The sequence below is a fragment of the Gobio gobio genome (assembly GCF_949357685.1).
Source record: "Gobio gobio genome assembly, chromosome: 1".
Lineage (NCBI taxonomy): Eukaryota > Metazoa > Chordata > Actinopteri > Cypriniformes > Gobionidae > Gobio > Gobio gobio.
The window spans coordinates 49943970-50005326 of record NC_137097.1 but is presented as its reverse complement, the minus strand read 5'-3'; the positions used below and the strand labels follow the sequence as shown (position 1 = coordinate 50005326).

Sequence of the window (61357 nt, the reverse complement as noted above, 5' to 3'; positions counted from 1 at the left end):
CACACACACACACACACAAACACAAACATGTGTGTGAGTGCAACAGAGAGCATTTTTATAGAAACTGGCAAATAAAATCAACAAAACTGGCATAAATCTGAAAAAATTCCATACATAAATGAAGTACTAATACTAGAGCACAAATGCAATATGGAACAAGCATGTTCACTCACACGCACACACACACAAACACAAACACAGGTGTCTGGAGCATTTTCTTGGATTTTGGCAATGAATGGGAAAATGTAAAAAAATGCTTTTTTTTCACTTTGTTTGTAAAAAAAAATCAACTAAATCCAGTATAAATCTGAAAATGTCTACATTTATATCAAGATCTGGTCCTAGAGCATAAACACAAAGTGGAACGAACTTTCTGTCTCATACACACACGCACACACACACACAAACACACAAACACACACATGTGTGTGACTGCAACAGAGAGCATTTTTATAGAAACTGGCAAATAAAATCAACAAAACTGGCATAAATCTGAAAAAATTCCATACATAAATGAAGGACAAATACTAGAGCACAAATGCAACATGGAACAATCATGAGAAAGAGAGGGAAAAGGGCAAATAAAAGAAAGTTGAAAGGCAGCTTAACTTTTGCATAACTTCCCTATGGACCTCTATTGGATAATGTGGTCATTGCACTCTCTCTCTCTCTTTAACTATAATTCCTAAAGTTTTTCCACAAACCTACAGATGGCGGTATTCTATCCCTAACACATAGAGCAATGTCCAAAAACTATTTATATTTATTTAAGATCATCATTCAAGTGATTTTTTCATAAAAAAATAATTTTTAATGAGCCAATTTATGACATAGTTAAGTATTTGTGCAGTAAATAGGTAAAAAACTACCAAATACCCACAAAAACACAGCATAAATGTATAGTTGAGAAGTAAATAAAAAAAATGATATATAGTTTTCCATGTAAAAAAATTATATTTCCTTATGCAATCGCTCTGTAAAAGTTTGGGGTCTATCTGACCCCAAGGGACTCAAACGTAAACCCTACTTGAGGGGCGATTAAGGGCTAGCAACCTTAGCTCTGGCTTTAACTGTTCATAAGTTATCATTAGAAATCAATTGAAATCAAAATGAATGGAATTTCTACTTCTGGATCCCAACTGTTGCACTCTATTCTTTCTTCAATTTTTCTTTTTTCAACAGTTGCCAATTTTTAAATTAAATCATTTATTATCATCATTTCCCCCAAAAAAATTCCTCTCTTGTCTCATTGACAAAATCAAAAGAGTGCAAAATGTTTGAAAACGAACACTTTTCTCAGTACAATTTCATTGAAACTAACACTCTGCCCATGATTCAAAATGTGCTACCATTACTTCAACATAGACAACAAGCGCTCTCAAGACATCAGAATACAATACCTGTGATGGTAATAATAGTGTGGGAGACCGTCCCATGGTTGAGCCAATCTAGCAGGTGGTCAATACTGGGAGGCAGCATGGCGGCCTATATGCGAGGACCACTTCAGAGGAGTGCCAGGTGGCAAGTGTCACACTCTACCACCTGCAACACTATGCCAGCCAGATGCTTCCTGCCAAGGGTGGCTCAGGATGACTTTACGATGCAGTGTGTGTTCATTTATGTGTGTGTGCTGAATTACATTCTGTGTGAAATGATCTCCTTGAATGACTCACTGCTGTTAATACTGGCCTTCCCTGCACCAAGGTAAGTGTCTCATTAAATCTCGGTGTCAGTAGAAGGTGTTGAATGACAGTCTCCTTTCTGTTCTGTTGAGGTTACCTGGAGGTGGTCCACCCCATACCAGGAAAAACCCATCCAATCGAGATATATTGCTATACAGCCGTATCCTAAAATGAAAACTATCCTTCTGCATATGGAGAGCAGCAGATGCCGTCACACGGGTCCCAACCCACGTCATTCTGGGGCAGGGAGAGGGGCCCTGAGGTGTCTGTACCAAAGTCCCCTAACTGCTTATTCAATCGGAATTGCAAATGATGATCTGGTAAGTGCACACTGTTAAACTTCGGAAAACACATTGAGGTCGAACTCTGCACAGTGTGTGACCGGTGTCTGCAACTTCCTGCATTCAATTTTAAAGCCAGTTGCAATCATCTCTTCTCACTCTCTCAGTCACACAGGGGTGCATTTCCCGTACAACCACGTAACCCACTGCTTAACTACCATAGTACGATGCATCGTTGAAGAAATCAACTGACGACTGTTTCCCAAAACCGTATTGTCGCAAATTTGTCGTTCAACCACGTTGGTTAATGATGTCACGCAGGTGGTGGAGTAATAACTTCTTTTAATGAATCCGTTTAAGGTTGAATTAATGCTAGATTTTTTGCTATAAATTACGAACATGGCATATGAGGACTAATTCTAATTTTCTCACTTATTTAGCTTTATTTACAGATTCATTCATTGGCTCGTCCTTACGTACTAGAGCATGTACGCACATGCACGCTCTTTAAAAACAGCGCTCTAAATCTCTTGACAAACTAAAAGACGTAAATTACATTTGTATGTATTATAAATAAAAGATATAGGTTGTACTGAATGTCAGCTTGCTTATTTTACTCAAGAGAAGGATTTATTTAGTCCACATGTAATGCAAACAAAAAAATATGCTTCTAACCACAGGCCGAGAGCTGTCGTTCCAACCACGCAAATTTGCAATGCTTGTTTGTGAACGTTCGTTGGAACTATGGTTTCGGGAAACACTGACTCGTTGAACTATTCTGATAACGACGGAACTTGCGACCATAGTTGGCTAACGACACTTTTGGGAAACGCACCCCAGAACGTGGCCTGCCTGGTCCTACATACTCAACAGCCTACACTCTAAAAAAAAAGGCTCGTAATCATAGGGGAACCTTTTTTAGTGCTATATAGCACCAATTTTGGTGCTTCAGTGGTTCTTCAGCGGTTCTTCAGAGGTGCTATATAGCACCTTAGTCAAAGAACCGGTGAAGAACCTCTGAAGAACCGCTGAAGAACCTCTGAAGAACCGCTGAAGAACCACTGAAGCACCAAAATTGGTGCTATACAGCACTAAAAAAGGTTCCCCAATGATTACGAGCCAAGAACCATTTTTGGTGCAATATAGAACCTTTTTTTTTTTAGAGTGAAGAAACCAGTAACTTTAGATTTTGCCTAAACACCTTTAGCTAGACAGTGAACAGGTGATCAACTGAATAAAAAAAATGCTATGTTGGTCAGACTACTCTGTTGGCTGTTTTTAGAAAGATAAAACACCCAAAAATAAAGATTCTGTCATTAATTACTAACCCTCATGTCGTTCCAAACCCGTAAGACCTTCATTCATCTTCAGAACACACATTAAGATGTTTTTGATGAAATCCGAGAGCTCTCAGACCCCTCCATGATAGCAACACAATGACCACTTTCAAGGCCCAGAAAGGTAGAAAGAGATCGTTAAAATAGCATGCATTTTGGTGCTTATGTGAATCGCGTAGGAGAGTGAGATGGAAGAGAAGAGATTGTTTTTTGCACACAAAAAGTATTCTCGTCGCTTCATAACATTAAGGTTGAACCACTGGAATGGGCGATTTGAATGTCTTTACTACCTTTCTTGAAAGTGACTTGAAAGTGGTCATTGTGTTGCTGCCTATGGCTGGTTCAGAAAGCTCTCGGGTTTCATCAAAAATATCTTCATTTGTGTTCCGAAGATGAATGAAGGTCTTACGGGTTTGAAATGAAATGAGGGTGAGGAACGAATCACAGAATTTTCACTTTTGGGTGAACTAACCCTTTAATATTTTTTTTTTATTAAAAATTACAAGGGCACATGAAAAATAATAAACAAAGATGTGCAGGGATAAATCTTTTATTATAAAAACTCCAATATTCCATCAACAAATCAAATTGATTTCATGGTGACTTAAAAAAGGAAATTTAGCCCATTTTTTATTTGTACTGATTTGTTTTGTGCATAAAACAAACTCAGTAACCTACTTTTAACTTTTTTAAGTCATACAATCATCTGAGCTGAAGATAGACTTGAAATTCCTCATATTATTGTTAGAAAAGTAGTTGAGAAAATGAGTTGTGTAGGCTAATAAAAAAATGCTAGTTCAACGTTGATTTCACCCCAAAATGAAAATTCTATCATCATTTACTCGCATTTCATTTAAAACCTGCATGCATTTCTTTCTTCCATGGAACACAATATGAGTGTAGATCCTGCTATAAATAGTTTGGTTTGGAACAAGGAGGTTGATTAAATTACACAATATTCATTTTTAGTCTCTTTTGTACATCTAGAGCCCGAACATTCACTTTGGCTTCTACGTCCAGAATCATGAACCGCTGTCGACTTGATCTGTACATACTCACTCTAGGGAGGGGAACCAAGCTTTAGAGGGCAAGTGCTGGTCTTTGAACTGGCTCATCATGTTGACAGCTCTTACACACATTAACATCTGTTCCTCATGCAGATCTGTTCTAAGCCAAGAGGCAATGTGCTCGACTCTTGATAAGTGCTGGCCTTGTCTTTGTATTAAACATGCACAAATCTTTTTCACTAAAAAAATAGAGAGCTTAGTTCCACTTCACAGTTTCAAGAGACACAACTAGGACAAAAGTCAAATTCAATACTTTGCATATAAAACAGCCACCCAACAGAAGTGGTTCGTTTTCTTTAGTGAAGTTTCCTTTCATGTGCTTTTTCATTTAGTTCTAATTCACATGCAATATAATTTAATTTTGTGGTTAAAGGTTTATAGATTCCTTATTTTTTAAGGAAATTACAGGGAATTTACAGTTTATGAGTAAAACAAAAAAATACATACATCAAAAGCACAGTGGTTAATGGGCACAAGTCTGGCTGTTGAGCAGAAGATTACAGAGGACGGCAGCACACTAAGTCTGTGGTAAACCCATGGGAATCAAATCTCATAAGTGTTTGACCGGAGCAGAACATGTTGCTTTAAACAGTCACTTTATTGAACCGAAGGATTAGGGCTCACATGCACATTAAACAGGGGGAAAAATGTGCTACATCGAAGGAAACAAGGATAAACTACAATCCTCAGATTATAATATATATTACTACAACAGTATTCACAACATAAAAGATAGTTTGAGGCTCCTTGGGAGCATATGCGGGGGTGAGTTTATTGCACTAAAAATGTAAAGAGATCATTAATGCAGAATGTGATATTCTGGCAGAAAAGAGGTTTTTCAATAAAAACTGGAGGAGTGTTCCAAATTTTAATACATATAGGGAAAGAACAAAGAAAAACTATAGAATGTATTGTTTTTGCTTTAAAAGACGGAGGTCAAACCAGGTTGAATCAATCTACACATAATACCAGCAAATAAAATGATGTTGTACTGAATAATGCAAATTTATGTTTTCAATAAAACTTACATTAACTAAAAGGATTCTTCTTATAAGTCTTCATGTATAGCACTGTGTTTATGTGTTCATGTAACATAATGTACTCAGTTTGATTCGGTTATATGAAACAATTTCTTGATTTCAATAAACAAGTTGATTTCAACTTTTAGGTTATTTTACATTTTGACATTTCAATAATGCTTATTGAGTTTGAAATATATGTTTAGAGGATACAAATGTAGTAAAAGCCCAGTTGATGGGAAGAATAATTGAGAAGCAGTGTTTTGGATTAAATATTCTATTGTGTCATTTTGTTGCAAGCAATTGCCCATTGAGGCCTTCAATCAAATCGTAATTTGATTAATTAGTCTCAGTGGACCACCAAATTAAAATAACAAGGAGAGAGGTCAGAATATACTCTTTCCAGAGCTAAATACTTTAAGCATTGGCTGAGTGAAACACTATGGAGCACTGAATTCAAGCCAGGCAATGAATCACCATTATGCTCATCCAATTGAGAGTAGCATATGGGCCAGGATTTAGTATATTGTTTGTGAAGGAAAAAAAAAAAAAAAAAAGATTTAAAAACTTAAGGTTCAAATCAAATTTATGGCTTCAATCAAATTTATGGCTGTAGGGTTTTTATGCTTCTTTGGAGATCAAGAGAGTATTGATGTATTATATTGATAAATATAGCGATTTTAAATATAATTAGGCTATAATATAGCCTAATATAAAAAAGGGCACACACTTTTGGGAAGCATAATAAGATTCAAGTGGCAGATCATTAATGCAGTTTCCATTGACCATTAATCACTCTCTTGTCATTAATAACAGCTTTCTTAACCTGTTTGTACTGTCTCTTCTCTCTGGCACTCTGCATCTGCACTTCAGCTCGCTTATCCCCACCACCGCTATAAAAGCTCAGTGTGATTTGTGTACCTGACATTGTCAATACTCAGGTGGAACAAGGACCCTTTAAGTTTAATGGATAATATTGTAAACAAAGTCTTCAGTCGCAGGTTTTTGGGAGAGGCACATTAAAGATTAAACATTGATCCTTCACAGTCCTTTGGTGTGTCATATTTCCCGCCGCCGCCGCTGGCGGAATGCTTCAGGACAGCAGGTGGCTTGTAGAAGTCTGAAACGCACGTCCGTACTCGGGCTTGGCGGCCATCTATCAATCTTTTTACAATCCCTTTCTCATTCCCCCAGTCTGGCAAAAGGGGTCTGCTCAAAAAGTCAGTGGAGGCATCTGATGGCTCGTGAAGATTTCTGCTCCTAAAGCATCAGCTGGGGAGAGAAAACTATAATTGGAATTGACAAGCTGGCAGATATCATTTGTGAAAGAGTTCTTTCTAAAAGAAAATGTTCTTTGAAGTTGTGGAAAGTAATACAGATGTGCGTTTATACAGTTGTGATAAGAATTATTGGCACCCCTGGTAAATATGACCAAAGATGGCTATAAAAACAAATCTGCATTGTTTATTCTTTTTATCTTTTATTCAGAAAATTCACAAAAATCTAAAATTTAATTGTAAAAGAATTACATTATTATGAAAAAAAAAAAAAAATCTTCAAAACACATTGGCCACAATTATTGGCACCCCTAAAATGTTTTATCAGTAAAATATACCATTAATATTAAAAAAAAATTATTTAGCACACCAGTGTTTCTAGGTACATGAAGTTGTCTAGCTATGACTTCTTGTTTCACGCATGAGCATAAATATGAGGAAACACAAAGGCCAAATTCCCTTAATCATTCATCACAATGACTAAAACCCAAAGAATATAGTTCTGATGTGCAGCAAAAAATTGGTGAGCTTCACAAAATAGAAAGTGACAGTAAGAAAATAGCTAAAGCATTGAAAATTCCCATTTCCATCATTAGGGCAATAATTAAGAAGTTCCAATCAACTAAAGATGTAACAAATCTGCATGGAAGAGGACGTGTGTCTATTGTCTTAATGCATGGTGAGGAGGAGAGTTTGAGGGGCCAAAGACTCTCCAAGGATCACAGATAAAGAATCGCAGAGATTAGTTGAGTTTTGGGGTCAGAAAGGCTAAAAAATAAAACATAAAACAACCCCTACATCACCACATGTTGTTTGGGAGGGTTTCAAGAAAAAATCTTCCCCGCTCATCCAAAAACAAACTCCAGCATATTCAGCTGTCAGACACGACTGAAACTTCAAAAGGGACCTGGTTCTATGGTCAGATGAAACTGGAGCTGGAGGTCCTGGACAACTACATGGTACATGGTATCATGGATTTGAGCAAATATCAACAGATTAAAAAAAATTCAAAACCTGATGGCCTCTGCTAGAAATCTTATAATGAGCCGTGATTGGATCTTCCATCAGGACAACGATCCAAAACAAACATTTAAATAATTAAAGTCAAAACAAACACTAAACACAAAAATGTGTCGCTGAACACAAAATTAAAGGGTTAGTTCACCCAAAAATGAAAATTCTGTTATTAATTACTCACCCTCATGTCGTTGGACACCCGTAAGACCTCCGTTCATATTCGGAACACAAATGAAGATATTTTAGTTGAAAGCTGATGGCTGAGAAAGGCTTTAGATAGGCCTCCATTGGCATTCAGTACATTGACACTTCCAAGATCCATGAAAGGCATTTAAAACGTCGTTACAAAGTCCATCTCACCACAGTGGCTCTACAATAATTTTACGATGCGACGACAATAGTTTTTGTGCGCAAAAAAAAATCAAAACAACACCTTAATCCAACTTGTTCTCGACTTCCGTGTGTGCCTCCACGACGCATGCGCGAGAATATGACGTAGCGCCGGCGTTCGGGAATCCATGAAATACACACTTAAGCCCCATTTTGAGCACTACGCCGAGACCTAAAGCACGATCAATGTAGAATCCAACAGCTTAGACACGCGCATCTTCCTCTGCTCGTAAACAAATCGCTTCTGGGTCATCTGTCCGAGCGCCGGATCTGCGTCATATTCTCGCGCATGCGTCGTGGAGGCATACACGGAAGTCGAGAACAAGTTGGATAAAGGTGTTATTTAAATTTTTTTTGCGCACAAAAACTATTGTCGTTGCATCGTAAAATTATTGTAGAGCCACTGTTGTGAGATGGACTTTGTAACGACGTTTTAAGTGCCTTTTATGGATCTTGGGAGTGTAAATGTACTGAATGCAAATGGAGGCCTGTCTGAAGCCTTTCTCAGCCATCAGCTTTCAACAAAAATATCTTAATTTGTGTTCTGAATATGAACGGAGGTCTTACGGGTGTCCAACGACATGAGGGTGAGTAATTAATGACAGAATTTTCATTTTTGGGTGAACTAACCCTTTAAGCTTCTGCCATAACCATCCCAGTTTCCTGACTAGAACCCTATAGAAAATGAGTGGGGTGAACTGAAGAGAAGAAGCACCAACACGGAGCTGGGAAACTGAAGGATCTGGAGAGATTCTGTATGAAGGAATGGTCTCTGATCTCTTATTCATTATAGGATTAGGATCAGAGCGGTTATCTTGGCAAAAGAAGGTTGCAAAAAGTATTTAAAGCTGCAGTCCGTAAGTTTTGCCTCTGTGTCGCCATCTCTGTTTGAAACCTGCATTTGCAGTTATTTGCGGAGTTATCATCTGTATGTGAGTTGTGCATCACCGGTACCTCAGTGCGGATGAATCTAATGTTTTGAGGAGTATGTGTGGCCGAGTATGAGGTATCACCGTACCTGTGTGGAGACTGTACTTCAGAATCACAGATTCTACATCTTGGAGTATAGCTTGTAGCTTATACTTGTCATCTGAACAAGTGAGTAACATGTCTGTCACTTTTGGGAACAAAACATTACAATAAACTACCAACGCTACCAACGGTGATTAAATCTACCGATCGCTCATATAACATCAAACCGTGCAAATTATTATAATTGTTATTTGTTCTCAAATTGTTAATGTTAACAGCCTTAGCATTGCGTGACTATGTGTATTTAGTGTGTATTCGTGTTACCTGTAGATTCTGTCTAATCTTTTGCTTTTGGCTTTGGGTAAATCTCCAGTAGTCACTGTTGATGTCATTTGGGCCTTTCTGGATTACAATCCGACATCAAAATGATAAGTTTAATTACTCCAGTTTTTTTGTGAGAAATGGCTATAAATGATCCACTGAAGAACATGCGATCTGCTCCTCACATGCGATAGCTGGACTCTTTCTTTATGTGTACAGATGTGACGTAATGACGCAAAGACATGCTTGAATTTCCTGTGGAAATCCACCATACCACTCAAATTATAACACATTATTACAAGCTTACGGTTGTGAATCGGGCTAAGGTAAGGAGATAGTTTTGAACACTAGCTGGTTATGTACTTGCTCAAAAATGGATTTTGGATCATTTTTTAACCAAAAAAAAGTTACGGACTGCAGCTTTAATAAAAGGGTGCCAATAATTATGGCCAACGTGTTAAGCATTTATTTCATAATGTCATTTAAACCCCACTTTCAATTCTTTCACTTCAATGAAAGGATTTTTTTTTTAAATGAAAGATCAAAAAAACAATGCAGATTTATTTTGACACCTTTCTTTGATCATATTTACCAGTGGTGCCAATAATTCTGACCACAACTGTAACTTTTAAAACCAGACACAGAAACAAGAGAGGAGAAGGCAAGAATACTCTCATACAACCTGACAAAAGAATGAATAAAATATGGTAAAGTAAAGCCGGCTCAGGATTCAAGTAAGAGAGATTTCCAATAGGTCTACATTATTCCAGACTAGGATTTGTGTTGATATACTTGACACATTCATTACAAAGTAAAATTTTAAAGTAATTGGCAAGAGAAGTATATTTTATCAGAAACTCCTGGTAAGGTTGATCTAATAAATAAATTCATTAATCGAATGAAGCTTACCGAGGGGCTTCCTGAATTCTCAAAAGATTCGGGTACCAAAATATTACATATTTAATGTTGCGGCTTTTGTTTTATTAATGAAAGCAACCACATGTTCCAATTGAAAAATCAATAGAACGTGTTACATAATATAAACCCCCCAGATTAATCAGCATAGATGCCAGTGAAAGAAAATAAATAGTTTGCATCTTCCATATGCCTGTTCTTGGCTAAAATAAAATTGCAAAGTGAAGTGTGCGCATCCATCAGAGAGGTATATTGTAATAGCCTTGTTTCGCTCGCCATAGAGAGGCTTCAGATTTACGCCACCTTTCCACTCTCAGGCCACAGCGCTGATGGATGCCACCGAGCTTGTTTGGTTTGCTCCCTCTCTTCCTAAATCAGAAATGAACACGGCCCAGCAGAAGATCATTCTTGCTGTGTGCTGTACCATCTGTGAAATAAGAGGTTTAAAGAATGGCCGGGGCAAGGGCATCTGATGAGTGAGGGAGGCACTGTGGAAATGAGACAGCGCAAAAGCCTCCAGAGGAACTTTTGTAAGGAGAAATTTCCAAAGATTTTAATTAAAGGGAGATGAAGAACAGCATGCACACCTGAAACATCACAAGGGATGAAATTTATGCACAATCATCTGTGAATCCAATAAGATTCCCATATGAAGTGTTTATGAAGCTGAGTCATCCCGCTCATAACAGTTGACATTCACAGATGCTTTAAAAAAGAAATATGAGGGGTAAAAAATGTTTGTTTACAGTTTTTATCTCTGAGACTATACAGATTTCTGACCCATCTGTGGTGGTAGGTTCTTAGATAATGCACTGTAACAGATGATCGCGATTTTAACGGTAAAAGACTAAAAATGCTACGGTGAAAAACAGTTAATTGGTTAACAGAAATGTTCCGTACGGTGAATAACTGTAATATATCTAACTTTACATTTAATTTAATTTTACAGTAAAATACTGTTAAAGTTTTTAGAAGTGAATAAGAACGTCATTGTGTAATTTACAGTGAAAAACGCATTTGATGTATTTTCATTGAAATAACTGTGTTTCTTCTTATTTTTTTCAAATCAGTTATGTACATTAGGGTTTTAATGTTGTTAAATTAATGTTTATTGCATTTTTTAAATTTCATGGGTGTTACCATGATGGTGTTTAGTGTTTGTGTGAATGACACTGTGCACCTTCTATATATTAGTATTGTCCTCCTGAAAAGCTACTTGTGATGTGAGCTTTGATTCATCACGTGATTTACATCACAACTGTGATTGGTGGTTGTCAGTATATATCAAAGGTACATAACATATATTAGAATTTCAATAGGTTGGCAATTTGACATTATTTCAGTTAATGAAATACGTTTTTTTTACTGTACATTTTTTATAGTATACATGTAATTATTACAATATAAACCTTTAAATTATATGGTGCTGTCCCGTAAAACCTAAAATGTTACTGCCATATTTTTTTTACAGTAAAGTTCTGGCAACCGAAGCTGCCGTTTTTTTACCATACATTTTACGGGGATTTTTTTTAACATTGTAGTCTGATCTCTTTCACCATATGGATGATATTCAGATCGAGACATTTTCTTTCCTTCTTTTTTCTTTGTTTAATTCAATTGTTTACTTAAGATCAAAACAGAATAAACTATTCTAATAAAGAAATGAAATCAACGCCACAATCAGTAGGGAGGAAGCACCAGGGGTTGGTTACATAAACCTCTAAGACTAGTTTTACAAGTTTGTCACAATTGTTTTCTTTTTCTTTAAAACTGTTCACAACTTTTTAAAGTCAGTTACAAAAAAACTTAGATTGGTCTACCCTGCTTAAACCAGCTCATGCCCAACTAAGGACCAGCATAAACCAGCTCAAACCAGCTGCCATACTTTTTCATATGCTGTTTTTATTGTTGTTGTAATTTGATACTAAAAAATAAGACTGATTACCCTTAACTAACTGCCAGTTGGTCATACTAGTTCTTAAGCAAAGACTTAACATAATGGCTTTATGTTAATGCAAATGGCCCCAGGGATGACATGAATTTGAGCTGCTGACTTTAGGCATCTGTAAAGGTGTAAAGATGACACATAAACATCTGTCAACATCTTTTTCTCTGCCCCTACAGAGGTTATGAGATAAGGCAGGCTAACAGCTGTTTCCATGGCAGTTTAAAAACATCCACTGTTCAGGCACTAACCAGATTTCACATTGGAGCAATATGAAGTCCAGTCATGGTTGAAACAAGTAAAATCAAAATTTAATTTGATCTTTCGTGGTGAATTCGATATATTATGACAACATACTGCAAATTTCAAGACTCAGAACTACCTTTCGAGTTCATGAAAATAATTTATTGAAACTAAGCAGCAAAAATGACAACTCTGCTGCACCAGATTGCATCGAAACATGAATGCAGGATATACTATTTGTTCCTAAACACCAGAAAAGTTAACAATAAGAGTTTTAACAGAGTTTAACAATATTATGGCACATTTCAGTGCAGATCGTTTTAAGAATCTTACCTAATGTAATGCAGGCTTTGCAAAGACAAGTGTCTTAAACTCCTAAACACTCTTAAACTATACAACAGCTTTACATTCAAGCAAAATCACACGAGCAGTAAGAGTGCCATTGTTCTTCATGATTTTGCTTTTACAGCATAAATATTTAAGGCCCGCCCAATCATTCCAACGACGGTTTCCGATATGCGGGTGAAGGTTTCTATGTGTTCGGCCTTTTCAGCATGGCAAAGTGATTTAATTCCAATTTACTTTTATCTGACTCCCTTATATCATGACCTTGAATTTAGGTTAGAATGTCGATTGGTTTATTTGGTCATTTGTATAATAGTTTAACTACACATTTGATTATTCTATTTAACTCTTTATTGAAATTATACCCGTTCATCTGGATTCCAATAACACTTTGAGTCTAGCAGCGGCCGGGTTTACGATCTCTTAATCACACCATCAATGCATCAATGAGCCTTGGACCATCAATGAGCCTTGGACCATCAATGAGCCTTCCTTGGACCACTTTTGATATACTGACCACTGCAGACCGGGAACACCCCACAAGAGTTGCAGTTTTGGAGATGCTCTGACCCAGTCGTCTAGCCATTACAATTTGGCCCTTGTCAAACTCGCTCAAATCCTCATGCTTATGCATTTTTCCTGCTTCTAACACATCAACTTCACTGTAAACCCGAATAAGTAAGCAGAACTTAAAAAAAGTGAGGCAATCAGTTGCCACAATTTTTTAAGTTCATAAACTCAAACATTTGAGTACATCATCACTTATATTTTTGGAGTTTATTTTAAATATAATTTTAAATTATAATTAACTTAAATTTACTGATTAAGCAAACTCAAACATTTTCAGTTTCTGCTACTCAGAATATTTATTCATCTTTCTCATTGCAATAATTCAAGAGAACTTAATCATTTCAAGCATGAAAACTCAGAATTTTTATGTTTCATGAACATAACATTTATTAGTTTTTTCAATCAATCTTCTGATTACCCATAACTCAAAAACATAGACTTGTTACAACTCAAAATCATTTACCTCCAAACTTAAAATTTTGAGGCAATTGAGAACCAGCACGGTTTCAATCAGAAAAGCTGAATAAGTTATAAAATAGATTGTATGTTAAGTACTTTGATCTCCTGTGAGATTTACTCACATACAGACATCAAGAATCAGCCTATGAATCTCAACCATGGTGACACGCTTCATGCCGCAATGTATTATGGGAGCCATGGATGAGTTTTGCATGATGCACCCAGAATGCATTGCGGCATGAATCATGTCACCATTGTTGAGATTCATAGGCTGATTCTTGATGTATGTGTGTGAGTAAGTCTCGCAGGAGTTAGAAGTGCTTATTGTGTGATGTGTTAAACCGGAGAACAAAACTTATGTACACGTTTTAAAAATCGTTTAGTTTATAGGCTATATTAAACTGATGACAATAAAAATACAATAAAATAAATACATTTTGTCTTCCACTAACGCATTTCAGTTTGCCCCAATTAAATTGTTTTAATAGGCTATGGTTGTAATTTATTTGTTATGATGGATTTTACTTATTTGGTTAAGCACTCTGAGATTTTATTGTATTTTAGCATGTGCTATATAAATTAAGTTTATTTTTAAATCATCTCTATTTGAAACAACAGAAATAACAGGACTTCATCATTCTTAGCATGTAATTACTTAATTCTATTAAGTTGTACTTAATTTATGTTTTTAACTTATGCTTACTTATTCACAAAAAAGTTCCATTTAATCAAAAATTATTAGTTGAAATTACTCAAAAGGAAGACCATGTTACACCAACTTGAAATAATTAAGTTAGTAGAACTTTTTCTAAAACTTTGAGTATACACTACTTAATCTATTTAATTCATATGAACATTCGGGTTTACAGTGTTTGAGGACAAAATGTTCAATGCAAAATCAGTGTTTTGAACGAATCGGTTGAATATTTTATATTGACAGCAAACCCACAGCCAAGGATAAAGTGTTTGGCAAAAAAAAGAGTAGGAAAATGTTCAAGAAAAACTATATATGACTGTTATGGGCACAAACGGGGGCCTCATGGGAAAAACTAAATGATAAAAAATGTATTATAAGTATCAAAGACCTCTCCTATTGTCATTACCACCATGTGAGGTACCAATAGAGAAATCAATAGAGACTCACAGAGTGAACTTAACAGTTTGTGTCTGAGTTCAAGAGTCGTTAATGCATTAATGGTCAGGAACGAGGAGATGAGAGGAGGAAAAGATCATGCTGTTAGGTTAATCACGGAAATTCTTGGAACTACCTGGGGAGACAGTCTGCATTTGTATGAACAGAATATGAATTAGTTTTCCCCGCCTATTAATAAACTGAATACATAGCACATAGAGAATGCATAATGTAGCACAATTAAGATTTAAACTGAGTTAAACAGGTCTAACTGTCTCTGCTTACTAAACTTCTAAAATCATAGCATATCCCAGAAAAGCCTGCAAAAACATGAATTTAGGCTGCCTTCTAACCTAGAGACCAATGTGGTCAGATCTTGTGCAAATTTCTTTATTGAAACTGGAACGTCCAGGCCTCTACACACAGCCCTGGTTATCATCCTTTTGTCCAAATCCATCACATTCCAATTTGCATAAATATCATTAACCTCTCAAAATAATGGACTTCCCCAGTTTATGCCATACAAATTTGATGGAAATGGTATTTTGAAAATGACTCCTGACTGTGGAATGGATTCCTAGATTACTTTCACAGCAAACAGCGTCTCATTGCCCGTTGTGCACAAATCGAGGCGCAATGGAAGGGACTGGCGGTGACAAGGTCTTACATAATATTGCAGTCCAGACAGTATAGTTTTGGCAATATTAACTCAGCAAACCTCAGAACTAAAAAGGGAGGGGTTTGAATGAATACACAGAACAAGATACAATCTGTTTTTATTACGCCGGCAACACCAAAATGGTTCAGAAGAGAGGTCAAATCTGGTTGGCAAGCTCCATGGTTAGAATAGTGGATGTCAATGTCACATTGTATCAAGTGTTCGATGAGCACGCAGAGCATCCCTTGCTGCTGCAGATATTGTTTGTCGAGTGTGTTTCATTGGGATCTGAAGGCATGACTGAGCAAAATTTAATTTGAAATGACAGCCATGGAAGTAAAGCTATACCACCTGCCTGTTTGCCAGCGTGTTAAGCTCAATTTGCTATGGCTTATCAAGAAGGGCTCCTTTGCTGTTTCCCATCTCATCTCAGCACAGGGATAAATATGGTTAAGTTTCTTTGTGTTCAGATATTTCAAGACAGACACACATAATTTATTGTTGTATTCCAATGATTAAGGGACGCTCGAGTCGGGTATAATATGAAAGAAATATGGATTTCAAGCTTTCAAGCTGCAAAATGTGTGTGTGGTAGGAATGGTATTTCATGATGATGAGAATTCTTTCATGAATGTCAAGTTGACTGCACAACACAACAGGACCAGGCTTTGTAACCTCCTGCCATGAAGAAGACATTAGATGACAGCTGGGCCAAACTCTCCATCCTAATGGAGATGATGACCATATCAGAAGCTCTAACCGTTGTAATCACTGAACACAAATCACACACACACACACACACACACACGCACGCGCACACACACACACACACACACACACACACACACACACACACACACACACACACACACACACACACACAAACTAAGTGAGCTAAGTTTTGCTAAGTGAGGACATTCCTTAGGCGTAATGGTTTTTATACTGTACAAACTGTACATTCTATACCCTAGACTACTCGTACCCCTAAACCTACCCATCATTCTGCTTTTTTACATTTTTAATAAAACATTGTTTAGTATGTTTTTAAAGCTACTTTAAATATGAGGACATATGAACTGTCCTCATATTTCATGTTTACGTCGTAATACCAGTGTAATACCCGTGTCATTATACAAATTTGTGTCCTCATAAATCACAAAACACACACACTCTCACACACAATAAATAACAGCCTATTTTTATTAACTGATATGACATCTCTGTCTATAAATGCAAAGCACCCATTTAAAGAGTCACAGTTATGACAGGTTTATTTCCAGATATGAAATTTGATTCCTGTTGTATAGATTACAAAATCATGCTAAGACATATTTTTTTACAATCTGACAAGCCGGATCCCTGTGAGATATTTCACCCTTTTGCAGAGTGCAGCTCATACACCATTTTATTGATTAAGGAGGAACTATAAAATTATATGTGATGAATTCTCATTGTGAGTGGTCTGTCTGAAACAGAGGTCTGTGTTTAAATCAATAAAAGCTGATTTTGGCTCTATACACAATTAACCTGTAAAGAATTCATGGATTCAAAGCTCTTACAAGGTATACAAAATGGCCATTAAAGGGAAAGTTTGCCCAAAAAGGAAAATTATCCAATGATTTACTCACCCTCAAGCCAGGTGTATATGACTTTTTTCTTTCAGCCAAATCAACACCCTTTATAATGTGAGTGAATGGTCTGTCCTGATTTTGAAGTCCAAAAAAGTGCATCCATCCATAATAAAAATTAATTAATACGGCTCCAGAGTGTTAATAAAGGCTTTGTGTAAGAAAAATATCCATATTTAAAACTTTATAAACTAAAATAACTAGCTTCTGACAGACGGCCGTAGCCACTGATTCACAGAGAAAAAGTAACCCGGAAGCACAGAGGGTAGAGCAAAACACAACACCGGTCACAAATTAGTAGTCTAAAACGAGAATTTTTAAAGATATATGTCGGAGGATTTCAATATAAGAAAAGAGGAGCTTGAGTTTGTTGCCCACCCCTATTTGTTTGGTCAAAGCTTACGCTACTCCTACGTCGCGTCAGGGGTTACTCTTTTGCCACAGGCCGTCTTCTGGAAGCTAGCTATTTCAGTGTATAAAGTTTTAAATACGGATATTTTTCTTACACAAATGCATCACTTCGCTTCAGAAGGCCTTTATTAACCTCCCGGAGCTGTATGGAGCACTTTTATGATGGATGGATCTTAAAAATCAGGACCACCGTTCACTGCCTTTATGAAGCTTGGAAGAGCCAGGATATTTTTTTATGTAACTCAGAATGTGTTCGTCTGAAGAAGATAATCATATATAGGCCCACACCTAGGAGGGTATCATGGGATAACCCTCCATGGCATTGTGTTGCCCTCAGGCAACAAACTAACTTTTGGGACCTAACACTGCCCCTTTAACTTTTTTAAATATATTTTTTTAATATATAATATCACCTGACATGTCTGTTCAATGATATGAGGGGCTGAAGTGGGTGTGACTATTTGTTTGGGGGTGGAGCAGTCCTTTCATGAAGCAAAGCCACATGGGACACAGTGTCATCAATTGGTTGGATAAATATCACTTTTTAACATGTTTAAATTGAAATAAATGTATATAAAAAAATATGCATGTGCATCAGTATGTTAAGAAGTATGTTTGATTGTTAAAATATTTATTTTGTTTTTATTTATATACTAAAACTGTGTTTTTTTAATTGTTTCCTCGTGGCAACACTGTGCAGTTAGACCACTTTTGTTCAGGCAATATCATAGGGTTAGGACCATATGCTGCATTCAAGTCTTCCTGGGAAGTTTGATTTTACATGTTCAGAAAACTCAAAGAATGTGCATTATGAGTATCATTTATGTTTTTTTATCATTATTATTAACACCGATCAGGCATGACAATATTTGTAACCTTAATAATATAACCTATTGTGTTGGTCCCCCTTTTGATGCCAAAACAGCCCTGACCCATCGAGGCATGGACCCCTGAAGGTGTGCTGTGGTATCTGGCACCAAGATGTTAGCAGCAGATCTTTAAGTCCTGTAAATTGTGAGGTGGGGCCTCCATGAATTGTTCAGCACATCCCACAGATGCTCGATTGGATTGATATCTGGGGAATTTGGAGGCCAAATCAACACCTCAAACTCGTTGTTGTTCTCCTCAAACCATTCCTGAACCATTTTTGCTTTGTAGATGTGTGAAAGAGTTAAAGAGGCCACAGCCACCAGGGAACACTGTTTCCATGAAAGGGTGTGCATGCTCTGCAACAATGCTTAGGTAGGTGGTGCATGTCAAAGTAACATCCACATGGATGGCGGGACCCAAGGTTTCCTAGCAGAACATTGCCCGGAGCATCACTGCCTCCGCCGCCACGCCTTCTTCCCATAGTGCACCTGGTGCCATGTGTTTCCCAGGTAAGCCACGCACACGCATCCACGTGATGTAAAAGAAAACGTGATTCATCAGACCAGGCCACCTTCTTCCATTGCTCTGTGGTCCAGTTCTGATGCTCACATGCCACTGTTGGTGCCAACAGGGGTCGGCGTGGGCACCCTGACGGGTCTCAATGAGCCTTAGCTGCCCATGACCATGCCCAGGCCCAGTTTTGGAGATGCTCTGACCCAGTCGTCTAGCCATCACTATTTGGCCCTTGTCAAACTCGCTCAAATCCTTATGCTTGCCCATTTTTCCTGCTTCTAACATATCAACTTTGAGGACAAAATGTTCACTTGCTGCTTAATATATCCCACCCACTAACAGGTGCCGTGATGAAGAGATCATCAGTGTTATTATCTTCACCTATGGTCATAATATGGCCATCACACTTTTTATGATGGATATATTATATGGGACCCCCAAGCTCCCAAAAAATGGGGTGAAATATTTTTTTCCCCAAAAAATATAAAGTCATGCCATAGAGGGATAATTAAATTTTTTGGAGAACTATCCCTTTAAGTCTGGATAAAAGAGCCAACTATGGCTCACAAATATTGAATGCTTAATGTGGCTATAGAGTCGAATACAAATATGCAAGATGATAAAAAGGACAGATTTCAAAATCTTACTTTTTTGTAGTTATTTTGCTAATCGTTCTATGCATTGAAATGTGTGTGTGTGTGTGTGTGCGTGTGTGTGTGTGTGTGTGCGTGTGTGTGTGTGTGTGTGTGTGTGTGTGTGTGTGTGTGTGTGTGTGTGTGTGTGTGTGTGTGTGTGTGTGTGTGTGTGTAGAAATATGCACACACACACATATAAACTACATTTTTATATGCAGCAGTAGCCTACAGTATTGAATTTGCGTTCGTCTGGAGGAGGTAATCATAGCTTATAGATTTCAGTATCGAACTGGAAAACGACAAAACTGTCATTGTCAGTTTATTATATTTTCACATTACATACCCTAATCACAAATGTCAGACTTAAAAAGTCTATAACATAGGCTACAGCTTAGTTAAGGGTTTGATAATGTGCTAGAGCTAGACTGTGCAGTGTGCAACGACAATTTATTAAAAAAGACCCCCGCAAGTTGTTTTACAATTCGCACACGTTGTCATTGACTCAAAATTAGTTTTACAAAATAGGTTGATGATCCCTTTAGTCACAAAAAGAAAAAGAAACAATTAATAGGACAGAGGGTGACACAGGCGCGCGCTAGTACGCGCGCAGAGAGAGAATGAGAGAGAGAGAGAGAGAGAGAGAGAGAGAGAGAGAGAGAGAGTTGGCAGCGTAAGTGCCTGCCTCAAAGATGCCTCAGAGATCTTCCTTACTTGAGTCACGTCTGTCTCCATGCGCATGGATCCACCTGCGAGCATCAGAGGAGTGACGCTCCTTTTAAATGCGTGAAGATCCAACCTGTCACTGTCATTTCGGGCCGGTGAACAGAGGTGAGGTGAGCGCAACCGCTGCGCTTTCCTCACACACATCAAGATTTTTCAGCCCGGTTTGAATGAGCTCATACAAGTGTGTGAGCCACTTCTTGTAGGACTATGAAGACCACTCGAAAATGCCGTGCTCTGCTGTCTGTGGGGTTAAATCTTCTGGCACTCTTATTCTCAACGACGGCGTTCATCACGACCTACTGGTGCGAAGGGACTCAGAGGGTCCCCAAACCCAACTGCAGTAAGGAAAGACGGCACAATTGTATTGACTATGGGGTGAACGAGACAGACCCGAGTAAAGTTCACTATAGCTGGGAAACGGGTGACGATCGCTTCCTCTTTAGGCATTTTCACACGGGGATCTGGTACTCGTGTGAGGAGAATATCCATGGAGGAGGTGAGAGTTCGTTAAATTATTCCTTAACTGTGTAAATGAATGCCAAGTAGCGAGTGCTGTTTGGTGTTGTAACACCTTTTTAAAATTGACATTTGGAAAACGTTTATGAAACGTTTTTAATTAATTAAATATAGCCTATTAATTAATTAAGTATATGTTTGTCTCTAAAATGTAACCGACCCCGGTTTCACATACAAGGCTTAAACCTGGCCCCAGACTAAAATGCATGTCTGAGCTGTCAAATTGCACTGACTTATCTTAAAATATGCTTTGTCTCAAGATGCACACCAGTATTTTTTTTCTATGGCCCGTTTATAAAAGTCACTTAAATGTCCTATAATCCTGGCTTAATCTAAACCCTGTCTGTGAAACCAGGCCTTAGTGTTGTCAGGTCCAGTAGAAGTATAAGAGTTAGAACCCTTAATATTTCTAGTGTTTTAAACATAAAAAAGTTTTTAAAAAGTGCATTATATTATGTTGACCAAGAAAACCTCATGATTTAGATGATATCTGTCAATTAACATCCATTAGCATTCATTAATATGATTACGAATCAAATTATACTATATAATGAAAATATATAAGAGAGTGTTTTTGCACTGTGGGGAAACTTCAACAGGCCGTTTGTAAAGCAGTGTGAATGTGTTGCGCAATGGATTGGCAGGGAATGATTGTGCGCCAGAAGCTTTGGAAACATCTGTCAGGATTTACTTGACTCTCAATGAGTTTTGAGGAACTTGGTAAAGACACCGTTAGATAACCACATTCCCCATGGAACACTTTAATATTTTTAAAGGATACTCTCTCAAATTATTATTATTCATACTTTTTATCTCGGACAAGTTAGTTTTGTCACAAATTCTATGGTAGAACATCAGGAGTTTTTGGTTAGTGGACATAGCCTACACCAAGATTAAAGGATGTCCAGCAAAAGGGATAAAACATGAAATATCACTGTCTTTTGCTTTCACGTTTAATTAAATTGACTTTCATAATAATATTTAATATTTACGTCAGGCGTGAGATAACATCAGTGCTTCAATACCCAAATAAACTACAGTGGGATAAAAAAAAGTGTGGAAATCTTTACCTTGTACTTGCACGATACAATATTGGTTAAATAAACATCATCAATAATGGAAGAAAAAGCTTTTTGCTTCATAAAATGTGATGCTCAACAGCTAAATCCAAGATTGGGGCTATCAGGTTCAAATACGTGATCACTGGTCTCACAGACCCACTGACATAATGTCTTCAATACACAGATGTAAACAAAATAGTTCAGTATTGTATTCAATTTAATCCAACAGACATTGTCAGGGGAGCGAGTGAAGTTCAGTGTGTGTTAGGCTGAAGAGGATTAAGTTATGTGACTCGATGAGTTTTTTTTCCCCTATTTTTATTTTTGTCAGAGTTGACGCCCTTTTCTATCTAGTGATCAACGGGATTTATGATTAATCTGACAGTGTCAGACAGGCTTTGTGCTGAAAACTCATCACACATACACACAAACAGCTCAGCTCAATCTCTGCGTAATGATTGATCGTCATCATTAACATAATATTCCATTATACCTACCTATCATAGGTATACCTAACATCTGTGGATGCATTATCTTACACTATTTTATCAGAGCCGAAGCAAGAAATTAAACCAAGCCTGGTCAGTTGTCAGTCAGTTTTAATAGTTTTTTTTAACATTGTAGTGATGTTTTGAATCCCTTGAATTAAAGAAGCAGTTTAACTGCATAAACTGCAGAGCCATCAATAACTGTAAAGATTTATGTGTGACCAAGTGACCATTCTGACCAATGCCCCCATTTAACACTGAAACGTCCAAGAACTTGACTCACAGATCAGGCGGAGGAGTGGCAAAGCCACATAGAGGGCATGAAAATGTAGAGTGCTAATTAATAAATCATACTTAAAGATCTATTCTCTTTGCCCATTACCTGATCAGTACAGTACCATATAATAATGCTAATGGCCATCAAATCATTCACTCTCATTACTGATGCAATTACCCTCAACCAACCTCCGATAGTAGATTAAACATTAGGAGCTGATCAAAAGCCAGGGATCTTTAATCATATGAAATATTGGAAGAACAGAGTTGGATTGAATGAATATGATTACAGCTTTTAAATCCATAATGAGTGAGTCAGCCCACGTCATTCTGATTCCCCAGGGTAGGCATTGGGAAAGGGAATTGCATACTCAATATGTATGTGATATATAACTGCCTCATATTGTGCCTGAGATTATCTGTTAAAAAGCATATGGTTTCAGTAGATTTCTTGAATTATGAATCTTTGAAATAAAATTGATGCTAATTCAAACACTTTTCTTTTTAAGATTTAAAACAGCTCTATTGAAACATGTGATTGACTAGTAGACCTATACAAATAAGTCTGTATCCAAAAATTGGACTAGAATGAATCATTGTAGACATTTCATGTCATTGATATAAATGAAAAGATTACCAAAAGTGCCTCACCTAACTGGTGAAATAAAACCCACTAGAAATTCAATTACTCACGTTTTTGCATCATCGGCCATTTTTGGAATCGGTTAATGCATTTCTCCTGGTGCAGTGAGATTCCGCTATTCAAATTGAGGAGAGGTTACCATGGGCCACTTATCTGCCTGGCAGAAGGATTAAACTCCCTCCAGGGACCTTATTTACTGAGGGAAAAGGCTCAGGGGAGATGTAATGAGAAAAGAAGTGCACTTAGAAGGTGCAGAATATGAAATCCAGATTATGACACCCTGTCGTGTTCGATGGCAACCTAATGTGTGATCAGTCACATTCTGAACTACTTTCTGGCCACGTACAGTTCACACTGCAGCTGAATTTGGTTGTCAGTTCACCTTTTAGAGATTATTCCTTTTCTGTACACACAGCTAATTTACGGGAGTGACATCAACCGAATTCAACAACCGAATTAACCTCCGAAAAATGCAGGAACCGACAACCGCATTTACAAATGTAATGTGTACGGAACCGAACTGAACATCTTGTTAAAGGGATAGTTCACCCAAAAATGAAAATTCTGTCATTACATTCCTCACCCTCATGTCGTTCCAAACCCGTAAGACCTTCATTCATCTTCGGAACACAAATGAAGATATTTTTGATGAAATCCGAGAGCTCTCAGGCCCCTCCATAGACAGCAATTTAATTAACACTTTCAAGGCCCAAAAAGGTAGTAAAAACATTGTTAAAATAGTCCATGTGACTCCAGTGGTTCAACCTAAATTTACTGAAGCGACGAGAATACTTTTTGTGTGCCAAAACAAACAAAAATAATGACTTTATTCAACAATTTCATTCTGGCCTGTGCCAGTCTCCTACGCTGTTTACGTTGCAGCTCCCGCGCATGCTTCGTGAGCGCTGCACTATTTACAGACTGGCACAGGCTAGAGCTAAATTGTTGAATAAAGTTGTTATTTTTGTTTGCTTTTGCGCATAGTTTAATATGCTACTTTAAATTGAGATTTTTGAAGGTAATAAAACTTTGAAAGGCCTGTGTGGTCTGTAATGTAGACGGCACAGTGCATCAATTTTTGTTGAGTCTGACAAGCCTGGAATTATGCATGTTGTGTCTGCAGACTTGGGCAGGAACGTCACTGCCAATATATTTATTGTAGCCCCATTCTTTGAACCGGCATAGAGGAATCTGAGCCACATGCATATAATCAGAGCCAAAAATATGACAATCACAATATTTCCATATGAAATTGTTTTAAATGTTTTCTGTGCAATCTTTAAAGGTGCACTGTGTAAATTTGAGCGGCATCTGGCGGTGAGGTTGCGAATTGCAACCACTCACCCCTCCCTTTCGAAGCACACAGAGAAGCTACGGTGACCAACATAGGACAAAAATGTCTGAGACAGCAGAGAGTAGCTAGTGCTCTGTAGAGCAGTTTTTTCCGTTTAGGGCTATTGTAGAAACATGGCGGCGCAAAATGGCGACTTCACTGTAAGGGGACAGATAGAAATGGCTCATTCTAAGGTAATAAAAACATAAGGGTTCATCTACTGAAAACATAGTTTTGTATATTATATTGCATTTCTGTCAATAGATCCTCATAAATACCACACATGTTGTTGTCTTCATATTACCATGCTACTTTAGATCATCTCTCACTTCTATTTGACCTCTGTCCTCTAGGCACAGCTTAGCATATTCATTCACTCCTCCACAGGCAAGATTATCATTGAAAGTTGCAGACTAAAGTTTATATGAAGAAATAGCCTTGAGCCTCAAATTATCCTCACCAGTTTAATTAAAAGTCCAATTTTGGAGGATGCACCAAAAACTTCTCATGTTCTAGCCCAGAGACACTGGACAATCTTAATTAAAAACTTTATTTTGGTTAGAACACATACAATTGGTTAACTCATTTAACCCTCGTGCACTGTTCGATTTCTGGTTACACTCGTTATGATCCGTGTCAAATTGACCCTAATTGGATTCAATACAATTCCCCAAAAATCACACTATGAAAAAACATATACAATCAGGTACAAACAATTAAGTTTTAATATAAATCATTTTCACACATTACAAAGAATACATATCTGAATTTACGATTCATAAAAATACTTTTAACCACTATTTTTAAGATTGGCCCTTGGGACACTTGCCTTTATAAATTTAGAGCAATAATATCTTAGTCTAAACCTAAAGTAATCTTGACCAACTATATAGCATTTTAAAGCTTTTAGACTCTAATTTTCATATTTGGTGACTAATTTTCAAAAGAGATGACAGAGCAGTAGATAAATATCGATAGATTCGTCATTTGTGATGCGGTGCCAAACTATAACGCACGCTCTGACTCTTTCCATATGTTTTTTATACGCATTTTAGATTTTGAATTCAAATCAAATATTAACATTACTGCCCAAACTACTTCTGAATAGGATGTCTACTTTATAGATATTTTGAAAAGTATGAAAATATAATGTTCAGATCACTCAAACCATATATGGAAATCGAAGAGTCTACATGTCATCTAGTGGAAAACGTTGGTACTGCGCACAAAAATATCTTTTTTTTTTTAGATATCAACCTAAAATTTGGCACAGAATTTGTTCAGATATTTAGCTTTGATTTTCTTGAGGTTTTAGAGTTGAACATGTTTTGTAAAATGTATATTTTATATAAAATATAAAAATATATGTTATATATTTTACATGTTCATAAACTTCTATAACTTGTTTTAAACTTTACTTTTACGACTTATACAGTGATGGCCGCTTTCAAAACACTGCTTCATGAAGTTGTTGATCTCAGCAAGACACTGGCACTTCAGGACTAGAGTTGAAGAGCTCTGACATACAACAAAGTGTTTTGTATTTTGTGTCTGTACAGTTGCTTTTGAATAGCTGTCCTATATGGGTCAAATTGACCCACAAACAGCAAGAGTGTATACAATTTTGATATGCACATTTCACAACGCAGAAGCATGTTGAAACTTTGCATGCATGTTAATGACCCTAAATCAGAAAAGGTCACACAATTTCAAGAAAAACAATGTAGGTTAGATAGTATTTCAGATAAATTGAATAAAGAAATTATAGCTAATTTTTACCATTTGTGGCATACAAAAAAATATTTCTGTATTGAAATAAATGGGGAAAAGCTAATTATTTTAGCTTCATAGGGTTAGTAAAAAACTAAAATAACAAAATATAACCAAGAAATTTTATTATTTTGGGTCTCTACAGTTGCCATAGAACATTAAAATATGCGGGTCAAATTGACCCGTGAACATCACGAACGTAACAGTACTTTTGTGTGTATATGTCAAAACACATCAGCGTGTTGAAACTTTGCATGCATGTTCATGACCCTAAATGAGAAAAAGTCACAAAATGTATATAAAAAAACATAGGTTAAATTGAGCGTCAGCGTCAGTTCTGGCAGGCCAAGTAGTCAAGACGCTGCTAACGCTATTGGTAACAACACTGTCTCATCAGCTGATTTGCATCAGCTGTTTCAACTCCCCTCGTTACTAATGGCTACGCTAAAAGCAGGGCACCTATTTAAAGCAGATCAAGTTCGCTCTTACTACTAGCTGCTCGCTGCTTTGCAACCAGGATAAGAATTTATTGGTTTTCCTTTGCTTATCACTATGCATTTTGTGCGGTCTGCTTTAACAAATCATCGAACATACACAAGGCTCTCTTAAAGTGCATTGCCTTTTACTCTGTGTTCTATTGAGTGAGATAGTAGTGTTGGCTAATGATTTAATCATGCAATTTTATCCGAGTGTGCCGGTTCAAGTTCTAACATTACAAGCTATTTTCTCAACGAAAGCAACCCCGCTTGATGAGCCTGTAATTATATAATTTGGCAAACGTTTCACTGGGTTCTGTGTCTCGGGCTCTGGGATACGTGTTCCATTTGCAGCGTGTTTAGCAGCGATGGGCGGCGGCCAATCGTCACGGACGTGATCCTGAGGTGGCCGTCAGCGAGGTATTATTAGTTAAAATCACTCACTGCTCAAATGCATGTTTTGCTTTAATACAAGATTTGTCAGGAGCTAATTAAATGTGGAATTCGGCAGGCAAAACAGAATCATATCACAAGGATTTGTGCAGTGCGAAATATAGCGAGCAATTCGCCCCCACACGGTTCACCTCACATTCATTCAGGTTGTGAACTTGCGATTTTGTCGCATGGTTCATAAACTGTCTAATTTGGAGTTTGCATCGCTGCATTATTTTCATGGACCCTCTGAAGTTATACTTAAAACTTAATGTGACTGACTCAAGAACAATTTCAGAGAAATCTGCACTCCACAAGGTAAGTATATCAAGCATATGTCTCAGCTGGCAATTTTCACTCTCATTCATCTGTCTTCATGAAGCTAACTTCGTTTTAAAGCCCTGTTAAAAATTATCAGGTAATTGGCAACGTAATTGACAATGGTATCTGCATTGCTTAAGCCAGTCGTTTTCAGTAAATGCTAGGCTTATGGATATTGTTTTTATCTCTATAGTGGTATTTGTAAATGTGTAACTTGTTTTAAGCTAAAGTTGCTATTGGATATTGTCTTAAGCTATAGTTGAGATCTGAAGTGCTCGTTATTAAAGCTATAATTAATATTGGAAGCGTTGTATTAAAAAGCTAATATTGGAAATGCTTGTTCTTAAAGCTTTAGCTAATATTGAAATGCTTGTTCTTAAAGCTTTAGCTAATATTGAAATGCTTGTTCTTAAAGCTTTAGCTAATATTGAAATGCTTGTTCTCAAAGCTTTAGCTAATATTGAAATGCTTGTTCTCAAAGCTTTAGCTAATATTGAAATGCTTGTTCTCAAAGCTTTAGCTGATATTGAAATGCTTGTTCTCAAAGCTTTAGCTGATATTGAAATGCTTGTTCTCAAAGCTTTAGCTGATATTCAAATGCTTGTTCTCAAAGCTTTAGCTGATATTCAAATGCTTGTTCTCAAAGCTTTAGCTGATATTCAAATGCTTGTTCTCAAAGCTTTAGCTGATATTGAAATGCTTGTTCTTAAAGCTTTAGCTTTATATTGAAATGCTTGTTCTTAAAGCTTTAGCTAATATTGAAATGCTTGTTCTTAAAGCTTTATTGAAAGGCTTGTTCTTAAAGCTTTAGCTAATATTGGAAGTGCTTGTTCTTAAAGCTATAATATTGGACACGCTGGTTCTTAAAGCTATAGCTAATATTGGAAATGCTTGTTCTTAAAGCTATAATTAATATTGGAAGTGCTGGTTCTTGAAGCTATAGCTAATATCGGAAATGCTCGTTCTTAAAACTATAATTAATATCGGAAATGCTTGTTCTTAAAACTATAATATCGCAAATGCTTGTTCTTAAAACTAAAGCTAATATTGGAAATGCTTGTTCTTAAAGCTATAGCTAATATCGAAAGTGCTTGTTATTAAAGCTATAATTAATATTGGAAGCGCTGGTTCTTAAAGCTATAGCTACTATTGGAAGTGCTAGTTCTTAAGTTCTAATTAAAAGTGAAAGGCTTGTTCTTAAAGCTATAGTAATATTGAAAATTGCGTGTTCTTAAAACTATAATCAATATTAAAGCTATAACTAATATTGGAAGTGCTCGTTTTTAAAGCTATAATTAATATTGGAAGTGCTTGTCGTTTAATAGTTGATATCGGGAACATGCTTGTTTAAAGCTATAATACATTTTGGAAATCACTTGTTGTTAAAGCTATAGTGTCTGATGCATGCTTGGCTTAAAGCGATATAGCTACTGGAAAACTACTTTTTCTTAAGCTATAGATGTTGGAAATGTGCTTGTCTTAAAGTGATATCGTAAGCTATAGTAGAGTTTGGAAACATGCTTGTTTTAAAAGCTGTAGGTGCTATTAGAAACACACTTGTTCTTAAGTTATAACGAACTTTAGAGTTAGAAGTTACTTTTCAGAATTGTTTAAAGATTCTTTCAGAAAATCTTTCTTCAAGCTAAAGTCGCTATTGGAAATTTGGAAATATGCGTTTTCTTAAAGCTATAGGCACCAGTGATGCGCGGGTTGATCCAAAATGAGCGGGTGCCCGCGGCCACCCGCGGTTACGAGTCATCCAAAAATATTTTTAATGATATTCGGGTCACGGTCGGTCGGATCGTCAATAAATCCTTATTTACCTTTTGAATGTTGAGCGTTATTAACTTTTGAATAAATGCTGACGTGGGACAAAATGCCCGATTTCCCAAAACGTTGAACTGAGCAATGCCATTGTACCATTTTAATAGGCTACTTTTAAACGCATTTAAAGTCAGTTTTATGTATTTTCTGAGAGGGGGCGGGATTTTTGTTGGGAAAGTCGGGGGAGAGACGCACACTTCGATTAGACTGGATAAACACATGCAGCATCTTAATTGTTAAGAAAATTTAACGAAATAAATGAATAAATCAAGCCTGTATTACATAACACTAGGCTATATCATACAGCATTCAGAAAAATAACAGTTTGCGCTCCTAAGGGCTTTCACACTTTTCCAAATGTGGGCTGATGAATTCTTCAAGCCGGGTCGAAACATAAACATCGCGTTCATCAATAATATGCATCTGGAGCTGAAATGGAAAATGATGGGCCGCCTCAAGAACTTCCTGCTCTCGCTGCTGCACCTCTGAGCGCACCACGCCAGGGCCTGAAACATTTTCTCAATTGCCCAATGAGCTACGATGAGCATTTACTACTTTTAAAAAATGCGGGTCAGGAAGCGGGTCGGGTACAATATTTTCTTCTTTTTTTTTTGCGGTCCGAGTTGCGGGCGGGTTAGTTGAAAACGTCGGTCGGGTGCGGGTTGTTTATACATTGACCCGCGCATCACTGATAGGCACTATTGGGAATATGCTTTTCTTAAAGCTATAGGCACTATGGGAATTTGATATTATTAAAGCTGATAGAGGTGTTTTGGGCCTTATCCTGATATATTGCTAAGATACGTTTTACTTGCGGTCACATGACCTCACATTTCTTATGTATCAATTTGTTCCTAGCACTTCAGCATAATTCTAAGCACACTAAACTGCTAGGAAAGGGGATGAATGGCGTTTTATCTCTGAATCTGACTCTGCTTTTATGTCATCTATGTTAGCCTACCTGAGGAGTCATCTACAAGCTGGTCAGCAGGATCCATTATTTGCCTTGGAGTGCGGAAGCTCGTGTCCAGAGCCTGGCTTGCCTCCTGTCTCCACCGCTATGCATACCGCAAGCTTCCCTCAGAGCGTTATACGGCTCATTCTCTGTGCATTATGGCTGCTACAACTGCAGCTTCCTCCACTCTTGTCTCTACATTTGAAGGCCATTCATGTGATTGTCTTCATCTGCTTATGAACGTTTTATCTGGCCCGATGCTCGAGCCATCCATTAGAAAAGCTATGAGTGCTGCTCTCTGATCGTTGCATGGGAAATTTAATAGTATAGCTTCAGTAGCTGTCGACGTATATAAATTACTTCTATCAATTAGCTGGTTACATTCATCATGCTAGTTCAGCTCCCCCAGTCCTAATTCATATGAGCGTCCACTAACGCTGCTGCTGTCCCCTGACTCAATGCTATTACATGGTGCTCATGAAAGGTCAAGGTCAGGAGACTCATCTGAACAAAACCATATTGCACTAATTTGTAATTCATTCATAAGACGTCTAAGCATTTTAATTGTCTAATTCCATCCTCTTGTTTTATTCTCAAGAGGATTGCCAGGTATGGTTTGTTTGGGGGGAATAGTTAAGCTCTCCCAGTCCTAAACTGTGTGAGCGTTCCCTAATGCTGCTGCTGTCCCCTGACTCACTGCTAATTCATGGTCTCATGAATGGTCAGGAGACTCATTCGAACAGAACCATATTGCACCAATTAGTAATTCATTCATAAAATTCATAAGCATTTTTCTACACCATCCTCTTGTGTCATTCTCAAGAGGATTGCCAGGTATGGTTTGTTTGGGGGGGAATAGTTAAGCTCTCCCAGTCCTAAACTGGTAAGCGTTCCCTGATGCTGCTGCTGTCCTCTGACTCTCTGCTATTTCATGGTGCTCATGAAAGGTCAGAGGACTCCCTGAACAGAGCCATACCGCCAAAAACAAATGTAATTCAGAATTCATCAACTGATTGCAATTCAATAAAAAAATTCTAAATCATTTTTATTGTCATGTGTGTTCTTGACTTAATGGACCTGACAGAACTGATATTTCTGACAACTTAAAAATCAAAACGGGTCAAATTGACCCGCAACATAACACAAGGGGTTAATCGAGGCATATATACAGACTTTCTACACATTTATATGATTGATATAATTACAGGAAAAGCATGTCTTATGCTACAAATTTAACATGACATTAAGCCAGGTTGAAAAAACGCTTGGTTTGCGTAATCAAAAAGGCCTCATACCGAAATGAAACGTAGAGGTTAATGCTAACAAACACAACAATCTCTTTAGACAAAAACTCAAGTGATGGATTCATCCAGGGGGAAGCAGACTGCTGAAGGTGTCTTATCACTGGAAAACAGCACTATAAGAATAAAGTTGAGCCCTCTGACTCTCTGTACACAAAAAGAGCTTGTAGAGCACAGATGTTAACTCTTTGGTTGTTTTGTGTCTTTCCAGGTGAGAAATGCAGGAGTTTTATTGATCTGGCCCCGGCATCTGAAAGAGGTGAGTAATGGCTGTCATTAGAGTGCCATTCAGGCTTGTCCGACAGCACACACCGAAACCTATGATAGATCTCTTATCTCCGCCTTGGAGCATCCCTGCATTATTTGATACACACTTTGTGTGTGGTGCATTAGCTAAAATATGCATGTATGAGTGAATGTTCACATCCTCCAGGCCAGTGCAAGTTATTTGCTTTAAGTTTTGCAGTTTTTAAGAAAAAAAAAACATCAGCCTTTAAAAATAATTTAAAGGACTGTGATGCAATATCACTCTTTAGTAGAGTGCGAGAGTTTTTCTTCAGAAGCCACTTGTATGTGGCAGATTTGGGGTGAAGGTCATATTAAAACTTTTTTCACGCTATTCGAATGCTTTTTTATCTATAATTTATAATTGTATTCTTGTCCAAGACCAAGAGCTTTAATCTTAAAGTATGAAAATCCATTATAAATGTTTAAAACTGGATCAAAACAGTAATAAGGAAATCTTACGTGTGAATAGACTTTTTTTAATGCATAAATGTTTTTTTTATATATAAAAAATATATATATTTAGGACACACAGTTGGCCATTTTTCTAAAAAGAATTACATTTCCACCACAATACATAATTCACGAGTTCACACTTGCAGTAATCTTGAGTAATCTGTCAAGGAACGGAGGTAAGACTGCTGAATATATATACCTCTTATTGTCGATTGGCTGAGTGCTCTCCGCTCGTGTCAATTATCTGAACGTGCTCCTCACGAATTTTGTTAATAAAACATCATTTAGAGACGTAATGGAAATGACACTGTGTATGACAGATAACATAATTATAATGTGATGCTTGTGTGTCCACTTGGGCTGGGTATGGACACAAATTTCACAATTCAAATAAATTTCGATTCACAAGCTTGCAATTCGATTCGATTCCGATTCTATTCAATATTGATTATATATCAGGTACAATACATGGCAAATTCTCTCAAGGAAAACAAATCTCTGAACTAATGCTGTAAACTATGGGAGTCAGTCGGTACTACATTAGCCTATATTGAAGGTAAAAAGGTTTTTATACTCTCAGTGATATTTTTTATAACAATAATAAAGTTATATGAAATGTATACATTTAAATGGTGGCTGTCAAAAACATGCCTGATTTAATCTAATATTGAAGAAGATTAAAAAATTATAATGAATATGTAATATGGTGCATATATTTAGCAAAATGCTCCTCTCTAGAGTTATTTTTTCTAGCTGACGAACGAGTTTATGGACACTGGATATGGTTTTTCTGAGGTAAATTGTTACGTGACATTCTTTACAAGCTGTTTTACTGACGTCTTTTCACGGTTGAAACACTGAGCGATTACATGAGACATGATACTGATTTCGGTAAGTTGTACTCTATCTTTTAACACACTCTCAGATCATTCATGTTTATTTCGCGCTGTAACTGGTATTAAAGCGGAGGAGATGATCAGTTCACGTGCCGCTTCTCTTGAGCTGAGTTGCTCCAGAGAGATCTCATGCCACAGCGCCAAAAAACGGTATTTATGTTTTTGAATTTCATAATAAAATGGACGTAATTTGAAATCTGAGACTTTGTTTCATATCAATAGTAACAAAGCTCAAAGATTATTGCGATTTATTGAATGCGAGGCGCGCTACAATGCTCCGTTCATTCATCAACTGAAAACAGGATGACTAATCGATTCTTGGGATTTAAGAATCGATATCGGTTCGTAAAAATGAGAATCGATTAAAAGCGAGAAATCATTATCTTTTACCCAGCCCTAGTGTCCACTGTTGGACACTGTTAGCAAACAAATTAAACAGTGAGAGTGTGAACACTAAATGTCCACAGGGTCCGTACAGTTGAAAACACACCCACAAACAAAAGTGTGATCCAATACTGACAACAAATTGTATTGTTCTTTGAAGTTACGTATGACGTAACTTCGTATAACCGATAACCTAATGCATTCCTAAAATAATTTTAAAGGAAGGCTTTAATTGTTGACGTTTTTCGCAGTGGCAAAGCCTTCAGAGCAGAAATATCATTTTGAATATGGAATTTTATTTCTGTTCAGGGGACTACTGCATAATACATCTCGCCTTGAACAAATCTAGAGATATTACTCTGCAATCAAAATGGAAAATGAATTTTGCTTGCAAATTACATCTGCCACAGTTTCAGGGGAGAACATTTGCAAAGCAAACTACACCGTTGCCTGTCCTCTGGTTTTTATCTTATATGTCATGACTGACTTTCAAGGTCTCCGCTGATAATCATGTTTGATACAAAGCTGCCGATATTTGTGGAATCGGCCAAAGAGTGATGGAAGTGCATTTTGATTGAAGCGTTCTCAGATTCATCCCTCTATCTAAGTGTTGTCTTTTGTTTGTGAGTTTGTGCAAAAACTAGGATGAGAAATTAGATTTAGGAATACTAAATATGCTCAGGTTAAGCCAACAGAAGATTTAGTGGTTCCATATCCTCTCTCAATCCCAATTCAGACGATATCAAGCCCTCAAACAGTGCTTTTCTCTGCGACTGCCTCAAGGAGCCCTCGAGAAAATCGACACACTGTTTATAGTCGCTTCTGAAGAATGTAGGGCAGACTTTCAAAGGTGCCCTGATGTGTTTGAACTCTTGAAGACAGACACTACAGACATTAATATTGCAGAATGCAGTCATATTTCAGGTTAAGATGCTTTAATCACTCACCACCTGTGTTTCTATCATAGTCTGTCATCTTTTATTTACCATGTGTGTGAGGGAATGTGTCGGGAAACCCCGAACGAAGCCACATTTCACAGTGGATAATGGGTAGCACAGGGATAGCGGCAGACTAGACTATAGACCTTATTCACAGCAGCGCCATTTTTGAACGTGAATGAAAAAGAGGTTTTGAAGGATCGACACATGCATCTCTTCAGTGGGTTGTACTGTTATTTAACGTGTTTTTGGATTGTTATGTTGCATGACGAAACACTGCAAGAATAGCTTTCCGAGAAATTTCAGTAAACAAAAAACGGCAGACCATTGAAAACACGGTAAATCTATCCCTCACAGCTTCACTGTCATAGCACTGCTCTGAATGTGGTGTATAACGTGAGCTCCGAATGTAAAAAGTAAGCAAAATAGCATTATGATCTCAGACCAAAACAACCCCTGTTATCGTTGCTGAGTCCTTCTCTGAGGAAGCTTCGGGGCGATTGGGAATTCTGCTTGTTAGGAGGAGCTGGTTACTGTTATGGAAACACCCTTGAGTCAGTCTGATGGATACAACTAGATGTTTCTCTAATCTCTCAAAAATACATACAAATGAAATAAAATAAATGAAGATCCTTTTGAGACACAAAAGCAGCTTTGTTTTTCAAACTGCAGATGTTGTTATCATGTCAAGTTTAGTATGATTACCGCTAATGAGAAAGCTGACTTCTAGTAAGAACTCAGGAATGTTTATGCATTTGTTTGGAGTATATATATACTCTTTGGAGTATAGAGCATCATTACAGATCCCAAATTCTTATATTTTGCATTTTTCCAATTTAATAATATATATTTTTTTCAGTAGTGTTCAAAAGTTTGGGTTCAGATTAAAGGACAACTCCGGTGAAAAATGAACCTAGGGGTAATTAACACATGGTTACCGAGTAGATCGTTCTCTGGGATGTGTTTACAGATGCGTATACAGACAGGAGCCATCTTGGAAAACAGTCTCGACGAGTCGAGCCACGAACGCTGTGCTAAGCTGCGATACTTCCTATCGACCAGCACACTTAGCACAGCGTTCGTGGCTCGACTCGTCGAGACTGTTTTCCAAGATGGCTCCTGTCTGTACACGCGTAATGTTCTGTCTTTATAAAGTATCTCTTCTTTTTAAACTGTTTGTACACTTACAAAGTTCTCAATGCTTCGGTTTGCATGTAGGGACCCTCATTATGCTACCGTGTTAGTGTGAGGCTATTTTGAGCCTTGTTAGTGGTATTAACTAGCGATTTAATTTTACTTAGTCTGTGCCCCATTTACTAGCGTTATAAGCTAATCTGTTTTTAGAGATAAAACTCTTTACATTCGATTTTGTCATGAAAACGCATCCCAGAGAACGATCTACTTGGTAACCATGTGTTAATTACCCCTAGGTTCATTTTTCACCGGAGTTGTCCTTTAAATAAACTAATAATTTAATTCAGCAAGGATGCTGAATTGAATTGATCAAAACAAGTGACAATATGGGTTAATAGGAAGTCAGCTATTTTGGTTTGAATATGGATTTTTTTGAAAAATCAGGTACTGAATTTTTAAGTACTAGGGGAGAGCGGGGCATAAGCTAACGCGGGGCTAGTTAAAACTTTCCACACATGCCAGGATTACGAAACTTAGTGTATTTACTAGTTGCCATATCACATTTTTTTTTAACCATAGCAAAAGTACATTTCTTAAAGGGATAGTTCGCCCAAAAATGAAAATTCTGTCATCATTTACTCACCCTCAAGTTGTTCCAAACCTGTACGAGTTTCTCTGTTCTGCTGAACACAAAAGAAGATATTTTGAAGAATGTTTGTAACCAAGCAGATAGAGCAACCATTGACTACCATAGTATTTTTCCCCTACAAATATTCTTCAAAATATCTTCTTTTATGTCCAGCAGAACAAAGAAACTCATACAGGTTTGGAACAACTTGAGGGTGAGTAAATGATGACAGAATTTTCATTTTTGGGTAAACTATCCCTTTAAGTTTATTTTTCATCTCATCTATGGGGCATGTTGTCACATTTCACTTCCATTCTTTTGGGGTAAATCAAGAAAAAGTATACACTGTATCAATGAAACAAAACCACATAATTGTACTTGACGTGTGAAATGAATGTGGGAAAAAATAAATACTCTGAACCCCAAGTGGATTTACACAAACTGAGAAAGTCAAAAAGCGTTAGGTTGTGCCCCGCTCTCGCCTACTCCTAGGGGATTCATGTTATCTCCACCAAACTCAGTCAATATTAAGCCAAGACATGACTAAATTGAAGCCAATGGAGGATGCTAAATTGCAAACGGATATAGGATCTCTCTAACGGTGTTGCCATGGCGAGGGATTAAAGTATGGGAAAAAAGGACAGGAAGTGTCTCATATCTTCTAAAATCATTGTTTGTTTGATTTAAACTAAATTAAAATGGGATTGTATGTTTGGTCATGGGGGCTAAATTAATGAATGTGAAATTAATGTACTAATTTTTTAAGTCCAATATTAAATATTTATATCTTACTTTTTTTTGTTGAGGGGAATTCATAGCATTAAACAATATTTACCTTTAAAGTGACTTTTTATCTCTCAATTCTGACTTTTTTTCTTAGAAATGTAAGATAAAAAAACGTGCAATTGCAAGTTATAAAGTCCTAGGGGTAATTAATGCAATTTATATATAAATATATATATATATATCACATTTCAGATTTTATAAATCGCTGAGGAAAAATATATATATATATAATATTTTAAAAATGAGGTCTTTCTTTCCTCAGAATTGGGCTTTATTAGCTAAGAGATTGTAACGCAGAGTGTGGAATGAGCAGGCAAGGAAGCGGATCTAAGTGCAGGAACATGTAATGACAAAACATGTAATGAAAAACAAGGAACTCATAATACCACATCAATACATACATACAACGACTGATAAAACACGGGTGGAACACAAGCACTATGAATACACAAGCTAAACAAGGTATCAAGGGGGCGTGACAGATAGGAAACACCTGGAGAACTAAATCAGCATGAAAAACTACAAAGAACTACAAAGCAAAATACACAACAGGAAATAATGTAAAAGTCCACAAACACACAGGGAATATGTGACAGAGATATAAACCTGCAATTCAGATCATTAATTCATTCTATACAACCTTCTAGGAGCCTATCCCAGTTTCTTATGCCAGAGGCAGGGGAAAGAACCCTGGACAGATGGCCAGTACATCACAGGGCTCTCACACACACAATCGCACATAGGCAATTTTTGACTCTCCAATTTACCTAACCTGGAAGTCTTTGGACTGTTGGGGAAACCAGAGCACCCGGAGAACCACGCAAGAATTTGCAAACCACAAAGAAAGGCCTCCTGGTGCTGCCCTTGAATTGTGAGATAAAATTCACAATCTTGGAAAAAAGATAGAAAATCCAATAGGGCTGTCACGATTTCTCGATTAAATTTGAGTACTCGTTTAAAAAAATTCCTTGATTGCAATTTGCCTGTGTCGAGTATCGGCAAAATACTGGAAGTGACGTATTCCATGGACAAGAATCCACAAACCATATTATTTGAGTGTTTTGTAAGGCTGCATAATGTATTAAAATTTGGTTGGGGTGGGGGGCTTCTCGATGTGCCCCCCTGCAGTGCGTGCCCATCCTCTATGCCACTCGGTCCCTTACAGTCACACGTACATCACACATCCTTTTAATTCTAAATAACTGGATAGAAATAGCCAGAAACTCTGTCAAAAGTGCTGCTTTGGAGCTATTAGCGGTCAGCAGCTTGAGTGCTTATGTCGAACTGTATATTAGCGATACAGCTGTGGTTTGAATGGTTTCTGTGCAGATTAGTTCCATAGTTAAAAAAACACATACATTTAACTAACATATTCATGCTTTATCACCTCAGTGGTTGCATTCGTATTCAATCATTCAATGCAACTTTGACAACAATCCCTTACTGAAACTTATGTCAGGGGAATGTCCTTAAACACTAATCAAAGAACTATCATACCATTTTTTTTTTTTAAAAACATCAAATGATGCACTTGAAACGTTTTCTTGGTCATTTTGAACAGTGCGAAAAAGGACGGAAGTTTGATTGACCGTGCGCAGCTCTGATCAGAGTTCTGATTGGTCAATCGCTGTTATTTATCGTTTGTTAATTATTATATGTAGAGAATGTGAACATTTCACTTGGATGATAAGTTTTACATAATACGGGAATGGTAAGCATGGATGGTGGTTTAGAGGGGATACATTCTGTTCAACAAGGGGGATGTCATCGCCCCTCAGATCAAGCCCTGCCTACAGATACTGCAGAGTCTTAAATATTTATTCATTTTAAGCCCTATTGTTTCTGAAACTATTGTCAGGTTCAAATTAATGTGCTCTTTCATTGAGCAGCTATTATAGACCCTAGATGCTCATATCAAATGATTTCTGCTTAGTGAACTAAAAACACCCATCTGCACTTTCAAATTGAACTCAACGTGAAGAACTACCAATACATGTCCATTTTATATGCAGGGGGTGAGTTGTTAAATTTTCACTCGAATCTGACCGTGTGAATAGAAATGACACAGAATTATGGAGAACAGCAAAGCGCTTTGCTCACCAGTGTGCGCGTGTGTGTGTTTTGCAGGTGTCCTTTGGCTGTCAGTTGTGTCTGAGGTGCTATACATCATGCTGCTGGTCGTTGGCTTCAGTCTGATGTGCCTGGAGCTTTTTCACTCCAGTAATGTGATCGATGGACTCAAACTGAACGCCTTCGCCGCAGTCTTCACTGTGCTGTCAGGTAGGCCTGCACCCTTGTCCCCACCTCACACTTAGAGAAACTAATTACGCATAACTTCATTACATTTATCACCCGTACAAAGACACATTCCTGTTTGGTCTCACCACAGTCACAAATGATGGTGACAATAGAAAGTTTTGGCCTTTTTTTGTTTGTTAGTCCCTGCTGAAATGTAGTCATTAAAAATCTGTAATTTTCAAGTATAATGATTTTGTAGCCGTGCTGATAGAACTTTTAAATGACAAAATAGTGTTTCTTGTAACATTAGACAAAACATTTTACTACAGTTTAGACTATAGTTTTAAAAAATGTAATTTCCAGTTATCCACTACCGTTTAAAGGTTTTGGGTCAATACATTTCTTGTTTTTTTTTTTAAGATAATTTAGAGAGGACACATTAAATTGATCAAAAGTGACAGTAAAGTTCAAATAAATGACATTCTTTAAATGAATATTAGGCATCGCAACTGTTTTCAACATCGATAATATGAGCACCAAATCGTCATATTAGAACGATTTCTGAAGGATCATGTGACACTGAAGACTGGAGTAATGATGCTGAAAATTCAGCTCTGCCATCACAGAAATAAATTACATTTTTAAATACTATATATTAAAATAAAAAAGTTATTTTAAATTAAATCAAACGCAGCATTGGTGAGCATAAGACTTCTTTCAAAAATATATTCTGTGTATATATTGTAAATATTTCATATTTAATAGCTTGTTATATTAAGAATCAGTCAAATCTGTTACTTAATAATAATTTCACAATTGACAACACATTGATTTGGGAATGAGATGATGTGGAGAAAATGGAGGTCTCCTCAGACTTCATCTCTCTATCTACAGTCCAGTGCATCATGGGTAAAACCCAGCTGTTAGAACACCAGAACAGCTGCTGCTTTTTGAATGTCTGATTATTTGATTTGAATACCTTCAACTTATACCCAATACAGTCCAGTTCATTTGGGGCCTTAATGCTTTTTAATTCCGAGAGAGAGAGCTCACCCATCCAGAGATGAGCCTTTGTGTGGTTAGCTGACAGCGGTTAAAAATGGGGTTGGATAAAATAATATTCCCATATCTTCTTTAGTTTTTGATATCACAGGTTATCTGTCCAATCAAACTACAGTATTTTGGCACAAACTCATCCGTCACTTGGTATAAATTAGGCAGATGCCAGAATGGACATGCCATAAATCCTCAAACACAATTAACAAAACTATTCAGAATGCTACATAAAAACTTTGAAATTACTTTATACTGTGTAACTTTTTTTTAAAGTTTGATTTGAAACACATTTTTGTTGCTGTTTCAGTTCATCATCTGATCATCTTGGTCTTCAGTTGAACAAAAAAATATTTAGAGGAAATCATAGTAAACTAACAAGTTGTATTTAAAGTAACAAAAGGTAAAACATTTTAATTTTATTTTAAAAATGTTGTGCAGTTACACGGTTTCATAACAACCCCACCTTATTCATCCCTCGGCCGGTGTTTTGAGCACTTGTCACACCAGACACACTTCACTGATCCTATTGTATTTAATAGAGAACAGGTTCTACCTGCATATATGCTGGGATTTTGTCTTGTAATCCAAAGGATCACTTCAAAAGTAGTTAGTAGTGTTTGTCAGAGAGACCTTTAAATCTGTATTGAAAGTGTGTTTGTATCATCTCTATGACGCAAACTGCGTAGACCAGCGTTTTCCAACCACTGCGTGCCATGGAAAATCATCAAATGTCAAAAAATAAATAAATAAAAGCTACAAATAAGAATTGTCACTCTCAGGTGGATTGATACCTTGTATCTCTGTATTTTGTCGATTTTATTTTATCTTTAAAAATCAATTCTATTGGTAATTTATGCCTGCATGTGGGTTTTACAAATATTTAACCAATGAAAAGTATTAAAAAGAGCTTGTGACTAAACCTTGTAACTCCATTGGATCCTCAAACTGTCGGTCAAACCTCATAACTCCACCTGCCTCTATCGTGAATGAAATGCCACACCAAGTTTGGAGTGTCTCTGCTTGTTTGCAATGCAAGGGTAAATAAATAACTGTTTGATTAAGTACAGCATTTTCTTTACACAAGAAACACTATGTCTATAAAAGCTAATGTTTTATGTATTTGAAGAGCGGAGAAGAGTCTTGGTATTTGTCGTCTAGTTGTAGCCAATATACTGTTTTTTAAATATCCTGTGCATAGCGTTTCATCTTTTAGATCATGAGATTTTGGCCAAATGTATTCAACAACAAGAAAAACTGAGCGCCCACATAGCTACAATAAACTTTATAAACTGTAAGTTGATCGTAATGCGATGCACTTACTGCCTCTGTCGTTCGCTGGACAAAAACTTTGTAGCTCCATCTCAGCTTGATTATCATAAAATGTTAATATAATAATGACACATACATGTGTCTGGCCATATGTAAAGCCTCAATAACCCCACTTTGTTGATACAGTGTTTAACTTTTTTAAAAATATGAGGTTTCTGCCCAACAGTGACAATATGTATGACCTTATTGTGTTCCTACCTGCTTAGTGGTGTGCCGTGGGATTTTTTACTTATCAAAACTGTGCCGTGGCAAAAAAATTAAAAGAAGGTTGAGAAACACTGGTGTAGACGGTTCCATAAATATACAAACATGTCCATAAGCCAGTCCTAATTTAATCATCCTCATACCAAATGCTGTTTTTCTGTGGAAAACAAAAGAGGATTTAAAAACCCTAAAACAAAATAAAATGTTCAGAGGGCTGGATCCAATGAGCAACAACAGAATGAGAAATCACCAACTGCTAGGGGTGGGAATCTCCAGAGGCCCCACGATTCGATATTATCACGATACTTAAGCCACGGTACGATATTATTGCGATTTTTAAAAAAATCTGATATGCTGAGTATTGCAATAACAAATTAATAACGCATTTTACTTTAGAATTAGCGCCCATTCAGGGGCAGCAATTGCTTTATTATTATTCTTAATGAAAAACACAACAACAAAACAGTACAATGACAAACTCACTTAAATAGGCACTTTTACATTTCGCGTTGAAACCAAATGTTCCACCGTAGTCTTGTCATTCAGCACCTCACTCTCGTGATAAATGAAATCTGACTCCAGCTGCTGGTCTGTGCTGTGACTCTAGTTGTTCTCTAACTGAACTAAATGATTTTTACTACTATAAAATATCAAAACGACTGTGGGGGTGGTGCCGCAGTAGGCAAGAAATGTTACCGCTGTTGCAGCTGAAGTGGCAAGTTTCTTTGATTGTAATTGCGAGCGAAGTTCTGTTGCATTGCAGTGCGCAGCTGGTGACAAATCAACACGTGTAACTACACTCTAAAAAATGCTGGGTTAAAAATAACCCAAGTTGGGTGGAAAATGGACTAACCCAGCAATTGGGTTGTTTTAACCCAGTGAATGGGTCGTTTTAACCCAGCGGTTGGGTTAAATGTTTGCTTAAAACAACCAAATCGCTGGGTTAGTCCATTTTCATCCCAGCTTGGGTTGTATTTAACCCAGCATTTTTAGAGTGTAACACATCAACATGGACAGAACAGCCCACGTTCAGAAATATACGAGAATGCGCCTGGACACACAGCTTACTGCGCACGTGTGTGTGAGCAAGAGTGATGTGCTGTTTGTGATATTACAGTCTGAAAGAAATATTTTAAATTATTATTATTTCCCACTTTATAAGCGAAGAGCTTGCGGTACAATTTTGCACAATACTGGCTGAAATTAAGTTCATGAAAATATTGATACTTGCTGTCCTTGTATCAGTTCAGTTCAGTTTATTAAAAACGGCCACTGGCCGACCAAATTCTGTATCAATACAAGATCCCCACACAAAATATTGTGATACTATGCTGTATTGATTTTTTTCCCCCACCCCTACCAACTGCATGTGTGGATTCCTCAACAGGTCTCCTGGGAATGGTGGCTCATATGATGTACACACAAGTTTTCCAGATCACAGTCAGTTTGGGACCAGAGGACTGGAGGCCTCACACATGGGACTATGGCTGGTCCTTCTGGTAAGCATCTATGGTACTTCCAGTCACATCTGCATCATCAGACAAAACGATTACACTTTACAGTAAGGTTGTATTAGTTAATATTAGTTAATGCATTAGTTAACATGAACTAACCATGAACAACACCTCTGTTCAGCATTAGCTAATCTTTGTTAACGTTAGTTCATAAAAATCCAGCTGTTCATGGTTCCTAATGTTAACAAGATTTTAATAATGCATTAGTAAATGTTGAAATTAACATTTACAAAGATAAATAAATGCTTTATAAGTGCAGTTCATTATTAGTTAATGTTAACTAATGCAGTTAACTAATGTTAACAAATGAACCTTATTGTAAAGTGTTACCGACAACCTGGTGGATAAGCATCAAATGTGTAGCCTATATCACATACACTATCTTTTAAAAGTTTGGGGTCAGAAAGATGTTTTTAACAATAAAGACTTTTAAATTGTTACAAAAATGAATAAAAACAATCCTGAAAAAAAGTCATACATTTCGCTGTGCATTAGTTAAGCATGAATTAAAGGCACAATATGTAATTCACAGCTAGAGGTCGCTTATTCAAAACAAAGGAGTAGCTTGATGACGCCTTGATTTCATGGAATCATGGGAGTTGTTGTCTTCCCCTCTACAGCTGGTGGAAAAGAATCCGACGGGACTCATAGAAATCATTTTCATGGATGAGCTAATGTATTAAACATTTGCGACCCTAGACCACAAAACCAGTCATAAGTCGCTGGGGTATATTTGTGGCAATAGAAACAATACATTGTATGGGTCAAAATTATGAATTTTTCTTTTATGCCAAAAATCATTAGGATATTAAGCAAAGATCATGCGTTACTGTAGTGTGGAGCTTTCGTTATGCCGTAGACTAATGCTTCTGCCTCTTCTGCTCATGCGTATGTGGGGTAACGCAGCACTGTTTATCATATTAGATACATTTGAGTGTGTCGAAAGGTGTCGAAAGCTATTTTATAATGCTACTCTGTGCATTTGCTCGGCGACTGCTATGAGACACTTGTTGCACACTGTAGTAAGCCAGATCGGTATTAAGCATGGTGGTAATCGTGGTAAATCAAGAAAATTAGCTTTATTTAATAAGACTAACTGTGTTGAGCAATATAACAATGATTAGTTGTCTGTCGATGAATGTATCCAAACAGTTGCTCACCTGTCTAATAAAACACATCATATATTAAAGCGTCTTTGGTGTTTCCATGGTTTCTACAAAACAAAACAGGAAAACGAAGGTAACGCAGGTATGACATCATTGATAGGCGACGCACAAACACGGTCCATGTCCTGGTTAAAATAGCTTATTTCTCTGGATTTAAACACTTGGGATAATGTAAGTACACAAATCAACCAAATATATAGCATTGTTCTAGTGGTTTTGAGATATTTTAATCTATAAATCTTACATATTGTGCCTTTAAAGCATGTTAGTGCACCCATTTTGTTAAGTGTTGCCAAAATAACAAGCAGCACAACTTTTGCCAACATTGATAATAATAAGAAATGTTTCTTGAGCAGCAAATCAACATATTAGGATGATTTCTGAAGGATCATGTGACAATGAAGACTGGAGTAATGATGCTGAATATTTAGCTTTGCCATCACTGGAACAAACTACATTTATTCTCTATTTACAAATAGAACACATTATTTTAAACTGTAATAATATTTCACAATATTGTGCATTTTTTATGTTTTTACTAGGGCTGTGCGATATTGAAGAAAAATGCGATATCCTTGTTAAATAATGCGATATTCGATATGCGATACGATATTGCTTTAAGTGTGTAAAATCTATTTCTTTTCCCAACTGATATCTTTCACTTAAAGCATAACCAACTGTGTTTATATGAATACTAATCAAGAGACATTTTGTGTGTGTATTTGACAGTTCGAGTGTGTAACAAGACACAAAAAAAAGAATGGCTTGTGTGCATGTTTCGGTGTGTGTGTCAGACAGCAGACAGCGTGAGACTTCAAGGAGTGGTTTTTCGCAAGTTATTGCATTTAATAAATCTTTTTAACGTCAAGCAAGTCACATAAGTTACAGTCATGTGCTCAGTCTATTCTCTGCTATATGCGTCACCCTAAAACGTACACTTTTCACAATGTTGAAGTAGCCTATTAAAATCATTCAGATATTGCGTGCCCTTGCGATATGCATATTACGTTATGAACATTTGCGATATTTCGATATATTGCGCAGCCCTAGTTTTTACTGTATTTTTGATCGAATAAATACAGCCTTAGTGAGCATATACAGTACTTCCACATCACAGCTTGGAGTGCGGATGTTATTTTTCATTGCAAATTCACTTTACATTCACCCTTGCTCAAGTTCATGGAAGAAGTAGCGATATTCGATTTGTGAGCAAATCAAACTCTATATATTTTCACCCTTAGTAGTTCCTGATCAATAATTAAATGGATTTCTCTTGAGCAGTAGCTCCACGTCTCATCCCAGTACGCTGTGCTATTGCTTCCATCCTGTGTTATATAATTCACCAAGGCAAAGAAGCGAGGCGTCCTCTGAAGTCACAGATGTGCTGGTGTCTGGTCCTCATTCTGCGACAAATTAATCTGGCTCTTGCGGACCCTTCTCATTTCAGGTTCACTTTCTCCTATATAAGTGCTCTTTTTCTAACTGAACTAACAACCTAGAAAAAAAACTTGAATTAAACTTCAAAATGGTTTCCTCAGTTTCTCTCCATACTCTTTGAGGCCACGTTGACCCATATGTCTAACAAACGGACCAAGAAAGAGTGAAACATTGTATTAGAGCATATTAGACATTTTTGATTTTGATTTAAGTATGTATGGTTTTTAACATTTTTGATCTTATGCTCACCAAGGCTACATTTATTTGATCAAAAATATACTGTGAAATATTATTGCAATTTATAATAACTGTTTTCTATTTTAATATATTTATATTTTTCCTGTGATGGTAAAGCTGAATTTTCAGCATCATTACTCCAGTCTTCAGTAGCATGATCCTTCAGAACCTTCAGTGTTCACATATCCTTTCTCATTAATAATGTGGAAAACAGTTGTGCTACTTAATATTTTTGTGGAAACTAATACAATTATTGTTCTGGTTTCTTTGATGAATAGAAAGTTCAAATGAACAAATTTACAAAAGTGTTCCTGCTGACCTAGAAAACTAAAACTCCCAATATTTTACTCAGAATAGCTCTCTGACAGTTTTATTAGGCTATATTTATAAGCTATATATTAATTAGGCAATATAATTTATTTATCTTTATCTTTATTTATCTAGAAATTGGCTTGTTTATAAGTCTATATTTTCTGAAATGCTGTCATTTTCATAAAAAAAATGTGTTGTGAATTGAGAAGGTCAAATACTTGTTGGATGCTAAATTGGATCCAAAACAGTCAGTCATGTCAGTGAACAGTGACCATGTTTAGTACATTTACAGCCTTTATAAGAATGTAAAAACTCTTAAATGTGAACTTTTATTTTTTTTGCTTGTCAGCTCTACAGTGAATTTTCAGTCTCTGCCATTTAATTTTTTGGGACCATGCCTGTCCTTTAGACCAGAGAGGTAATGGCTGTATTGGATATCCCAACAAATGATGTGTGTTATTTTGGCACTTGGAAATAAGAGACAAGCATTGGGGTTCTGACAGGCATGAAAGTGGTATTTACATTGACTAAATTACCACTGATGCTTGCCTGGTATCCATTAGTCTAGGCTAAAATTGCTTCATTTGTCCTCTGCCATCTGGCCAATTTCTTGTTTTCCCCCTCTATTTCTGTACTACCTTTACTACATTACTGAATGGTAAGAATCTGAAAATCAAAGAGTAATTGAAACTTTTTTTAAACCCTTCAGCCTTAAGGTTTAATTTTCCCAGCTCTCAAGCACAAGTACTGCACTCTCATGGTTTCTGATTGGAAAGCAAAGGTAATTTGCAGTGTATAAATCGCAGCAACTTTTTGGAGAAATGCAACTTTTTTTTTTTACTGCGGGTGAACATAAATAAAGATATAACTTCCAAACATATATTAAAGATCAAGATAAAAAACAACATGTAATATGATGCTTGATATGTAATAATTGTCCTTGTTTTGAGTATGAATCTCATTCATGAATGAACTAGGACTAGCTTGATTAAAATTCTTGATTAAAATAATATAGATGAATGACATTTTCTGGAATCTCTTAGCAGATTTGTAGACACAAAGAAAATGTCTGTCAATCAAATGGGTTGAGTGTATGATTCTATGATTTGTTCATAACATGCATAAAAGATGCTGACTTGTCGCCACCTACTGGCGTAATAGTCTCACGTAGCTAGACCTTCAGACTGACGGCAGAAGGTCTGGACTCTTTCACAGATTTCATTGGTCACGGACCACCCAAGAGTACAATTGACTGACAATTAAAGCTACCAATCACAGTTTGTTTAGTTCCGCAAGTTTAGGGGCATGAAAATATACGTTGTGCAAGTTTACTGTAACAATGGAGCCGCGAACCTCACATACTTTTGAAAATCCAGCGTTTGTCGATCCTGGTAAGCGCTCGTCACAGTTATAAACACGACGATGTTCTTCTTCCACGAGGGAGTTTGGCGTCACGGCATTTGTTTCTAGGCAGACTGTTAAAGAACGCAACACACACATCTTGCGGACATCCTGTAGAATTCAACCAGATGAAAATCAGATGACAACTTCGAAACTCTTGAAGTGTTTCCATATAAGTGTGCCATATTAGTGATGGGAAGTTCGGTTGTTTTCCACAAATCGGTTCTTTCGGACAGTTCGTTTCAATGAACCGGTTAAAAAAAACGGTTATTTTACGTCCTCACGTAATGACGTCATTTTTATCATCCCGGCGGATGAAAATACAATAAAACACATTCATATAAAGTCATTTGTAATCATAACTTGGTAAAATAATAATTATCGTCAACATGATCTTGGATAAGTTCTTATAAGAAAACCGCTGTACTTTCGGTAGTACACGCATGCTCAGCTCATCGGTTCTCAGTATCGAACGTGTCCGAAAGAAACGGTTCGTTCCGATTCGAGAACTGTTAACTCGAGAACCGCTGTACATTCGGTAGTACACGCGCTTGCTCAGTATCAGCTGCTTGTGAGTTCTCATCAGTTCTCTCAGCACAACATGTCTCAGTTCATTGAACTGTTGGAGTTACTAGTAAAATATATTTCAGGATATTAGTTTATTTCTAGTCGGAGGGACTGTCACTCATGTCAGAAAGTGAGTAACTTTGGTAACTTGTGGAGCAGCGCTGACTCGAGACATGAACCGTTTAGAACGATTCAGTCCGATTTGGTGAACTGGTTCGACCGGTTCACTAAAAAGAACCGGTTCAAATGAACGATTCGTTCACGAACCGGACATCACTATCCCATATGCATCTGAGGCTGAGACCACTGGCATAATGACGTAACCTACAGAAAGAGTCACTGAACGAATCTGTAAACTGAGCCACTGAGATCAATCAAAATCCCCATCACTACACCCGATTTAAAGTGTGCTGTTGTGCTGCATGCCACTTGCTGTGGGCTTAATTTCTAATTCCACTAAACCGATGTTATGGACTGGACAGCTCAAAATGCATCTGGAACTATTTTTCTAACTTTAAATGTCAACAAGTATTTGTATTAGTTCATAAATGCAAAATGCCACATTCAATCAATAAAGTCTTGTCATAACTCTGTTTAACAGGGAGCTTGTATTTGGACACATTCAGATAAATATTTTTAGTTTCTGTACCTCAAAAAAGACCCAAATGCTGGATAATCTATCCACCCATCCATCCTATTTGACAATGCACTATGCAAAAAATAAATGCAAATAAATCTCATCTGTTTTTATGTGTTCTCAGTATGGCCTGGGGCTCATTCACCTGTTGCATGGCCGCCTCGGTCACCACCCTCAACTCCTACACAAAGACGGTGATTGAGTTCCGGCACAAACGGAAGCTCTTTGAACAAGGCCTGCGAGAGGAGCAAACCTTCCTGGACCCGGAGGCCTTCCATTACTTTCGTGACACGTCCGTCCAGTCCATCTCCAGCTCTATAGATGTTTACCCAAGCCACGGAAGCAGCCATGGGAGCAGTCGTGGGAAAATGCGCTCCCCGCCGGCTCCAATGGACCAGGGTGACAACACAGAGTCTCTGGGAGAAGAGCAGTGCTGAGAGGACGTACGTCCGGTACTGCACAGGTGGCCTTGCTCTGACCGGATATCTCAGACTACTGATTAACTGGGATGCGAGGGGTTGAAATGTTGAGTTCCCTTTTTTGATATGCAACTTTGAGGGTGAAAATGGACATAAATAACAGTATTGTACGAGGCATACAGGTATTAAGCTGAGCCTTATTGAAGATAAATTGGTGATTGTAAATAAAATCATGTGAAAAGGGAACGTTTTTTTCCCCCCCGCCAACAGATTGCAGAGTTATGCGCGGGCAGGTGGGAAAACACAATGACTTAAAGACTGAGCAGTACATGCTGCTAAAACCGTATCAAAGCATCTGTCGGTCCCTCGCCCTGACAGCTAGACAAGCTCCTGAGTATTTACCGGTCTTACACAGTATGTGAAATGCCCTCCTCTCTTGGTGAGATCTGCTTGAATATGCCTTCATGTTACAAACAGCAGAGTAGCGTACAGTTTAAATCCTGCCTTCAATACTACTGCAACTGAACACAGGAGAAGCACAGCCAATTTCAGTTGCAAGCTACATCCACTAGGTATACAAGGTTACTGCCACTTGGATTTTGCCTGTTTCTGTCTTTTGTCGCACATTACCGGGTTGATTAGCAGCAGTCAATGACAAGATTGTAACCCCCACCCCCAAATCCTCATTTTTTTGGTAATATTTTGAACATCATATTAATGTACATACAATGAATGGAATTCTATCTATTAATGAATGTACTAAATTGTATATTTATCAATGTATGCACTATAATCCTGTCTTTTTCATTTGATAAAAGAGGTAAAAAATTGTCATCTTGTTGACTTTTTTGGGCTTGCTTAAGATACAGAAAGCAAAGTACAGTAGTTCTTTATTCTTTAGAAACCTCTACATTTATTTAATTTGGCGAGTATTTTTGAAAAAGTGTGCTAAAAGCGTTTTATAACTTTACACAAAATTAGATGTTTAGTTTTGTGTTATATATATATATATATAAAACATACACACTTCTTGTTTATATATAAAAATGCCAGTTGACAAAATGGAGGAAAAAATTATAGACGAATAAACACATTCTGGAATAGCTTAGCAGATTTGCAGAAAGAAAGGATAAACAAGAAATACTTGTTTCGGTCATTATCGAATCATTGGAGTGTATGATTGTATGACTCGTTCATAATGCTCTTATAGGGAATATTATTGCTCCTTCACATCTGGAGCTCAGTCTGTGAATACAGTCTTTCTCAGTGAATCGTTTTCTGTGAATTCTGGATTTATGCTATTCAAGCTACTGAATTACATAGTATTTACTAGAAGCCATAAAACTACATGCTGTAGCAATTGCTAGCATGGTTTAGAACCAGCCTTCAGCAGAAGCACTAGATCAAACAGCCAGTCAAATTAAAAGGAACTGATCTTGCAGTGTGAAGCAAACAGATGAGGCTTATTGCAACACTCTTGCTCATGTAATTGTGTGAAGTTAGACAGTCAGAGAGTGAGCATGCTTCCATTCATTTGTGTTAAGGAGAGTGGATGTCCATTTTCTCATCTTCATACATTATCAAAACATCTGATCAGCTGCAAGCCTATTTTTTTGTTTTATTGGACATTAAGGTAATTACTGTGTCTGTGAGTGCATACGTATGCTGCTACACAGCAAGCAAAAACCAGTCAAATGACATGGAATATGGCATAATAAGTATTTAAGATGCAGCAACCAAAGAACCGGTTCATAAGTGTTCAATGGGGAATTGGACTACACTCGTTAAGCTGTAGATTTATGATTTGTTAAGAAGAACCGGCTCAAAAGAGCCATTCAGTAATCGGACTGTAGATTCAGCGGTGTTGCAGTTTATTAAAGGGATAGTTCACCAAAAAATGAAAATTATCCAATAATGTACTCGCCCTCAAGATATCCTAGGTGTATATAACATTCTTCTTTCAGACGAATACAATCGGAGTTATATTAAAAAATGTCCTGGCTCTTCCAAGCTTTATAAAGGCAGCCCAAAATTTGAAGACCAAAAAAAGTGCAACCATCCATTATAAAAGTAATCCATACGGCTCCGGGGGTTAATAAAGGCCTTCTGAAGCGAATCTACAGGTTTTTCAGAAAGCTCCATCTGAGGATTTTAATACGGTAGCCCGTTTGCATCAATGGAAGAATGCATGTGCAAAAGCCGATTACGGAACTAAACAGGGAGAATGTTGGATGAAGTTAGTGGTGCAGAAATTACACATACACTCCTGTACCTAAAGAATGTGCTTGAGCATTCTTCATGAAATTTAGTTCACACTTCCGAAGTCTTTACAGATGGTGCAACATATTGTGCCAATGTGCAGTCAAACTGTGAGTTTGTATTAGTAACAGTACAGTACTGACTTATGGAGTCTAGCTTTTGCTGTGATTTCTATTATAATCTCTTCTAGAATTCCCCTTTTTTTCACTGATGTTCACTGAAGAGCACTTAGTGCATGCTCTCTATAATCAATACATATTTAAGACACAAGTAGCGCTCTGCTGGTCAATGGTGCTCATAAGCACATACATCAGTTAAGTGCTTTCTCTAGTGGGTCAAATCTACAGGGAATAATATGTAGCGTATTTTTCCAAGCTGGGTCACTGAAGATGTGCTGCATAGTGACAAACATCTGCTGACATCCATTCATCCTCTTATTCATTCCTCATCCATCATCCTTTGTTTTCTTCAGGGTTTGCCCACCTGCCATTTGCCCCAAGTATACAGTAGGATGCCTCAGATCCGCTTTTACTGATTATTTTACATAATATTACCCCTTAACTAGACCACTGACCTGTGGACGACCCTTGAACTATTGGACATAGATTATCAGCACCTTAAGTGAAAAGCAATTATGTCTATCTCCATATGGCACAAGGGATTGACAGAAGACCGACCACAGAGTCATTTGAATTAACACTACATTGCTCTGCCATTGACAGTCGATGGTTCAGTGATGGAAAAGAGCCTCCTTTCACATTCAGTTTTACAAAGCACACAATACAAAGCCACTTTCATTATGTCTTACAGGAAGGGTCATGCGGTACAAGCTCAATTTCAGCCCTGAGATCAAACACAATGAGCTGGCATTTGGGGTAAGAGATAGCTTAGAGGGAGAGGAGAAATTCATCACAGTTTGGTGATAAATCAAGGAGAAGCCATTACTAATTAAAGTGCATCAGCAGCGTGTCTCTCGCCTCGTGGCATCGCTTACAATATTATAACTTTCGGTTCTGCAAATGATCTGCAAAACAAAGAAACTCGTTTGTAAGGCGAGAATGAATCCTAACGGTCTAAAATTGCCTTTCTTATATCCACATACAAGATGACAGACAGCAATTGTTTTTTCAGAGCATATATTTGCCATTTACATAATGTTTAGTCATGGAAGGTAATGAAATGCAGCTGAGGAAGTTTATGAGGTGCACCTGCTGGGCCGTTTCGAGATGGGAGCTGGATGGGTCATTTGTTTAATCTTCATTAGATGGCCAGCCGCCATGATACAACTACGTCTGAAGTTATGACTGGCCTGAGATCTAGCTTTATTCTTGTTTCCAGATGAGAGGAATCTCTCTTACTTCCTGCCCCTGATGTTGCTCAAATAACAGTAATTAAGACATGTAAATTATAATAAATTATGTTCCTCTCAGTGGGCGAAATGGAGGTTGAAAATAAGCGCAAAATAAGCAGCGTGCTGCACACGAAACCAGAGAGACTAGCTGCAGTGTAATGACATTCATTTCCCATGACATGGCATGAATCATTATCAGATTGAATAAATGAAACATCTTCTAATTGCAGGGTGGTTATGCAAATACCAAGAGAGGGATAGATTTCTTAAAAAATGGAAATTTTGTCCTTATTAACCTTCGTTTCGTTGGCAGTTTCTGTAAGTAAACAAAAAGGAGACATTTTGAAGAAACTTTATCCATTCCTTCAAGTGAACGTACATAATGACCACAGGATTTCTAAAGTAATTGCACTTTATTTACTGTGTCCCTGTTACAGTGTAATTATACATTTAAGTGTTGAGGAATATTACTTAAAGGGTTAGTTCACCCAAAAATGAAAATCAGACCATGATTTACTCCCCCTCAAGCCATCCTAGGTGTAGCATTCTTCTTTCAGACGAACACAATCAGAGTCATATTAAAAATGTCCTGGCTTTATAATGGCAGTGAATGTTGCTCTGTTTTTGAAGTCCATAAAAGTGCATCTATCCATCATATAACTGCTCCACACGGCTCTGGCGGGTTAATAAAGGTCTCCTGTAGCGAAGTGGTGCGTTTATGTAAGGAAAATAACCATATTTAAAACTCTATAAAGTAAAAATTCTAAAGTCTGGCGGACCGTCTTCTGTATTCAATTTATGGGAAAAGTGTAACGCCTCTTACAGTTCAAAATGCTTACGCTACGTCTGACGGGCGTAACTGGTGTGCAATGTTATCAGACGTAGCATTTTGAACTGCAAGAGGCGCGGGCGCTACACTTTTTCTGTAATATGAATACAGAAGACGGTCCGGCGGAAGTTAAAACGTTTTTTTTTTTAAATATGGATATTTTCCTTGCGCAAATGCATCGCTTTTTAACATGCCTTACCCTTGTCTCAGGCTTTCAACCTTAAAGGAACACATTGACTTTTTGTGACTTTATCTTATTCACCGTATCCCCCAGAGATAGATAAGTCCATACATACCATTCTCTTCTCCGTGCGTGCCATAACTGTCTGACGCACCCACCACTAGCCTAGCTTAGCACAAAGACTGGAGGTAAACGGCTCCAGCTAGCTAACTGCTCAATAAGTGACAAAATAACGGCAACATTTTCCTATTTACATGTTGTGATGTGTATAGTAACATCGTGTACTAAGACCGACGGAAAATTAAAAGTTGTGATTTTCTAGACCGATATGGCTAGGAACTATTCTCTCATTCCTGCATAATAATCAAGGAACTTTGCTGCCGTACCATGGGTGCAGCAGCGCAATGATATTACCAAGGGGGTAGCCCAGCCCCCGGGAAGCGTACCACCCATAGGCGCGGCCATTGCTAACCAAGCCATCACCTGTTGTTAGCATCCCATTGACTCCCATTCATTTTGGCCTCACTTTGACAGTGAATGTCTTTACATCTGAGGCGTTTAAAGACTTCATTCGTCCATTGTTTATTTCTAAACAAACACAACAATGTATAAAAGGCTCCATTACCTTGTATCTTACACTATCGCCCCGTTGAAGCTGTTTTTGTCAAATATAGGCTAACGATTGCGTCTTAACCACGCGACTGTGTCGCGCTGTTGAGCAAATTACTGTATAGACCCGAGGAGAAGCTCATAGGCAATCTTTTACTGTCTATGAGGCAATCAGGGGGACGTGGAGGCATAAACGCAGATAGAGATGTTGCAGATCCTGCTTCATTCATCAAAAGTTGCTCCTGCTCACCCTCTCTGTCTCTGCAAGATTCGGTGATTCAGATTTTACGTTGCACAACTACTAGAAGACTTGCCACTGTCAGACTGATCACGTCACATCTACGTCGTCAAGCTCAGTCTGAGGCTGCGCAGTACGCTCAGCCATCAGGAAGTGAGTGCTCCTGGTGTGACTTCAATTATCTTTATAGTCTATGGGGTCGCTGTGTCCATTTCTTTTACTGTCTATGGATATTACGCAGTGCCTGAAAATAGTCCCAGCACGCTCCCTGTGCAAACAAGTTGTCACGTTGGTTTTGTTGACGGAAGTTAGCCCAATAAGTCGATGTGTTCCTTTAGAAATTAACAATTTAATGAGCGATTTTCTGAGCAATTTGCTACTGTCTTTTATAGAATAATAGTGTTTTTAATAAAGTTAATACATTTTTTATAAAGATAATATAAGAAAGTGTTTTATCAAGTTTGATATTTGTATTTTATTTTTAATGAGTGTACCAAGAAGACAACAGTGACAGTGAAAAAAGCCAGCAGGGTTCTTGTTATACGCTGTTGGACAATAAATACATTTTCTAAAAGTCCACAGGGCCAAAAGTGCTCGCAGTTAAAGAAACACCCATGTATTTTTATTTTTTTATCTCATAAGACTCTCTGTAATTTGATGTAAGACTGTTCTCTCCATCATCATGGGATTTCAGTTGGTCTCTCAGATTCTGACATATGTTCCAGACAGAGAATAATCAAAGGTCTTATCAGTGCTTGATGGATGTTTAAATCAAACAACTCCATCTGTAGGACAGGAATCGGCCTTGGAATGGAAACTTGCTCTCTCTTCTCTTGCTATCTCTCTCTCACTATATTTTCTTTTTCTAACAATAACTGACTTTCAAAAATGTAACTGCCACAGAAATTACGGCAACCCTTCTGATTCAATATTCATTTAAATGACTGACTTTGAGGGGGAAAAAAGTACATTAAAAATGCTGTAGGTCACCTTGCATTGACCAGTCTGAATTTTAATGTCCTTTAAGTGGGTGTGATTTGTTCCACAGTGTCGCTTGCACATGTGATGTATTTGGTTTAGTGGGGTGATGGCTGGTGAGGTACAGTGTGGGCGGACATGTGGGGACGTGGGCTTTGCACTGCATCACTGACCACTTCTTAATGGATACAGGAGATTTATGCAAGCAGTCACAAAGAATGAGGCTGTATCCCTCTCACATAGCTCAGCTTCAGAGTGGCCCGTCTGAAAACCTGCATATATTTTATCCCTGCCAGTTTTATAGTTGTGCAAGTCTGGAGGATATTAACTGAACTGCAGACGCTTTCTGAAACACAATAGAGCCGCCCGCTTCTGAATCTTACGGCATTTTCCAAAACATTCATTAGTTTCTTACCCTCGATCTACAATGTTGAATAATGTATGAGGGCATTATGACATCATCTACCACTCTTCACATTTAATTACTTCTGTTAAGGGGGAATATGCCAATTCAAAGGATTGTTCATTCTTCTGTTCAGTCATGCATGCCCTATTAGGCATCATTAATAAACTGTGTGGTTTGGTGAAGATACATAGCCTACAAAACATTTTAGCTAGTAAAAAAAAGTCAGCGCTTTCAGAGTTCCAAACAGCGACTAAAATTACAACAATAGGCCTTTGTGGCAATAATGTCAAGTCTATATTCAGTCAAAAAAACTATATGCAGTTTCGTCTAACCCGATCTCATGATAAAGCTTATGAGGTGGTGATTTCATTTAAATTATGATTACAATGCATGATTTTTAGAAATCATAAACAACACCCCTAAACATAACAGTCACTTGAGTGTAGGAAGATCATACATAAAAGTACAAATGATATTGTACGAATTCATTCAAATTGTGTTGGTTTTGTCAGATATTATGAGCATTTCCTGCCCACAACATTCAATTTGTGAACAAACATTATGAACTGGTTCTTATGAAGTGCCCGTCACTAATTGGTTTGAATGCGACTCACTCAGTCAGTTGATAGTTCAGAAGTGAGTTTACAACTGATTCCCTCACTGAACCGACAGACATTTATTTTGGTTATGTTCGACTCATATTTATATATATAGCTTAGTTCCGTGTAATTACGTTTAATTACTTTATTTAATGTGAACATGCATATTCACAACATAGCTGTATACATTATGTAATTAATTGTAAAATATTTTTGTTCAACAATAAGTTAATAATTGTTTCAAAAATAAATAAATTGTTGTGTAATAACAGGTTTCATTCTAAAACATGAATAATAATCATGTGGTGACAATTAATGAATATTCAAATGGGCTTAACTGTTTTGCTGAAAGCAGAAATCAGTAAAGGTACTAGCTTGAGTGGGACTGATTTGAAGAAGAAAGAGATCTTTCTTCATTCTACTGAAATGCATTCATGACATGACGAAAGATGTTAAAAGCAACTGGGTTATATGTTCACTTTAAGACTCAAATACTGCAAGATTGATTTATCTGAAAACCTTCACATAGCATTCGAGGGCACAGCAAATGTAAAGAAATCTAATTATTCTACAATATATGGAAGAGGAGACATCTGGTACTATTGTACCAAAAGCATTTCATTGCTTTTCAAAAATCTATGTATATTCATATCGTGGGTGAAAAAAAATAATAATGCTATAAAAACCTCCATTTAGTGGAGAAAATTGGTGCTTTGTAAAAACGAGAGTGCAGAAGCATTTGCAATGATACACACTAATGTCTATCTTTAGAAGCTTGCAATCAATAGCTTTATTCGCATGAATTAAACCCCCTCATAAAAAATGTGTCTTGTCACGTTGTGTTATTAATTTTGTCTCTGTCTTCTAAATTGGAACTGATGACACCCCAGCCCATTTGTCATTTGTTAACGGTGGTCTCTGTGACACCACACTGACTGGAATTCTCTGTCAATTAGATCAATGGATTGATTAATCCTGAAGAGCTACAGATGGTTCAGGTGCTTGTGTCCAAATTCTGACTAACTAGAATGGACAAGCCTTGATAGTGTTTCCTGTCTTTCACTGCCACTGTTTTTCCATCTTGCTGGGTGTGATATTTCTTTATATAACAGTTCTATAAACAAAACGTTAATATTAAGTAACGTACATTGATTTTAGACACAATATAATAAGAGAAAATTAGAGAAAAATAGTTCCAAACGAAGCAACGACATAATTAAATGCCTCAGAACAACCGGGGTGATGGGTATTTCTGCTTTTTTTGTAAATGCCACCTACTGTCAGAGAGTGGATTTGCATTTTTATTCAGCCGTTCTTCTATTTTCTCATTTTTTATGCATTGGTCTGAACAGCATATGTGAAAATATGTGAATCTTCGTGCCGAACATCGTGTTTAAGGCAGAGGTGTGCACTGGTGTTCTGGAATGAGGAGGTAAAGTCCTCACCGTTTTTTTTTTCATGTCCCAGTTACATTTAATGTTGCAACATTTCCCTGGTTAAAGGGATAGTTCACCCAAAAAAATTAAAATTATCTCATAATTTACTCACCCTCAAGCCATCCTAGGAGTATATGACATTCTTCTTTCAGACGAAAACAATCTGAGTCATATTAAAAATTGTCCTGGCTCTTCATTATAATTGCAGTGAATGCAGCCCCAAAAAAGTGCATCCATCCATTATAAAAGCCGGATATTTTACTTTATAACGTGTTAAATATGGATATTTTTCATACACAAACCCATTGATTCGCTTTTTTTTAAAGGCATTTTTAAGAAGCATTTTAAGACCAGAGGGAACTGCATCCATAACCACAGCATAATCTTTAGGAGTGACTGGAATTTTATATTTATAAAGAAATTCAGAAAAACTAGTCCTTCATGGTTATAAAGTTGGCTAACATAAACTGTATTGTTACAAAACCAATACTCAAGAAATAAAGACTTAGATTTATACAGAATATATTTATTATTTCAGATAAAACACCTGTTTGGAGAGAAGTTGAATTTATAGATTAAATTCCAAGAAAGAAGCATATGTTTGTGAAAATTGGATAGTTTTAAAGGACGTTTTGTAATGCTGTAGTCACAGAGTAAAAGTAATCAAAGACCACCAACTTGTGAGAAGACAAAGTGAGGTATAATGTTCCAGTCCAGATAGATGTTGTTTTTTAAGGAATTGCTTAATCCAGTTAACTTTAAAGGTGTGATTAAGGGTGGTAAAATCTTAAAAGAATTTTCAATTGAGTTCATAACCACCTTTTTGTCTTTGTTTTATCAATAATTGGGGGGAAATTTAGCTCCTATACATGTGATTTCATCTTTATTGGGAATATTACAAATTGACAGAAGATTACAGTTTTTGAGAGACATTAATTCACATGTATTAATATTCAGGTAAAGCCCTGAAGCTTTGGAGAATGTATGGATAAAGGTATTTCTTTTGCATCTTTTAAATAAAGAGTGGTGTCGTCTGCTTATTGACTATGATAATTTCACTACCTGCAACAGTAATACCTCTTAAAGGGCTCTGTTTAATATGATCTGCAAGAAGTTGTGAACAGAGTAAGAATAAATATGGGGAAATAGGGCATCCCTGTCTGATACCTCGACTGAGATTTAATCTAGGTGAGGTGCCATTACACAGCTTGATTGGACAATTTCCATTAGAATTTAGAGTTTTAATGGAATTTTTGGAAAACAATTTTTTAGGGCTGATTATAATGATGTTCAACAGTGTCGAATGCCTTATGGAAGTCTAAGAAAATGATGAAACTCTCATCTGGGTATAATAATCAATAAGTCTAATACCAAACGAACATAATTAGAAATATGTCTGTTATGCATGAACCGGACTGCGTGTCATCGATAACAGAATCCAAAGTTTTTTTTTAATTCTAGACGCAAATATAGAGGCTAACATTTTATAATCATTATTAAGTAGGGAAATTGGTCGACAATTATCTAAAATTAAAGTGTCTTTTTTTGGTTTGCGAATTAGGATAATTAGGCCTTGTGTCAGGGTAGGCGGGAGTTTACCATATTCAATACTTTGTAAGAAAAGATTTAAAAGAAAAGGAGTAAGTTCTTCTGAAAAGGTTTTATAAAATTCTGAAGTTAAACCATCCACACCAGGGGACTTATTAGACTTAAGCTCTGAAATGGCTTGAAGGGCTTCCTCTATACTGTACATATAAGCCTATCACAATGTTCTTTTTGGTCTTTTTTTACAGATTTCAAATTAGTAAGACTATCTATAAAACTAGAGGATTCGTTTTCATTAAACCTTGATTCATAAAGAGTCCTATAAAAGGTTGAACAGTAATCTGCAATGTCCTTTGAGTCATGTGTTAACTTACCATTGATACCCAAATGCAAAATTATCTTTGTTTTTGCATGGAATTTTTCTAGTTGAAAGAAATATTATGAACTTTGTTCACCCTTTTCTAACCATCTCTGTCTAGATCTAATGAAGGCCCCTTCTGCCTTCCTTTTATAAGTATCATCTAATTGGCTTTGAAGTGTGAATAACTCAAAATATTCGCTATCATAAAAATTGGGAGGATATTTCTGAGTTAAAGCTGTAATTTTGGAAATAATCGTCTCCTCTTCAAGTCTTTTAGCTTTAGATAATGAATTTCTAATAAATTTACTAACCTCAAATTTAAATATAATTCCAAATTAGTGCAATATTTATTACTAATCTGAGCTATATTCAAATCTTGTCCAATCAAACTGTGAATGGTCATCTTTACAAATTCATGTTCCAATAATGACGTATTGAGCTTCCAATATGAGTTATGGAAGTTAGAGCAAAAAGAGGAGTATAAAGAGATATTGATAGGCACCGCCTTATGATCTGTTAATGGAATGGGAATATTAACAGAAATATCTTCTTTCTGTAAACTGCAGGGAGTTAACCAGTAAGACATAACGGCACAAGCCTTATTATTCCATGTGATGAAATTTCTCCAAATGTCTATTACTCCAAATTTCTCCATAAAGGCCTTCAGTATGGAGTTATCATAATTTACATTGCGTGGTGACCACTGGTCATGGGAGTTTTCTAAAGTGATATTAA

General features: G+C 37.0%; 1 protein-coding gene across 1 annotated transcript; it reads left to right on the top strand.

Annotated features, from left to right (window-relative positions):
- Positions 1-20295: 20295 nt before the first annotated feature.
- gsg1l (gsg1-like) lies at positions 20296-50663 on the top strand. The gene is made up of 5 exons (XM_079812759.1): positions 20296-20906; positions 32018-32065; positions 39441-39593; positions 43528-43639; positions 49536-50663. Exons 1-5 carry the CDS (start codon positions 20618-20620, stop codon positions 49846-49848), a joined length of 915 nt encoding a protein of 304 aa, XP_079668885.1. The 5' UTR covers positions 20296-20617; the 3' UTR covers positions 49849-50663.
- Positions 50664-61357: the final 10694 nt, after the last annotated feature.

Bases quoted from the DNA above. Each gene is read 5' to 3' on its own strand.
- gsg1l (XM_079812759.1), top strand. From the start codon at position 20,618: ATGAAGACCACTCGAAAATGCCGTGCTCTGCTGTCTGTGGGGTTAAAT. The intron at 20,907-32,017 runs GTGAGAGTTCGT...GTGTCTTTCCAG, and splicing joins GGAGAATATCCATGGAGGAG to GTGAGAAATGCAGGAGTTTT. The intron at 39,594-43,527 runs GTAGGCCTGCAC...ATTCCTCAACAG, and splicing joins AGTCTTCACTGTGCTGTCAG to GTCTCCTGGGAATGGTGGCT.